The sequence below is a fragment of the Gymnoscopelus braueri genome (assembly GCF_963280865.1).
Source record: "Gymnoscopelus braueri genome assembly, chromosome: 6".
Lineage (NCBI taxonomy): Eukaryota > Metazoa > Chordata > Actinopteri > Myctophiformes > Myctophidae > Gymnoscopelus > Gymnoscopelus braueri.
Genome location: NC_137607.1, coordinates 20,954,034 through 21,016,711, shown reverse-complemented (window position 1 = coordinate 21,016,711; position 62,678 = coordinate 20,954,034). Strand labels below are relative to the sequence as shown.

General features: G+C 40.5%; 1 protein-coding gene across 7 annotated transcripts; it reads left to right on the top strand.

The window, feature by feature from the left end:
• Nucleotides 1-2,893: 2,893 nt before the first annotated feature.
• On the top strand, nucleotides 2,894-60,339 carry tbl1xr1a (TBL1X/Y related 1a). Of its 7 annotated transcripts, XM_080429798.1 has the most exons (18): nucleotides 2,894-3,205; nucleotides 23,824-23,874; nucleotides 24,720-24,777; nucleotides 25,313-25,379; nucleotides 42,827-42,928; nucleotides 45,036-45,181; nucleotides 47,272-47,500; nucleotides 48,749-48,881; nucleotides 51,071-51,212; nucleotides 51,802-51,865; nucleotides 52,163-52,260; nucleotides 52,590-52,650; nucleotides 52,917-53,038; nucleotides 54,054-54,128; nucleotides 54,759-54,886; nucleotides 55,456-55,621; nucleotides 56,445-56,546; nucleotides 57,229-60,339. In XM_080429798.1, exons 5-18 carry the CDS (start codon nucleotides 42,871-42,873, stop codon nucleotides 57,253-57,255), a joined length of 1,551 nt encoding a protein of 516 aa, XP_080285924.1. In that variant the 5' UTR covers nucleotides 2,894-3,205; nucleotides 23,824-23,874; nucleotides 24,720-24,777; nucleotides 25,313-25,379; nucleotides 42,827-42,870; the 3' UTR covers nucleotides 57,256-60,339. The 7 variants fall into 7 exon arrangements, with proteins under 7 accessions (XP_080285924.1, XP_080285923.1, XP_080285922.1 ...); XM_080429797.1 differs by lacking the exon at nucleotides 24,720-24,777 and having other exon boundaries at nucleotides 42,832-42,928; XM_080429796.1 differs by lacking the exon at nucleotides 24,720-24,777.
• Nucleotides 60,340-62,678: the final 2,339 nt, after the last annotated feature.

Sequence of the window (62,678 nt, the reverse complement as noted above, 5' to 3'; positions counted from 1 at the left end):
TTCTCAATTGTGCGTGGGTGTTATCACATACCCAGCCTTTATTGATTGATCGGGGGGGGGATAAATGGACAGAGAGGGTGATAAGTGTGCACTGATTGGTGAACTGCCATTATCTTCCCTGGGGATAATATTTCTGCTGACTAATCAGCGCAAGCTAGTAGCCTACCTCTGCATGTTGAATTGCAACCAGCGACCTCGCTACAGAAGGAAGTCATCATGCAAAGCCTGAGTTATTCTTAGTTGCGTGCGGTTGTCGCACACTGTAAATAGCCATTTATGTTGTGAGCTTGTAGATCTGCTATTTTTGGTGCACGACATCAGACATCAACATCAAACAGAAATCTGATTGCTGTGGATGATTTGGTGAAATTCACAGCTGACAAGAGGACACCCAAAGGAAATAAAACACAAACCTATAAAACGGCAACCTCCACAGAATATAATGGCTAGGCTGGCCATGTTTTCAGTCTACTCCCTCCCCACACTCAGGGAATCCCAGCGGAACATTTAATTTGCTGGTAATTCCTTGCCAAAAGTAATGTTCATAAAAAATGAAATGTCGATCAAATGCTATTTTGGTCATGGTTTTTGTGAATAGATAAAGCTATGGATATGTGATGAACAAATTAGAGCCCAACAATCATGGGCGACAACGAATGCCTGAGTCATTTTAATCTATATTTATCTAGGATCTTATCAGGATAAAAAAGGAAAACATGCTTTACTGTACATTGTGTCCAAATAGCCCTGGTGAATGTTGTATGTTACTATATCCAATGTTTGCTCTGTAATTTTATGCAACAGTGGCCCTTGGAGGGTTATTTTAGTTTTGGTTTCACATCCGTCTCTGCTTCATGGCATGCTTTTCTATGTATAGTTTACCTCATCATAGCAACATGTCAATAACATAAAAAGGTATTAGTAACAGTTCTAAACAATACAATTGCACTTGTTTGTTTGAATTATCGTGCTATTTCACTTTCTCTCTGGCAGCAGCTCAGTGGTAAGCCTAATTTGTACACCGTCGTGTGATGGAGTATAAATTAAGCTGTAGTGATCTTGCTGCCGTGGCACATCATGGCTGAATGAATACAAAGGAAACCCTGCTATATCTGTATTCCCACCATGGCTGAGTGTGCCGTGAGGAAGTGTGCTCTGGTCCCCTCTCTTTAAAAGCCATTACCGTGGCAGTGATCTGGGCGGCCTTTTAAGTGCTCAGCCCACAGTTTGGTCTCTCTTCTCTCTGCCACACTGGAGTTCACTCTAGAGATTGCTGTTTCAGCAGTGGTGGGCCACCAAAGCAAGAAAATTGCTACCGCTGCGATATAATCACATTTCCTCCCTAAACACAAACAAGAATGTGGAATATGGTATTCAAATGAGTGCTGTTCTAAAATTACGCCCCACCGCCACTGCTAAGGTTTTTGTTTTGCTAAACCAGGGCACGACACACCTCCTATATGCCCTGTGGATGTACAGGCTGACAAAGCTGTACATCCACGTGCCTTCAGTTTTAAAGCCATTAGCCTACCTACCCACATGGTCTAAATGTTTGTTTCTATAGTGTTTCCCTCAATTGTGTGTGTGTGTGTGTGTGTGTGTGTGTGTGTGTGTGTGTGTGTGTGTGTGTGTGTGTGTGTGTGTGTGTGTGTGTGTGTGTGTGTGTGTGTGTGTGTGTGTGTGTGTGTGTGTTTGACATGTGCACACCAGGGAGTTACCTTGAATAATTTGAGAGTGCATTATAAATCAAATCCATTATTATTATTATTATTATTATGGATTCTAGGTCCCATGGCAACGTACATTTATTAAACAAAAATACATAATCCCTGTTTGGCACCACTTTGTATGCGCATGCATGTAGCCTACATAAATGTGCATCTAGTTAAAGGATGTGCAAATGTTTCAAATATTTCCAGTGCTTTTGTTTGTTGAAGGTGTATCGTGTATGTAGGCTGTATGCTTTTGAGTACATTTTCTTGCAACCTCTGCTCCTGTCTAATACAGTATTGTCAAATTTAGCCTCCCGTGAAATACCTCCCCTGCCCCACCACCATATCACTAACAAAAACAGTCTGCTACTGTCACTGACAATTAGCCTATGCATGTTTCACAAGAGATGGACTTGCTTCAATGAAAAACAACAGAGATTACAAAGGCATGAAGATAGGGCATAAAGCTTAATGTAATATGGATATACCATCTTAATAATTAAACATGGTCTTATTTAGTTACTGAGCAATATTCTAACTTAATGATTCTAACATTAATTGCTGAATTATTAGGCGTTACAAGTACAACCGACCCTGGCCCAATACTTTTTTTCATACTGCGACTCCCATTTTGATGCTAGGGCATAAAGCTTAATGTAATATGGATATACTATCTAAATAATTAAACATGGTCTTATTTAGTAACTGAGCAATATCATAACTTAACCACTTAAACCCCAGCATCGGTATTGTGGGGAAAGCTTTCGCTGAAAATAGCAGATCGACAAGCGTCATGAGCTTGTCGATCGGCTATTTTCAGCATAAAGCTTTCCCCACAATAACATAAAACACACTACTAGACGTACTAGTATTGAGCCCTGAGGGACTCCACAGTTACCCATATGGGGTTTAAGTGGTTAATGTGATATGGATACTATCTTAATAATGAAACATGGGCTTAATTAGTAGCCGAGCAATGTTATAACTTAATTATTCCAACATTAATTGTTGAGTTAAGTACAACAACCGACCCTGGCCCAATACTTTTTTCATACTGCGACACCCATTTTGATGTTTATGTGACCAGAGTGTCTTTCCTTCGGCTGTGTGAGAGCAGAGCTGCAGAGCAGAATAGCCCAGGCCTGCCTCATTTTCGCCTGTCGGGTCAGCTCCACTGTGTTTCAGTCTGAAGCCGTTGGCTCCTTTCTGAACCGTTTGGCTCTTTCTCCACTATAGCAGAGCAACCCCACAATCTAAACCCCCCCAACTTGCTCTTTCAGCTCGTTTTTGAGGGGATTTATCAACTCTTACGCCCGCGTTTTCAACACACATCCGTCATTGGGGAGTTTAAGGACCCGGTTGCCAGGTCGGACGGCCGTTATAACGCGTTTTAGAGGCTAAATTTACAGTTTAGAAAACAGCGGTGTGGAGGAGGAGATTCCATATTAGGAGCACAGAAGAGAAGGCACCCCTTGTGTGATTTGGAACCTCCGGTAAGCTGTTTCTTATGTTTTTACCGGATAATATCGATTATAAATCATGCCCCCGTGTGTATTAATTCAATATCATCACACGTTGACGGTCTGGGGCGATTTATTGCGACGTTTAGTGCGTTTATTTTGATGTTTTCTTCGGGAGTGGGGGATGGGCAGCGTCAGGCAGCGCGTGAGTGAGTGCGCGCACTAGGCATGGGCGCGTGCGTGGGTGTGTGCGCACGCGCGCGGGGCAGTGTGTATGTGTGGCGTGGTGTGTTTGTGTGAGTTTGTGTGTGTGTGTGTGTGTGTGTCCTTCCACACTCCTACAACTTCTCATAGTTGTTGTCAACAGTGGTGGAACAAGTACTCAAATTTTTTTTTACTTAAGTAAAAGTATGAATGCTGCAATGTAGAAATACTACAATAAGTCTGGAATTTCAAATTTACTTGAGTAAAAGTACAAAAGTGTTGGTGTCAAAATGTACTTAAAGTACTGAAAGTAGAAAGTACCCATTTCACAAGTTTTCAAATGCATAAAATGTATACAAATCTTTGTAAAATATCAGATCTACAAGCTCGAGCTTGAGCTATTTTCAAATGGCCAAAGTGTATATAGGGCTGAATGTGGTTTATGTATGTTTTGTAATAATAATCAAAATCTACAAATGAACTAGTAACTAAAGTTTTCAAATAATTGTAGTCGTAAAAAATACAATATTTGCCTCTGAGATGTAGTGGAGTAGAAGTAAAAGTACTGAGAATTGGAAATACTCCAGTAAAGTATAAATACCTCAAAATTGCACTTGAGTACAGTACTTGAGTAAATGTACTTTCCACCACTGGTTGTCAAGTATGTTGTGCTATGGGTACTTTTTCATGTTTTACACAGGTCTTTGCTGACTATACATCAGTGAATATAATTCTATACAGCAGCTCTACCCATTAAACTTATTTTTGGTAACTGTTAACATATTATTTTACAGCATATAGCTGTTTGTAGATGCAGTGTAAACTAACATAACAACATAACATACCTATTAAACGGGGGTATTTGTAAAGTTACGGTGAATATTATGCTGTTTTTGTTGTTGTTGTTTTTGTTTTTTAACATTATGCCACAACCTGAATCAAAGCTTACCAGTGTGCCATGCAGCTGGGGGAGGGGCACACACACACACACACACACACACACACACACACACACACACACACACACACACACACACACACACACACTTGCCAACCTTGTGAAGCTCAACTCATTGACATAATGTACCAGTCAAAGATACGCCTTATTTGGTTAACAATGTGAAAGCAAGTTGGAAGATATGAAAATCCAGGGTTTTACCATGGCAGATGATCTATTGGTTGTGTTTTGGATGTACCATGTCTTCTTTTTTCTTTTTCTTTTCCATTATTAGTTTAAATGAGTTAAAGTAAAACTCAACAACTTCTATTTGTAGTAGATACCTCCTGTTACCTTGGTTTTCCGTTTCTCCCTTTATTTCCCACCTTGTGTTGTTCCTGTTAAAGTCTTATTAGAAAAGTTGGCCTACATGGAAACATGGAGTTTTAATGATGGTTAAATCACACTTTATTTTTAGGCTATAGCACATTGCATACAGCACAAGTGCAACTCAGTGTTTGCTTCACAGAAAATAATTGACATATTTTCAAATTCAAGTTGAGCCTGAATAGTACATACTATATCATGTAAGGTTATTATAGATTCTCTCAGTGATTGTTGTTGGAGAATGTGTGGCTTTGTACTTTTCATACTGTATATCCATATCAGTTCCATATAGGAGAGCAAACCTAAGATTAAAAGTAATGCCCAAAACACAGGACAGATTGGTTCTTTAGCTTCTGTTCTTTCGCTGTGTCTTCAGAAATTAGGTTGCTGTTATGTTAGGTTTGTTTATCGCACTAATTACTTGGATATTAACCCAATAATTACTGTGGTATTATTGGTTATTAACCTAGTATTTAACAGGTCTGCTAAAGTTAAACAATGGCTTGTATGCCTACAGGCATCATCAAGCTTGAACACTAGCCAATTTGTGGTGTAATATTGAGTAGGTTCACTGGATAACTTTCAGGAAGACTTTCAGCTATTGAATTTTTTTTTTAGATCATTACATTACGGTCATTTAGCAGATCATATCTTCAAGGGTCCAATCTTTTCACAAACTTCCATGTCCAAGTATATCTTTAGAATTTCCAGCAATCCCAAATAAGCAATTATATTTTTGTTAACTGATATTTGAAAGCTAAACTAGAGAAGGGACGATAATTGATATTATCGTTTTGCACGGGGGGGAAAAAACGCTCACGATAATCATATCGCAGAGATATCGCAGTCTGGACCTGAGTTGGTCCCCCCAGAATAAGGATGCGGGGTCGCCCGAATGGTTAACAAAAATTGCATTTTAAGAGTTTTAAGCATTTTTTGATTATCGTGATAATATCGTTAATCGCAATAATTTTGGTCACAATAATGGTGACATGACATTTTCATATTGTCCCATCCCTAAGCTAAACACAAGCATTTTGAAGCGTCGGGAAGCTGTAGTGTTTGTAAACAGTGGAGGAGAAGGGACCAAAAACCTCAAGGAGCTTGTTTTCCATCGTAAATAAAAGTCATCCCAGTCATGTCAGTAGACCCTGAATGTTGATACCGTGGAGATATTTCTGTTTATGAAATTAAAACTATGAATGATTGAAATATTTGGTCTTATATGACCTCTTCTACAACACCTTCATTTAGAAAGCAAAACAGGATTTGTGAGTCATGCAATTTTGAATTTACGTTTTAACACACACACACACACACACACACACACACACACACACACACACACACACACACACACACACACACACACACACACACACACACACACACACACACACACACACACACACACACACACACTCCCGCTCTCTCTGTCTCTCTACCAGTGCAGTTTTTGCTATGTTAGAATAATATACAGCAATCCTTGAGTGGAGTTAGATAACCAATAACTATATGATTCACTGGCCATTTTGAGTGAACTGATGGTCAAAAGTACCTAGTTGCATTTGTCTCTGAATTTCATAGTTCAGTTAGTGATAATCAGCAGCCCAGTAGATGGCTAGCCTTAGAAAGAATGTATACACTAAAGTTAGATTACGAGGTGTGGTTTTTAGTTTGGTTGCTTGCCAAACTATACTTGGAAACTACACTCGGAAAAGTTTGATCTGCATTTCTGATACAAGATCATCATTGTCGTATATGTAATTGGAATATGAAGATGTATATAAAGATGAATTTAGTTTATTCTAAGAACCAGCATCCCAAGGATATGAGATTAGCTTAATCTTTTCTGAATACTGTGCGTTACTTATTTTTACACTCCATTCCTGTCTTCTTCATACTGTCGTCTCAGATATCTCATGTCCAGAGTAACGCCTGATGTTAACCTCTGAACACAACTGGGCTATATGGTTAGTTATGCAGGAGGAAGGCGATTCACGTTATCTACACACTGCGCACGTTGATCAGTCAGACACACCAAATCAGTGAGAGGGACAGCGAGAGAGGGAAGTGTAGTAGAGTAGTACAGTTATGTAAGCGGTGCTCGTCAGCGTTGTGGGATTGGATGTGTGGGGGGGAAGGGAGGGGAGGGAGGGATCAGAGGAGAGACGTGGAGTGAAATGCAGATGGTGTTCCAACTGTCTGAAGTACAGCTCATTTATGCTTCGGTGCACGGGCTGCGTCTGACGATGAAAACTACGTTAAGTTTATTCATTAATAATTGTTTTGTATTATTATAGAATACATAAAATACATCAAATGAGCCCCGTGTTTTGAACACATTCCAACACCCGTGTGTACTCTCTCTACACATTTAATTTCAGTCAAATCTGTGTAAACTTTATTCAGAGTGTGTCTTGTTACCATGTCAGCACTATGCCACCCCCCCCCTCCCCCCCTCCTCTGACTCACCCCAGACGAGTGCAGAGTATTTTGGATGCATGGTTAACCTTTTACCTGTCACTATATCCCATTTCCCAATGTCTCTGTCTATGACTGATAACGGCCACCTTTGGCACACTTTACTTTACAGTAAGATAAGATAAAACCTTATTGATTTCCTAGAGGGAAATTCAGGTGTCATAGCAGGAACAGAAGTGAGAATTAAACAAGAGGTACTACAGGTAAGAGTCGAGAACCAATCCAAGACAAGTAAGAATACAAATAAACTACTGAGCCGCTGGATGCCCTAGATATCGGCACTGGATCTGTAAACGAGCAAACATAATGTAGTCTCTCAATAAATATCAATAAAGACACCGTATATGAATGAACATGATATATAATTCATATGCCACAGCTTTAACATTACAGTATATAGGACAAACAGAAAATGCGCGTCTGGGATAGTGCGCGCAAATCATAGACAGTAAAAAGGATGGACAAAGTTACACCCACAGATTCTACAGACCGTGAATGAAGCCTATTTTTCAGCCATTTCAAATCCGCCATCTTTCTATATCGAGAAAACGGAAATGAAGGCTATTGGTTGGGACCAGAGCGGGGCTGGGGAATTAATGCTATTGGCTGTGTAGCTTGTCAATCAAATCATCACAAGGGAGCCCCTCCTACAGCATACCCTACTTTATCATAAATTTTAAACTAGCCACTGGAAGAATATAGTATTTATGACAATGTTTATTAAGTTAATAAAACTCAAGTATAAAGTTTGGCAAAAACCCATCCGTTTGAATGGAGAGTATTTCTTTCTCACACCAGCAGGGGTGAAACAGCGAAACGACAGGCCATTTATATGAACGGTCACTTCCTATACAGCCTCAATTTACAACTCAGAAGCTGGCCCCTTGGCGCCGATGAGCGCGTTCAGGTAATGGTGCCCAGCATTAATAATCGTGTTGGTGAAATAGGCTCTCTCCCTCTGTCTCTGTTGTTGGGGATCTCGATCTCCAGTCCATACTGTATGGTCCTATCTGCCCTCCACACAGAGACACGTAACATGAACTTTATAATATGTGGCCCTGTCATTCGTGAGACAGTTCATTGGCACACATTATATGTATATATGTATGCACATTATTTAGGGGAGTAGAATTTATTTAGTCTACAATTTAGGCATAAAAGCAGATGCTCTCTCATCCAGAGCGACTCACTCGGGCGAAATCAGAATAAGTAAGCATGATCTCTAGTCAATAAACAACAAGGTAAATAGTCACATAAATAGAGTGCAGCGAGAGCAAAGTAGTGCCCTGAAGAAACTGGGACTTGTGTCTTGTGTGTAGACTGCAGTTATTCTGAGTGCTCACCTTTCTCCGGGTCTCGTCCAGGGCACACGGGGTCACTGAATGATGATTATAAATCATTCAGTGACCCCATCGTCTTTCACAGTCACCAGATTTCAACTCAGTTGTACACCGATGGGATATTTTGGATTGAATGTGTTAGTTAGACGGTCCTGCCCACCACCATCAAAATACCAAATGAGGGAATATCTTGTGTTTGAATGGTGTTACATCCCTCCATTAGAGGTCTAGATGTACGTATGTATGGTGAATTGAAGCTGTTCTGGTGGCTTGTGGTGGCCCAACTATACTTTGGGCCTTCGCTGTGTTTCTTTGTTGATTTGCGCTGCGTGCAAAATTGGGCACTCTATGTTTAGTTTTTCCCTTAATCTTTTTACCCGTATCTATGTAGAGTCTGACTATCAACAATGAATGAGAAGGGATATGTGTATGGTCTATCAACAGTGAATATGATAATGAATAATGATTATATATAACAACAGCCTTCTGTTAAAGTTTGGCAATGTACATCCTAGTAGTCTATGTTCAAGTGCTCCATGCACAATTCAGTTGTAGTCAACAACAGTTGGTAACAGACAATGCAGATATTGAAGTTCTCATATGCAAGTCAGGCTTGGTTGTGGAGCCTGATGGCTACTGGCACAAAGGACTGGACAAGGCGCGAGTCGGACATTTGCGATCATACGTACAGAAAACTTCCATGTTTACAGTGCATGTGTGAACAGCACTCATGATGCGGCTGACAATGGAGGAGTCTTTGGGGAACTTCTGTAGGTGTCGCTCGAGTTGAAGTGGAAGTCAGAGGTGTAGACGGTGAACAGGAAAGCGTGGTTCCCTGGGAAGTGCCGTGGTTGCTTACCAGCACATCTGACAGGCTGTCCTCCAGTCCGGTGTACTGTGGTGTGGTCTGCTGGGCCTGGCGAGGTAGTCTGTAATCCAGGTCATGGTCCGCCTTCATCGCTGAGAGCTTCTCAGCTAGCTGGATGGCGTTGAAGGTGCTGGAGAAGGCCAATCATCAAGAAGCTAAGCCTTGGAGAAAGTTAGAAGTCGCAAAAAAAGAGAAGCTATAGTAACACCGGAGAGCTATTAAAACACGACACCTAGTTTCCATTCAGCTTTAAGTTCTGTCCATAATTCTGTTTAGTCCTTTCATTTCTATGGGAACCTCTGTGATCTCCCATGTACGTGAAACTCCTCCTTTTGTTTTTTTTCACATACAGAATTTGCCTCAAGCTTTTTTACGGATTTCAGAGAGATTGCTTTGTGTACTAGGAATCAAGCAGAATATGCTATTTCAGTCAATTCAGTTGATTGGCTGTGTTAATAACATGTTTTATTACAGGTTACTCAATTTCACTTTATATTATAATAAAAAATTGTCATTTAGATGAATCCGTATAATGAAAGAATTTCCTTGCGTTTACAGTAGAGGGTATATTGCGTACTATACACACAGTTCAATGGAAACGAGACGCAAGTCTGCTGAAAGCCATAACCGTTTCTGCAATCACTCCTTGTTTCATACTTGTCAACACCTAGCTGCATTTTTGACCACCAGGAGACTGAAATTGCCTCAAGGGCGTTGTGGAGGGTGGCAGAAGTCGGCTGTTGAAGTGGCACCAACCATGTTGATGGGCTGTGTCGATTTCTGTTTCTACTTGCTGCCAGCAATCTTTGTATCTGTACAAACAATTTAGATATTCAAATACAAACACGCTTGATTGATATTTGAATTATTTTATTTATATTTAGAAAGGGTACAAATTCTTTCTAAAAGAGCCAGATGATTTAACACTAAAATAAGGTCCTGACCTGTGTGTCTGCGTACACACACACACACACACACACACACACACACACACACACACACACACACACACACACACACACACACACACACACAGTACACAGAACACAGAGAGAGTTGACAGCCGTCATGTGGTGTGTGGGGCTACCCCAGGGGTCAAGTTCAACATTCTAAAGAATGCTCCTGTGTGCTCAGTGCCCCTCCCCCTACTCCAGCCACTAAGGCTTTGAAGTTTACAGGCCTGTAGTCTCTCCCTGTCGCTGTGCTGCTTGCGGCAGGTTGGTTGTGCTGCTGGGGCGCTGTGTTTGTACTAGTGATTTGCAGTACGTCTGTCTCATGGCCTTGAGGCAATTTGTTACAGTTTTCAACTGTGTTCCATGTTTTGTTTTGGGGTCTAGATATTTTGGAACCCCAGCATCCATATTCTGGGAGGAACATTAGCCAAAAATTACAGATTGTTGACAGAGTAGACAGAAAAAGCGGTGAAAGTACAGAGACGACTTAGTCCAGAGTTTATGAAGTGTAGAGGGTTTAGTTGTTTAAAATGGTTGAAGGTTCACTAGACCCCAGCATCCTGGTCAGTTGTCTGTGCAAAAACACCCAATAAGTGGCTTGCCAAATCTTTGCTTAGATGAATTGAATTTTGTAATTGGCTTGCTGACCCCCCCACCCCCTACATGTGTTTCTCAGATGTGAGATTACATGTGTTAATGCCTGGTGTTTCTCTATAGGCAGCTCTCCACCGCACCGATTTCGGGCCGACTCAGCGTTGGGAGGCGTTGGAAAGCGCCTGCTGCCGACAAATTGTTGTCGGATAGCGTCGTTCCTTCGGGACCTCTATCGACCCCTCAATGAGAAACCGAACTTGCTCAGTCGGTCCCGACTAAAAATGCTATGTGTGTGTTTTGTTTTGGTGCGAGTGAAAAAGCTCCGGTGTTGCCAGATTCCGTCAGTGAAACAAGCGACCAGGTCTATGAAAACAAGCCCAAAAGAAACGACCTGTTTCACCACTTGAGCCCTATTAAATCAGCTATTTTCAAAAAGAATCTTGAAAGCAAGCCCAAATAAGCAACTTCACTTCAGAAACAAGCCCAAACAAAAGCAACCTGCAACTATGAATATTAACAAGCGACTTTATAGGAAAACATGCCCAAAGTCGCTTATAATAAGCAGACCTGGCAACACTGGCAAGATCTTGCAGGCCAGTGAAGGCATTAGCATAATAATGTGCGCATCGGCCGACTGCTTGTGCTGAACCATCTTTTGCCAACAGACTACCAGTCTGTTGCAGTCTGTTGTAGTCTGTTGCAGTCTGTTGTAGTCTGTTGCAGTCTGTTGTAGTCTGTTGCAGTCTGTTGTAGTCAGTCTGAAGTAGTCTGTTTAGTGGAGAGTCACCTTATCACAGACTGACCTCAGGGGATCTGTCCTGCCCCCTCAGTTACATTTACTCCTCCAGTGACGGCGAGAGTCATACGGAGAACAGTGGCATATCCTGAAATTTGCTGATGACACAGTGCTTATAAATCAGGACACAAGAGCATGGGCCAGAGCATCAGCTGGTGGTTTAGGATTACTGTGGTGTAGCATTGCTTTGCTGCATACAGTATGTGTGTCTAAAACTAAAGATATGTCACTTCATTTTAGGAAGAAAGCTAAGTCCCTGCGTGCAATGTTTTTCAATTAGAAAAAATATTGGAATTGTTTGTGTGTAGTTACTGTGCCTATTTGTATCAAGGGCCAGCAGATTAAAAACAAACGCAACAATAAATATGTTTTGAATTCGTTGATGACATCCGTAATCAAATCAGTGCAGTTACCAGTTTTGGAAATCTCAAAAACATCAGGTTACTTGCGTAAACCTGGTTCTCACAAATATTTGAAAGAGAACAAAATCTTCTCAACAATATTGTGAAAGTTCATTCAGCAGATCTCTCTTTCTGAGGTGAAATCCAGATCATCATAGACTGCCCGTAGGCAATTAACAGGTCATATCTCTCATTTATCTGAGCTACTGTAAACCTGCTGAAGAAAGTGCCACCATTTCCATGTCATTGGGTGTACTTAACATTGTTCATTATAGTCTTCCTGTGTTCATTTAATGTGTTTAAGTTTTCAGTATATTTTTTACACATGTGTTTTTTTTTATTTTATTGTATTTAATGCCTTGCTGGGATACCTCTGGGAAATATGAACCACAGCTTCCCATGTTGGCAAAGTGCCAACAGGAAAGGTTTTTCCCAGTTGGCTGTATTTTGTATTGTTTACAACCTTGCCACTTCTTAGTGGAATGTAGAGGTCACATTTTCCTGTTTGCAAACATTGCCCGTGTAAACAGACATTTCACAGCTTCAAAATAATACATGTAAATAGCTTTGCTGTCGGGTGCCATATCGAAAGATCACACTATACATTTCAAAATCTGGTTTGCATATTTGGCTTGAATTGGTGTACATTTTGCTTGTTCATTCATAAGTCGCCCATCATCACCATTCACACTCGGTTAAATCAAGTAGCCTATATCGCCGGCAAACGGGGAGCCCTGGGCAGCGTCTCTCTCTGAACCTCAGCCTGTGTGCTTCATAAGAAAGTGAAAGCTCCATTTAGCTCCAGCTAAATGTCATGGGATCACTGCACTACACTGGTGCAGGCGTAGCCAAAGCCCAGCATTGCTTCAAAGAGAGCCATGTGTTTGCCTGTAATACAGTGTTAAATCCGAAGACCCCAAGGCTTTGGTTAGGCTTGTTCCATATGGCCTCGTTTAGGCTTGTATTAAAAGAAGACCTTGATCTGGAAAACCTTTTGGATTTGTGGTTTTAAACATGTTGTTATTGATACAAGCAATGTATGATTCGAGATTATTATGGTGGTTATTGAGTGATAAGCGTGTGGGTTATAAACTCCCTGTTTTCTATGAGGGGATTTTTTTCCTTTTACATCTTGTGGAATGGTGGCAGCATTTATGTGGCCCTCTGAAGAAGCTGGCTGTTGTGTGAGATTTGGATTACGTTGGCTCTCGTTGGGAATCATAACATAAGAGATTATCAAGGCCTACTAATGTTCTTTTAAATGCAGACTGGGTGAGTGTGGAAAGAAGAAGAATTGGAAGGTGAGAGGGACATTCTTACCAGTTTAAAAATGATTGTTGTCATTCCCCAGCAGGATAAGGTTTTCACCATATGCTGTCCCACTCTATTCAGTCCACAGTTGAAAAGACCAATTCAAGATAAGATTAGGAAACATGTATCAAGATTTACTGCTTTAAACATATTTTTGTATATGAATTATGAAATATTGTAAAAGAAAAAAAAAAAAACTTCCAGTGAAGTGTGGGAAACCCTGATTACGTTATGTGGTCGGCACAGATAAAAACGTACAAATGTAGCTCTGCCTACGTACGCTGAGAGGGAAAGGAGGGAGAGGCTGCTTCCATGTGGAAATGACTCGCACTCGGCTGGATGTCATGGCGTTTGATAGGAAAACGGAATGACTAGAAACTAATATTTTTGGGGGGAGCGGGGGAAAATCTATATGTGAAGGTTGCCCAAATAAATTCTATTTATGGAAACACTGGACGTAGATTTGCATCCAGTTGGCCTATATGTATGATTTGCAATACAGCACCTCCTGCCCTGCTACTAAAGGGCTTTACAGACGAGAAGCGACACAACACCTGTGTTCTCGCTTTTATCAGACGGGGGTTGCACTGCGCTTCTGATGGGAGTATATAGACAATCGCTCCACAAGTAAACGGCAGCAGATCTCCGTCTGCTTCAGCTGTGTCAAATCACTGTCGGGCGCGTCGCGTTGTAAAACGTTGACCATAATCCAGTTCTTGTTGTGTGCGCGTGAAACGAGCTCCAGCGTGACAGTTTAACGGTAGTGCACCGGCTTGTGGCTTCGCCTGTCAGATTGCCCACACCTCCCTATCTGCCCGCTCGCCTCTCATTGAAAATGAATTATTATGCACGTCAGTCGCTCCACGTCTGAAAATCCTTTTAATCGTTTGGTGTCTTACACAGAAACGCCATTTTACAGAATTGTTGATTTAGAACACAAAGGTTGCATCAGAAGTTGTGTGTGTACATGTGTGTTTGCTTGTGTAGAAGGGTTGTTTGAGAAGGTCTTGGGGACTATGAGTTGGGATGTATTTTGACAACAAGCTTTAGAAAGGAGGTACAAACAACAACATCGGTGAGATTAGACTACATTATGTTTGTCTATGTTAGCTGTTTGCATAATGGATCGAAAATTGTTCTTGCATTAATGTAGTTCTCTTCTCAGTCTCTTGTTGCCTTGTGCTCTTTTAGACACAGAAAGTTAAGACATATTTTAACTAGAAATGAATCAATGTTGACCAACTGCATGGCCTATTTCTTGCCTTAATGTTCCCAGAAATGCATTTTGATGGGCTGTTTAAAGTGGAGATTTTGTCCAGTGGTGTTAGCTTAGTTTAGACAGAGGACATGTTTCATGAGTGTTGCTTGATGATGATCATCTTTGGGGGGAGGAGGTAGTACGGTATGAGGGGGTCCAATGCAGTGGAAAACCTAAAGTAAACTGAGAATAGTAGAGTAGAGGCATGGCGAGCCGGTTCTATGTATGGAAAAGTGACATAACTCATGCCAACGAGGTCTGTGATGTGTGCCATCTACCATTCGCCTACTTGGACCAGGTCAGTCGAGGCGTGCACTTTGTGCTATTTTCAGGACTTTAGCTGGCAGAGGCACACCCAGATAGATGTCTCACCAACCCCCTTTATGTTATGCTTGTTTATTACGTTTTCATACGAATCCCTCAAGCTGAACAAAATAGTTTAGTACATTTGTATGCACATGCTAACCCACATGTGAAATGCTTGTTTCCAACAAAACTGTTGTGTGTGATGGGCTTCACTTCGTTTTAGTTTTTCAGCTAATATACATTTAGCTTGTTTTGTAGGCTATAGGACAGGCTAACTTCAGTCATGTATTTGCTTACCATTTAGGCCTATTGTTGAAACAGAATAAAAATGATCCTCGATAATTTTGATAGGTTACATACCTCTATGAACCCAATTATATAAAAATGGCTTAATCCTATGAAAATTTGAAATGTTCATGGAAATCGGTGGAATCATTTCTTTGTTGGTCTAAACTGCAGTGTGCAATCTGCGTGCTATACAATCGAAATTAAGTCAGATTGCTTGTTTTTTTTTATTCAATATAATTCTATTTCCAAAATTCTTTCTGGGCTGAATTATTGTGAAATTGAAATGCACAAAGGTATGGTCAAAAGCTCTTCTGCCTCATAGTCTATAATGGCTGAGCAACATTTTAGCATGCTTATTGGCTTGCAAAATAGAACTAGAAAAGTGCTCTCCTCAGAGCATAGATCTCCGCCAGGCTGGGTTGCCTACCCAGGGCTGTGCCAGTCGAAGGGTACAGCTGTCAGGACACAAGGAAGCTGCCGGGCAGTGCCGGGGTAATGGAGTTGTATACGACAGACAGTGCAACCTTTCATGTTTGTGGTGGCCCCTATGGGCAGAAGCTAAAGTGCTTTTGGGGGTGTGCTCTGTAGAGGCCCCTCAACATGCGCTTCCAATTTGGGTGGGTATGATTTGGATGTTGTATTCATGATATATGATGTTTTTTCTTTGTTTGTAAGAAATAGACCCTACCCACAAATCTTTGAAGGCAATTACGGGCAAATCGTATGGAGTATCAAAACCTGTTTGACAGTCATTGTCGCATTTGTGCCTAATTTGGTCAAAATAACTAAAACAATCATGTTTCTGCAACTAACAATGGCATTTTAGCAGTTGTGGCACTCCCTATGGGTGGGATTTGCTTTTGTCTCGTTGTTTACAAGCCCCTCAATGTTGGTTGGCTCCAATTTGGGGTATCTGACTGATAAATGTTCATACAGAGATAACTTGTATTGATTTGTGTGAGTTTTGGACAAAATCTGTAAGAGTAGTAGCAAAAAACATTATTGTGACAAGACAATGAAATGGTCGTGGCCTATATGGGAATTTTAGGGTATTTGTATATTGTACGACTATTGGTAAACAGTTATAGACCAAAACGTGTACGGCCTGTTATAGCACATTTGAATAATTTGAGGCGCAGGTTCTTCCTTGGCCTATTGGGAGTGTGCATGCAACGTTTGGCGTACGCAGATCAGTCCCACACACACAACACACACACACACACACACAGAGAGAGGGCCGAAAACATAATATCTCTCTGCCTTTTGGCCTGGTGGAGATGGCAAAGCTTCCAGTGTTATAGAAACTAAATTAAAAGCACTCATGGATGACGAAGAGAAATATTGATACAAGAAACTCTTGTATTTGTGTTAAAACATCAAAACTCCCCTTGTGTTGCGTGCAAAATGACTGAATATGTATCGTTAAACATTTATTATTTGATGAAGAAACAACGAATAGCTGATTATTATAAGGCAAGCAGGCCTAGCTCTAGACTTTGGAATTATGCTTGAAAAGGTTAACCCATTAGTGTCATTTTAGATTTTTGCGTTGACTATTCAAAAATAGCAGATATACAAGCTCACAGCGTGTCACTTCGTGCCGCGCTGCGTGCGAGCTTGTACATCTGCTATTTCTGAACATTTTTCTTGTGAGAAGTGTGAGAACTACAGATTTTAGAAGGCATTTGTAGAATCGACCACAGGTTCTTAAGGGGTTAACCTGCTGGCCACCAGCCCTGAAGCTTCCATCACCAAGTTGGCAGAACGCCATGGTGCAGAATGCACTCCTGCTAAATGGAAGAGAAAGAGGTTATTTGATATTTCCTAGTCCAGCCCATCTCTTGCAACTGGGCCATGTGTACTCTGTCCTTCTCGGGTCACAAAAACAAGTCAGTCACATGCGTCACGCCATTGACTGTGCTTTGCGCAGGTCCATCTCTTTCACCAAAATCCTGTGTGTTGTCAAAGGCAGGCTATTAGATGTAGCTAAATGTAATAGTTATTTCTTGCATAGCCTAGACACGAATCCACAGAGCGCTTCCCTGTAGGTATGGCGCCGCCCCCTTTAGGTAGCGCCGCCATTACTGCGGTGTCAATATCAGCGTAGTAGCAGCTGACTGATATTGACACCGCAGTAATGGCGGCCTACCTAAAGGGGGCGGTGCCATACCTACAGGGAAGCGCTCTGTGGATTCGTGTATATTGGTTGCCCCATAATGTTTATGACATTAGGGGGGCACGAAGTTGGTGCCTAATATGGCTAATAGTTTTACGTCCCGGTTCGAAGAAACTTTCATGCAACACACATTATTTTCAGGCCTTGTGAGTTGTGACTGTCAAAAATATTGGACGATGTAGCTTTAACCCATTAAGACCTGAGATACGATTCTACACTTATGTTGCCATAATATTAGTGGTGCACATAACTCTTTCACGTCAAGTACCCCCAAAATGATATGTATTTGGCCGCGGACCCCCATCTGAAAATATTTTGCTCCAGGGCAAGGACCCCCAGAAGCAAAGCTTTGAGTAAAAAATGTTTGATTTAAAAAATATATATATTAAAAAATATATTAAAAAATGTGCACACATTTTCAAGATTTTTCAAAAATAGCAGATCTACAACTTGTATATCTGCTATTTTTGAGTTCCCGATTTTACTGGGTTAAATTGGTTATGTTTAACTTCAATAAATAGGGTTATCCTAGGGTAATATTGCACCTTTCCACAAAGCCAGTCGATATACGTATATCAGTATTTTTCAGCTGTCACACACATCATAAAAATACACTATGATAATGATGCGTAGGGTCCAATGTCGGCAGTGACCACAAGGGGTGTAATGCTGACATGGCAATGTTAGCTGTTACTTGTTGAAGACAAGCATGCTAAAGTGTTTTGCCAGCCCAACACTGAACATTGTTAGCCCAGTCTTGCAAAGCCAGGCATGTCTCCACAATCTATTGTTCAAATGGTGTATGCAGTAGCCACGTTTGGACTTATGTTTTTTTTTACCATAATAAACCTACTACTACCACTTACATAAGGTAGCCTAATTTTATTTTATCTTTATTGTTTTTTATTGGCCCTTACTATTATCTGTTCTGTGTTTCGTTGTGGCTGTTGCTACCATGACACCTTAATTTCCCCCTGGGGATCAATAAAGGCTTATCTTATCTGTCACATCTTATCTTCCTGTGGTAGCCTACGTGAACAGAGGAACATATACACATCTACGCTTGATCATTTAAAAAAATGTTGGTAGATTCTTTTTGTTTGGTATCACCAATAATGCAAATACAAATATTTGGTCAATTGTACAATAATGTTTAATTGATTAATTTAATTGAGTAAGTTCTTAACGGTCGATTAACCAACAGTCGATTTAATTGTTAACATCCCTAGTCCCTATAGTTTACTGAGATGGTTAATGGTTACCAACTTAAAGTTTGTGCATCACTTGCGAGTAGTGAAGATGATTCATTACGATCAATGGATCTTGTTGGAGAACCTATGCATTAACCTGACTCCGCCAGATGGAGGTGTCTCGGTAGCCCAACCGCTGAAGAGGGCGGTCCCTTTTTTTTCAAGCTACTTGGCAGGTGATTGGATGGGACCGTCTGTCTATCACCGTCTGGGTGCTAAGGGGCGGCCATAGCTGAGTGGTTAGTGAGCCCGCCTAGGGAACCAGCTGGCCCTGGTTGCCCCAGGTTCGATTCCAGGCTATGAAATTTGTCCCTGAGCAAGACTCTTAACCCCAATTGCTCACAGGTTCTCATTGGAAACAAGACCGCAAGGACTTTCATGAACGACCTGTTAAAAGGAATTATCCTTATCCTTAACGCCAACCAATCATATTGACGTGTCTACATGAACGTATAGTAGCTGCGCAACTTGTAGTGTTGTTGTTCGTGGTAGCGGCCATGATGAATAGTGAAAGAACTACAATGCAACAGGCGCTTCGGCGGGGCGGGGCGCGGGTCGGATTAAACTCCAATCTCTGAGCGATCCCAAATGGAGGCTGTATTGTGAACTTGTGAACTCAATACCGCCCCATCAGGCGGAGTCAGGTTACGCTATAGCTGTCGTTAATTTTAAATAAATACTCCAAAACTTCAACTTTAACCTCAATCTCTGGTTGACATTTGGGCCAGACAAAGCTACTATGACCTGGTGACATTTCTTTTTCACATTGGCCAACTGTGATTTGCCTAGTCAGTAGGAAGAACTTGCAGGCTGGTTGTGCTAGGCAGCTCCCCAGTGCGAGTGTGGACAGTATATCTTTGCCTATTCCTCCAGGCTGCTGTAAGACACGTCAGCTGGCCTGATTGAATAATAGTCAATGATGAAGGGAGAAAAATGACCATGATGGCACTTGTTTCCTGCATTTCAGTTCAGATCTAGGCTAGCCATGACCAAGGCCACTATGAATCTTAAAAATTAAATGTGCTGAGTTCTTTCTCCCTGGAGGATGAACCCCACAGATGTTGGTGACACCCCTGTCCCCTAGCGCCATCGTTCGCCAAATGTTCCACTTGTACACACGCATGTGTGCGCACGCACACACGCACACATGTGTGTCGAGGGCAAGCTCTGCTGAGTCGGCGCGCCTCCGTCATGGACAATAACTATTATCTCGTGTGCGTGTGAACGAGTGTTCAGCGTTCCCCTGGCGTAGCTTCCTGGTTGCTATGTGGGGGGGAACAACAAAAGCCAGGTCGGCCTCGCATCAAAGCCCCGCCTCACGCCTCCTCCTCCTCGCGCCGCCTCATATCAAAGCCCCGCTTCGCGCCTCCTCATCCTCCTCCTCCTCCTCCTCCTCCTCCCTGTGATATATATATATATTTATATTTTTATATATATATATATATATATATATATATATATATATATATATATATATATATATATATATATATATATATACAATCAGTTTCAGATGCGTGAAAAAAGGACGTATTAATAACTGATAACAAGTTGAAATGTGTTGACAATACACATGTATTTATCATGTGCATACATAGCATATACAATCATAGACCTTTGCATTGGGTCCCCCTTGGCTTGGGAGGGAGGACACCTGTATCTCTTATCTCCCCTTGTCAGCGGGCCTGACAGTCAATTGCACCAATTACTATGGGAAAACCTGGTCTCCTGTCAAAACCACCCTCCTTGCTTGGATCAAAATGACACTGAGCCGTTGCCTTCACTCTGCTGACAACTCTGCAGACTGCGGACTTGTGAACTCCATAAAGATCCCAATGAACCATTTCAGAACTCCCTGTAGCATAAAAACACAAAGCTACTGTACTAGGAGCTGAAGAAGTGGTGGTGGCAGAGTTTCTCTTGTTTTTTCATGCGTGATTATAGCTGGTCCAGCCGTCCCAATGTTTTGTAAATCTATAGCACTGGGAAAACGCCATATTGTTATAAAGTTCTAATGGGTTTAACCCATTAAGACCTGGAACGCATATGTGTAACTTTTTTATTTGAGCTAAAAAAGCATTATTTTCATTCAAATTCAAATTTTTGCACACATTTTCTCGATTTTTCAAAAATAGCAGATATACAAGCTCATAGCGCGGCACCGAGTGCCGCGCTACGAGCTTGTAGATCTGCTATTTTTGAAAAATCGAGAAAATGTGTGCAAAAATTTGAATATATATAGTTTAAAGCGAACATTTTTAACTCTATTCTTTGCTTCTGGGGGTCCCTGGAACAAAACATTTTGAGATGGGGGTCGGCGGCCAAATACATATCATTTTGGGGGTCCTTGACATGAAAAAGATTGAGAACCACTGACATAGAAATAGTTTTTCATAAAACTGTTAGGATTTAAAATACATTTTTAGAATCGGTAGAATGGGTTTAAGCTGTCTCTAGTTTTCCTGGGAGAAGCTCTTTCCCTTAATCACATCCAGTGAAGATATGCAGCCATGTTCTTCTCAATAAAACTGACCTAGACCTAACATAAACCTTCTCCCGGGGTCGTTTGAATATAACTGCTAATCCAGTGTAAGGTTTAAAATGACTTAAGTCTAATCTTATTAAGTGGAAATTAAACTCGGATTTAGATTTAACCAGGATTAATTGTGAAACCAAATGTAAACTAGGTTTACATGTGAGTGCAACGGAATTAGTACATAACACATGAGTTAATCCAGTTTTTAAAAGTTAAACCATGTTGGAACAACCCAGCTGTAGTCCTGTTGTTTTGGTAGCTGTTGAAATACTAGTGCGTTCTATATGCTTAGAAGCACTCGTTGCCACAGCAATTGGTGCCAAAATCAATATTTGAATGTTTCATTAAAAATGGGAGCAAGAGCAGAATGGGAGAAGTTTCCCTTGCTTACAAGGTCAGGGATGAAGAGACGGTCAGATGGAGGGGGATTGTGGACAAGAGAAGTGAGAAAGAGGGAGTGAGGGTGAGAGGGTTAATAAAGGGATAAATTACTTCTTTATCTCAGTGGGTTTCCAGTCTTGAGGACTTCTCCTCAGTGGTGGAAGAAGTACTCAGGTATTTTTCACAAAAATACTCTGTCACAAGTAAAAGGCCTGTGTTCAAAATGTTACTTGAGTAAAAGTACAAAAGTATTGGCAATTTGGCATCAAAATATACTAGTACTAAACATTTTTTTAAATAGCAGATCTACAAGCTCACAACGCGTCGCATCGTGGCACGTTGTGAGCTTGTAGATCGGCTATTTTCAAATTAGCCGAAATAGGGCTAAAGTGGTAAATGTATGTTTTATAATGTAATAATTCATATCTGCAAAGTAACTACCGGTAGTAACTAAAGTTTTCAAATAATTGTAGTGGAGTAAAAGTACAATATTTGCCTCTGAGGTGTAGTGGAGTAGAAGTAAGTAAGTACAGAAAATTGGAAATACTCCAGTAAAGTAAAACATACCTCAAAATTGTACTTAAGTACAGTACTTGAGTACATGCACTTAGTTACTTTACACCACTGCTTCTCCTAGAAGTGGTCAGCAAGCTAACACACCGTCAGCTGGCAGTAAGTCAAGTTACAAAAGGGGCTTTCCATGAAGAAAAGCACATGGTCAGGGCCATGCACAGGACTGAATTTGTTGAAAAATAGTCTTGTGTATGCTGCAGGCATACTGCAGTGCAGCCCGTTGGATTTGCTTGATGAGTAGCCTAATCAGATTGTCCAGGGATGTGGTCTTTCAGCCTTTTTTCAGGAATATGGGTTCTTTTAGACCAGGGATGTCAAACATACGGCCCGCGGGCCGGATCAGGCCCGCTAACTAGTTTAATCCGGCCCGCGAGATGATTTTGCAAATCAAAAAAAAAAAAAAAAAAAAAAAAATGTTTTTTTTTTTTGCCAAAAATGTTTTAATTGTTTTTTGGCCAAGTCTACACCTGCAACCACACGTAACTTCCACTTTGCTCTTCTTCTTCCTCGTCTTTGTATTGATATTGTTTGTGTTGGAGCGCCTCAGTGCGGCTGCAGAGTTCATGTGCAACCTCTTCCAGAGAGAGATAGAGACACTAGAAACTCTGCTGGAGACACAAAACAAACTGTGTAGACTTGGCCCTTTGAAATAAAATGTATTTTGGCAAAAAAAAAAAAAAAAAAAAAAATCTTAACGGTTATCGATTAATTAATCGGTAAGGCCTAACGGTAAACGGTTAATAAAATGTCTCCATTTGGCCATCCCTATTTGTGAAGTTTACATTTTCAGAATGTGCTTGTACTAACTAAGACTAAGTAAAGTAAACAAAGAAAACTATCTGAAGTTGTTGTTATTGTTATTATTAGTTATTATGCCATGATTTTACCGGTCCGGTACCGGTCCGGTTCCGGCCCTCTGGCCCTCTGGCCCTCCTCCATGTGGCCCCTGAGCTAAAATGAGTTTGCCATCCCTGTTTTAGACAGATATGCCACTAAGATGGACTTTGTGCCCAAGACTCATTTCTCCCCCACTTTCAGTAATTATACGTATTTATCCAAAAGCCAAATTAATGTCAAAATGAATTAACCTACATTTCAAATTAGCAGAATTTGTATTGCCAGATGAGCAGAATGTAAGAGGGTTTGATCGTTCTAACTTTTTAGCATTTTGCTCAACCCATTTCAATTGTCACATTAAAAACACGGACGCTTTTAAACCATTGGTTCTCAAAGTGGGGTCCGGGGACCCCCAGGGGTCCTTGGCGGTGTACCAGGGGGTCCCCAGCTAAATAAGTTAATATGGCGTCACAATCATTTTAACTACTTCATCCATTATTGTATACTTTGGGCTATTTTTGAAAATTCATGAAAATGTGTTATTTTGGGGGTCCTTGACATGAAAAAGTTTGAGAACCACTACTTTAAACCATCCAAATATGTAGAACGTAACTACTAAGTTGAGATGGACCGATTTGATCCTGAACTAAAATCCCCCTGTGCTCCACGTTTACTTCATAAGCTGCTGCATAACATCACTTGGGGGGGAAATGTTGTGTGAATGAACATTCTCTAATGATGTGTTGTGTACTTCTACCTCTCTGTCCCCAGACTGAAGAGGTGAACCATTGTCAAGGCCTCTGAATGAGCGGCGGTCACATGGTAAGACCATTCAGACCCCACAGACTGGCAGCTGAGGCTTTGGGCTGCAGCTTGCTATTCAGTTGAGACACACTGACTTGCACTCTCTGTTTCAGTTCATGTTTATTATACCACCATGGCCACGGAAAATACTAGTTACTGATTGGCTGTCTGGCAGGTGTCTGTTAATATAGGATATTCGGACACCTCAAACATAGTCGTTGTCTACAATCAAATCAATGCTCATGATATATTAAATTGCCTGTAATTATATATAGATATAGATATAGATATCTCTGGACCACCTCGTCATGCACTCTAATCAGTCGCTTTGGATAAAAGCGTCTGCTAAATGACTGTAATGTAATGTAATCAAACAGTTTCTAGTGCCCATGAAAAATATACGAGACCAGAAATATCAAGCTGTCATCATGGTATGCTTTTCAATTAGCAACGTGTTCATCTAACGGTTCAGGTGAAGAGGATTATGTCAAAAGTTGCGAAATTCTGCTAGTGTGCACATACTTTTGCTCCCTTATTCAGTGCTTTCAGTCATTTATTTTTTACATGACTTAAAAATAGAGTGTGGAGAGAGCATTTTAGATGAGGTTTGTACATTTAATTAGATATAGCCTGGCTTTACTTGTCTTTATCATCCTTCCCAAGAACTTATGTTCCCAGGGCTCCAATTAAGGTTTTATAATGCATCGCATGACCTGTTTACAACCTGTTTTCCTGTGTCGTTTTTTTTGACTCACTAAGAAGAGATTAAGTCGTCAGGCCATCAGTAGACACTCACTACAGAAACACAAGTCTTGTTTGAATGTATGTACGTTCGTGTGTGCTTAACATTGTATGATCAGTAGATTGGTGGTTAACTGATATGAGCCAAGATGTTGGACAGAGCACTCCTATTTCTACATGGTATTTCTGCCTTTACCCTCCATCATTTAAGTCATTTAATGTTGTTTATGTCAAACCCCAAAGTATAGTTATTTAACCCATTGTTTCAAATTCTGCAAAATGTCTTCTAAATCCTAAACGGTTTTCTGAAAAACGTATGTTTCTATATCAGTGGTTTTCAAACTTTTTCATGTCAAGGACCCCCAAAATTATATGAATTTGGCCGCGGACCCCAATCTCAAAATATGTTGTTCCAGGGACCCCCCAGAAGCAAAGATTTGAGTTAAAAATGTTCGCTTTAAAAGAATATAAATATATTAATTTGCACACATTTTCTCGATTTTTCAAAAATAGCAGATCTACAAGCTCGTAGCGCGGCACTCGGTGCCGCGCTATGAGCTTGTATATTGTATATTGTGTAAAATAATGCTTTTTTTATCTAAAAATGACACAGACACGCTCCAGGTCTTAAAGGGTTAATGTTGTTTATGTCAAACCCCAAAGTATAGTTATTTAAAAGTCCAGTATTCACCCCTTTACCTTCTCTGTGGTGCAGGTGGTGAGCCTCTGGAACGCAGCCCTGACTGAACATACTGGTGGTGCAAACAGAAGTTACTACTGTGGTGAGTGAATGACAATTAGGATACATGCATTTTGGTGTGTGTGGTATGTGCACATCCGCAAAGGAGATGGCATACACACAGGGCCATTGAGCATTCATGTATATGCAATTACAATGTCTAATTGTTATGTCGAGCACTATTGTTTATGTAAGACTTTTCTTTGCAGGACATATTTAATTTATTAACACAATTGCATGGATGGACACACAATTAACAGTCCCCAGACTGGTCTGTAGAAAGGAAGAGAGAGATTGTACAGATACGCAACAGCCACAGGTTGAGGACCAGTTGATTTTCTTCCCTGTTGTTCTACAGTATATTATGTATCTTGCTAAGGTGGCATTTAAAATTGCTTCGCCCAGCCCTCGCGCAACATATTAGTGGTCAGTTAAAATCAGCAAAAATAAACTCTTTCCATCACAGAATTAAAATGAGACGCGTTAATAATGCATTGCTGGTAGTGGAGCGCGCAGGCGAGGCAAGGTATCAAGGTCCTCCAGTGGAACTGAACAGACAATGCTGTGATATAACATTCTCTATACCCTGAGGCCAACGGTTTTACTGATGCACTTTGGTCTACTCTAGCCTTAATACTTGGAAACATTTTGGATACATTGTCACAACAGATATGCTAATGTTTCTGATGTTGGCAACTGGCTGCCTTTGTTTTTTCTTGAGAAGCTGTGTTTTGTCACAGTTTGGAAGGTTACTCGTATTCATTTGACTTTTGAGGTCAAAATAAATCGACCTGTTTATGTCATTCTTGTTGCTGTGATATAACATTTTAGTACTTGGCCAAACCGGCACACGTGCTATTAACCCTAGCTTACCTCTCTTCAGTTTAGTCAAATGTCTTTAAATCATTCTCGAAGATTTCATGGCTGAAATAAAAATCACGGTATAGTTAATCTGTGTAAGGAGGATACAGTGTTTCCTGGTCTAGATTTAGTAGAACACACGTGGAGAATGCAGATGCAGAATCAATATTAGTGTGCTCCAGGAATCGTTGCTTTGAATGTGCTCTGAATATTTAAAGGAGTAGTTCACCCAAAACAAATTCTATCTTATTTCTATACTTATTTTCTATCAATTACACACCCCACGAAGCATTGAATTCATGGAGATTTTTTTGTCAATAATTTGATGATAATAATAATAGATGCTAATGTATCCGGTAGGAGACACAAAGGAGACTCTTTGTGTCTCCTACCGGAGAGACCGCCAGTTATCAAATTATTGGCTTAGGAATGCGATAAAAACAAAAAAGTCTCCATGAATTCAAGGCTTCATGGGGTGTGTAATCGATAGAAAATAAGTAATTTTTGGGGTGAACTACTCCTTTAAGAAAAAGTAGATGTGTGTATGGCGGATACATGAAAAATCCATTTGGATACTGAGATGCACATATATATTTTTTTACATGTAAACTTGTTTCATCATAACTACAGGACCAATGTTTGCTGGCTTGGTGATCAAATGGCATCACAGGTCAGGCCACTAGTAGCTTCAAGAGGCAGATGTCATAAATGTCCTGCTCAATGTCTCAGGAAGAACATCTGTCTATAAATTCATTAAATCTGTGAGTGAGTCACCATCGTATTTCGAGGAGTGCCCGACTGATCCACTTAAAACTCGCCGCGCGTACCGTCGTGGTCGAGGACCCAAGGGAGCGATGCGCTGAGTGGGAAGTTGGAGTGGATCTTCAAAAAATATTGATAAATCTGCAAATCTCTATATATTGAATTCCCTTGATGTCATCAATATGATGTCATAGTCAGTGGTGTAAAGTAACTAAGTACATTTACTCAAGTACTGTATTAAAGTAAAATTGAGGTATTTTTTACTTTACTGGAAATTTTCAGTTTTCTGTACTTTTACTTCTACTCCACTACATCTTAGAGGCAAATATTGTGCTTTTACTCCACTACTATTATTTAAAAACTTTAGTTACGAGTTACGTAGATTTTAATTATTATTACAAAACATACATTAACCACTTCAACCCTATATATATTTCGGCCATTTGAAAATAGCCGATCTACAAGCTCACAATGCGTCACGATGCGACGCATTGTGAGCTTGTAGATCTGCTATTTTCCAAAGATTTTTATGCATTTGAAACTTGTGAAATGGGACATTCTGCACAATGAGTACTTTTACTTTTGGTACTCTAAGTACCAATACGTTTGCACTTTTACTGTAAATTTGGAATTTCAGACTTTTACTTGTAACAGAGTATTTCTAGGCCCACACACAGACAGACAGATGAGTACAACAGGTACTCTGACAACAGGTACTATGGGTATTGCATTCCCAGGTGGGGCATGCATTCCCAACTTGACTTCCTTCCCGGGTAGGCCAAGGACAGGCTAGTTAATTTAAAATATAGGCTGAATTTTCACTATATTTCCGTGACACAGTCTTGTTGGAAACCTTTGTTTTGCTCCCACAAAGCTGTAGTAAGAAACGGCACAAGAAAGAATGCTTTGTTTTCCACCAAATTGCACCACTAATTCAGTGCAGCAGCTTTGCCTAGAAAGTCAGTCGTATGCCTCACTTTTTCCATAATGCTTCATAATGTTCTCAAAATACACCCAGAAATATGTCAGACACTTCACAATCCACGGTGTCCTCAAGGAAGCCAGAAATTCCACACCTCCTGCGAGGGATTTGTCCTTGAGTAACCCTTGGTGTTTCTGACCTTTTCGTTTAAGGGAGAAAGCCAAATTGGGTTAGAAATGAAAAGGCAAAGATACAAAGGGGAGAGAGATGCATGGCAGAGACAGGTACAGACAGAGTGAGAGAGAGAGTCTCTCCATTTTGCTCTACTTTCTGTCATCTTGATTGTTTTTTTTTAGTGCCTACATTGTAGGTCTGTGTTAGCCTACGCAGGAACGTATTATGCTGCTTCTACTTGACCTATTTGTGAAAAGAAACACATAATCCCCACAAAATGCTTCAGTATGTTTCTGCATATTAACAGTGCCATGTGCAAACTTGCTGTGTCATAGAGTGCACGGTGCTCACCTTAGGTGCACTGAAAGGCCAACAAATTCTTACTCCCAAGGCGTCACATTTTTCAGCTCTTGTCAGTAGCCCTAAAAGACATTTGACATGACGGGTCGCCCCCTGTGACGTCACATGTTGACGGAATTGTGCCTATCCCAAACCCTAACCTTAACCTCACAGAAAACTATGCCTATCCCTAACCTTAACCTCACAGAAAACTATGCCTATCCCTAACCTTAACCTCACAGAAAACTATGCCTATCCCTAACCTTAACCTCACAGAAAACTATGCCTATCCATAACCTTAACTTCACAAAAAAACTATGCCTATCCCTAACCTCATAGTAACTTTTTTTTTCATTTTTTCAAAACATCTGTCAGGACGTGTTTTTTAGTAAAACTAAAAAAAGAAGTACTCCCAGGGTGGGATTTGAGTTTATGATAGTCTCGCGTAGCCAGACCACTATTCCACAATCTCCAAATGCTAGATAGACACCTCCCAAAATCAGAGACAGGAAGCTGTCATCTGTATACCGGTATATATATCTTAAAATATCTTTACGTTACATTTTTTTAATTTCAATTTCCGCTAAGCAGCAAGCTATATTATGCAGAAAGCTGCTGTACACACCTGACAAAGTGTGAAACGCAAATGAAATAAACGTTATGTACATTCTTGTTTAGGCCTAGACCTGCAATCACTAGAATGCTACCCCATCATGTTTTGTGTAATGTGACGGAATACTAGCATTCGTGCCTTTCAGATTAAATGTATGTGGGAGACGCAACCAACCCAGAGCAGCACAGCTCATTTCCCCTCTTTGCAGTCTGTGCGCATCGTTTAAGGGAATAATGACTGAATATGAAAACATATCAGGGCTGAAAAGTGAGTTTTCAGAATCGTTTCCAAGTCCTCGCTCAGGAAATTGGGCCTCTTCCTTACTTCCTTCACAGGTGTTACCAATGATACTAATGAAGGCTCTGTTCCATTTCATGTAGCACAGTTGTTCTCAAACTTTTTAATTTCAAGGACCCCCATAACTCTGAGAGTGTACAAATGGAACCAAATGGACCCGTAAGGGTTCCATTTGGTTCCATTTGTACTCTCTCAGAGTTACACACCCGTAAGGGGCCATTTGGAACCCCCTCAAGGAACCATGAGGGTCCCTGGACCACACTTTGAGACCCACTGGTGTTTCCAGTGAGCCAACATGCACAACATCAGCCCCCTGACTCTGTTTGACCAGAATGGAGCAGAGCCTTAATTAGTATCATTGGTAACACCTGTTAAGGAAGTAAGAAGAGGCCCAATTTCTTTCCAATATGGCTGCTGTGCATAGAGCCTATTCTCACTCTTTAACTTGCGGCCCATCCACAAGTCCATGATGGGCCGCATTGCAAACTCCTGCAGATCTTCCACTCCCCGCCCATCGCCAGCCCCAGAACAGGGACGCCAGGGCTCAAGCAGTCAACACAACCCCTCCTCATCTAAATACCTCTTAAATATAATCTTTTTGTTTGCCTTCTTAACCCATTAAAGCCTGAGGTTCCGATTCTACAAAATGTCTTCTAAAGCTAGTGATGTTGCTATGTCAGCGGTTATCAAACTTTTTCATTTCAAGGACCTCCAAAAGGACCCCTGTCGCCGCCGCCGACCCCGTCTGAAAATATTTTGTTCCAGGAACCTCCAGATATGAGTTAAAAATGTTCGCTTTAAAAATATATATATTCAAAGATTTGCAAAAAGAATCACGGAATTTTTAAAATAGCAGATCTACTAGTATATCTGCTAATTCTGAATAGCCAAAGTATAAAATTGTGGTTTATGTGGTTTCACAGATGCGTTCCCAGTTTTAATGGGTTAAAGTAATTTATATTTGGACTTTGTTTCAACTCCACACTCAGTCCATTCCACAAATTCACTCCCCAAACTGAATTGCACTCTTGCAACTCTTCTTCAATGTTGAATGAACACTCGATTGTAACCCCCCTCTCTATCACAGAACATTTTTGTATAATGCCAGGCAGTGACTTATTTCTCGCTCTAAACATAACTAGTGCAGTCTTGTATTCTACAATGTCCATGAGCTTCATGGCATGTGATTTTGAAAACAGTGTTTGTGTGTTCCAGATATACTCCCTTGTTGACTATCCCGATGGCTCCTTTTCTTAAGTGTGCATAATGGTTTTAAATTACTTTTGTAAGTGTTAACCCAAATCTCTACACAGTAATTCAGATATAGCAGTACAAGTGACTAAAATACATTGATTTATGGTCCAACATGTGTTTTGTTTTCCCCAGAACGGTAATACTCCATGCAAGCTTTTTTCTTATATGGGGTTTCCAGCTGATTTTGTCGTTCAGTAATACACCCAGAAATGTATTTTCATATACTCTTTCAATATTAACATAGTCTATCATCATATTGATAATAGAGTGATTCAGATGGACATTTTCTGACTCTTCTGACTTTGAAATGGCACCCTGTTCAGTTTCTTATTGTAAAAGAGAGGGTTATGTAGGTTATGTGTTGGCCTACATAAAATAACTCATTTTGTTTTATCTTTTTCACAATTTATGCATTTGTGAGCTATGACTGCAAGAGCATACGGATCATAAAAGTGATGTGTGGTAGCCAGTCCTCTGCATAAGATGAAACACATTTTTGTCAAATTCAACACTGCAATACTAGCAGAGACATGAGAGCAGGTTGGAGGGAAAAAAACGAGAACAAGTGATTTCTGAGCAGTAAGGCTTTGGGAGCACACATGCACAGACTCCAACTACGGCTTAACACAAATATATCTGGCCCACATGAATTCAAATTTTAACCGGTCCGTGGACTCCGACCTAAAATGAGATCGACACCCTTTGGTCATAATATTCTGTTACAGTTAAGATTTCAATATTAAAAATGTTATGGGCAAGATGGCCATGAAACCCTCTTGAGCACATTCATCCTTCCTGGAGGATGAACCCTACTGTTTTCCTCTAGTTTCACCCTCGGGTCACAATGTCTACGTTTATTGGCAGATTGCAAGATGGACCTTATTGATTTTTGTGACTCCATGGCATTTCCTCTACGTCCACCCTTTGGCCAAAATGACCACAAAACAACCTTTTTAATGAATTAATTTTATTTAACTTTAAAGCTTTCGCGTCTGCTTTACAATCATTCAGTTAATGCACAATATACCCCTCCCCTGCAAAACAAAAAGAAAGGGGGAAAAAAGAAGAATTGTGACACCTGTAACATTTTTATTTTTAGCACTACTACTGCTAGTGGGACTCTTGAGGATGGCAATGTCGGTCAGCTGAAACCACTTTGGTCTCGTTGGGCGTAAGCTCAGCCTCTACGGGCCCATAGCAGGGCTCTTAGACTTGATCTTGTTATCATTTTGTGATTTCAGAACACAGGCTGTTGGAGATGTTTGCCAGTTAAAAACAGCTATTCAGGTGTCGTGCAAAAAAAAAAAAGGATTACGTCTTGCACAATGCCTCGCCCATTTTCTCACAACATAAAAGCTTTATACTTTTCTATTGAAAATACCGTGTCTGTATTAATGACGGCAGATTGGCTTGGGTTGTGAATAGATGCGTTTAAGCCATGTTTATAAAAATGCTCAATCAATTGTAAAAACATATCCATTTAGTGGCTGTGGCTGCCTCTCAATGTTTTTTAATTAAGACCTGGAACGCATCTGTGTCACCATAGATTTCTTTGGCTATTCAAAAATAGCAATTAAAAAAAAATCTTGAACATATATATATATATATATATTTTTTTTTTTTTCAAAACATTTTTAGGATTTAGAAAACATTTTAAAGAATCGCCTCAGGTCTTAATGGGTTAATGACCAAACCACGGCAAAGCAGACAAAGATACATAGCTGTCTAGCCTACGTTGAGTGTGCACGTTTTTTTTACCAGACTCTTGTCCATCTAAACAAGCCAAACACATTACACGTTCATGACATGGACCAGAGTTTACATCTTGATGAGGTTATTCTTCTTGGTCGTTGTCATGTTCATAAGCATTGCCATCCTTGGAAAATGCAATTCCTTTTGTGTTATTCACTTGGTTGGTTAATGGGATTCCAACAGTGATTATGGCCAACTAGGCTTGCTCCTCTAATTGGAGCCACCACACCACCAACTAGCCACAGTGGGATCACCACAGCTGATTGAGTGGCCCCTGCAGACCTGCAACAGCATACATTATAGACCAATGTGAATGGGCTGTGGCAGGTGTAACTGCATGGCAAGCTATATGAGAGCTGGCTCAACCTGCATGATACTATCTGTAAGCTAAGTACAGTATATATATATGCCATGTGAGGCAGAGTTGTGCTGGCTTTTGCATGCAGAACTGCTAAAACCTGCAGTGGGGGAGGGGAGCTCTACTGGAACCGTTTCCTACATCGAGACAGTAGTTGGCAGGCTAGGCTAGAACCCTTTTACTTGTAGGATTTTAAATTCCAATTGAAATGTATGGCTCCCTGCCTTTTTGCTTTTTTATTGAATATACCCTTTTTTTCCTGTACTTCTCTCATCCCTGAGGTGGTGCAGGTGGGCCCATAGAAAGTAAACTTGGGAAATCTAGGTATGCCTATCAGTCAGTCAGTCAGTCAACCAGTCAATCTCTCAACTTACCACCATTATGTTAAACAATCCACTAGTCCAGTTATATCTTTATGATCTGCTAGATTAAGCCTCCCTAGACTAGTATTTGTTGAAACTGTCACAAGAGCAAGCCACTGGCACTGAAATTGAATAGTAGTTGGTGATGGTGGCATGGGCAGGAGGCAGGGCTAACTGTTATATAGTGTATATGGTGCTGTGTGTGTGTGTGTGTGTAACGGTTTCCTCCAGAAATCTGTTACAACCAGATGGGGTGTCAGTCAGGAGTCCCCAAGACGGTGCTGCAAAAGGCATATCGGCCGAGACATCTGAAGAGGAACTCTTTTGTCTATGTCTCTCTCTCTTTCTCTTAGGATGGCCTTATACAGAGAGAGAGAGGGGAGGATTTATATGGAAAATCCTGATGCTTTTTCTTTCGAAATATTGATACACTGGCATGTGTCCAAATTCCTTGTTCAGTGGTCAAAGTTCCTGAGAGACAAAGCCAGCGACAGACCTGCTTGTTTATTTGGTTCTATATGTTGTCGGTGGATTCAACTAATAAACAGAACCGTAACCCATTAAGACCTGAAGCCGATTCTAGAAATGCCTTCTAAATCCCAACAGTATTCTGAAAAACGTGCGTTTCTATATCAGTGGTGCTCAAAGTTTTTCATGTCAAGGACCCTCAAAATTATATGTATTTGACCGCGGACCCCCATCAAAATATGTTGTTACAGGGACCCCCAGAAGCAAAGATTTGAGTTAAAATGTTCGCTTTAAAAGAATATATATTCAAAGATTTGCACACATGTTTTTCATAAATAGCAGATATACAAGCTCATAGCGCGCCACAGAGTGCCGCACTATGAGCTTGTGTATCTTCTATTTTTGAATAGCCAAAGTGTAAAATGATTAAATAATGCTTTTTAGATCAAATCAAAAAGTGACACAGCTGCGTTCCAGTTAATAGAATAAGTAGATTTTTGTGCAGGCTATCATCTCTCATTTAGCTCTACTTTTTGTTATATCTGGATAGGCTATTTGGTTACTTTTGGCTGGTTGAAACACATTATTTTATCAACAAGCATTAGGAGAAACTTGTTGACAAGTATTGTAGTCAGGGCTAGTAATAATTGTTGTGGATTCTCTGTCCCAGTTTGAGAATGGTTGTGGTATATATGCTTCTCACTTGAAGTAAGTAGGGTAAAATTACTTTTGAGATACAAATGGGATTAATTGTAGAACATTTGATTACATAAGGAATATCATACTCCGAACCACAGGACAGAGAAGAAAATTGGGACACATTTTGCCCAGAGGCCCTACTTTGGCCAGACCTGGCCTATACGCAATCCAGCCCTGTCAGGCTCAGATATTATGAGCTGGCCTGCCAAAAGTGGAGTGTCTGGGCTGTCTTCATGAAACAATAAGGAGGGGTATAGCTTTTGTGAAGCATATTCTTGTAATAAATAGGCGGTTCCATCTTGAGTTTGTGTGTTTTTCGTGTGTGAGCTAGAGAGAGACTCATTGCAGTAAATCAGATTTATAGTTGACTAGGGGAGTTTCCTGGAAAGCTTGTGCAATGTGGCTAAACAAGTATGAAAATCATGGTCTGTGTGTGTGTGTGCACTCTACAAATGATTGCGCAGTATGTTTACTGTGTGTGTGTGTGTGTGTGTGTGTGTGTGTGAAATGTTGCAAGATAAGCTCTCCCTCTCTCTCTCTCCGTCTCTCTGTATAAGTATGAATCTCTCAATCTTTGAATGACATTATCCATGGGAGCCATTCTCTCTGTTTGGCTATTCAGATATTTTGCACTCTAGTTTCTTGACCAGGATTACATGGCTTCTACATGTCAGTCAGTGACATGGATCCTGAAATTTTTACATTACACTGTTTGGTGGTTTTTTTCCCATATGATTTTTTTTGTGTACATTTACAAGTCTGACACTGCTGTGTCAAAATGTACTCTATAGCCATAATCAAACTTTGCACCCTCTGCAACTGGATTTGATTTATTTATTTATTTACTGAATTTGTGATATTGTTCATTCGATGCAAGGACTACCAGTGAGTGACCACTAGATTCAGGAAAATGTTTTATTCACCAACGAGAAAGAGAGCGAGGGAGACATTTTATGGAGGTTGGAATGTCCCCGCATGCCCAAATGTATTCAGTATGGCTCTGAGATAGTGTGGCATGAACACCACCCGGTTCACATTGTAAAATCCTGAGGGTCAATACATACATTAACACAGAGGATGTCATTGCCTGAATCCCATGAATAGAGCACGGATGGCACAAATGCTAAGCACACTTTGGTTTCCACTGGCCCCACCCATACTTGAAAATGTATTACACTAAATGTAATGTGACGTAAGGAGCTTTGAATGAAAGCATCGTTATGTCATGTAAATACTTAATGAGGTCACTCACTTTTTGGCTATAACCCTGAGCTAGCTTATTTGGCATCCAAAAATATAGTGGAATGGCTCACACAGATAATAATGACCAAATGATGTGGTAAAATATTATGTGGTTTATATAAACCTGTTCAGGCCGTAGCTCAGGCTGTTCGTCTATAGTTGCGCTGATTAGAGCACTACTTCATGTGAAACTTGGCCAATCAGATCCGGATGTTACGTTTGTGACCAGATTTGGACAGTCAAATCCGGATGTTACGTTTGTGACGCCCATCCACCGTCCGCCCATAAGCCAATTTTAAAGGGACTACACCATGAATTTGATATTTTTCTTCATTTTTTGTGTGTTTTTGGTCTCCCCTACCTCTCTTCTATGCCAAAAAATACCCCAGTTTGAGCACTCAGGCTTTCACAGCATATCTGGGGGTTTTATGTAAATTGGTCTCAAAACAGGACAAACTGATTTCCCCCCGAAAGTGACGTCACTAGCGGTACAATCCCTCCCGTTTTTCAGTTCCAACATAAACAAAATTTTTGGGCGGTGAAACCGCCCCTATATGTGAGGTTTGGATATTTGCACACCAAATCCTGCGCTGTGATTGGCCACCAGTGTACCCCCCTAACCCTGCACTGTGATTGGCCAATCACAGTCTATTCAGGACTGTGATTGGCTAGGGAAACATGACACATGTGCATAGCCCTATAAATAGGACTATGCACTTAAAAAAAACACTTATGTTTTTTTTTAAGTGAATCACACATTGTGAATCACACATTAGCTAGCAAGACACCGCCCACTTCACACTGGGTGTGATTTTTTAATATATATATATATATTTTTTTCTTCTTTATTTTTTTTACTTTTTCCACACAGAACCAAGAGATAACATGCATACAAACTGTCTCAATAGTGCCACATGCCAAATCAGGACAATGTGATATTGCAGGTAAAAGTGCTTTATAAGCCAGAGAGAAGTTAGTTGGAATGAGTATATCTGAGGCTTGATTTAGGCTCAAACCTTTTGAAAAACGTTTGAGGGACATAAACAATATGATATTAAATATTACATAGTGTAGATCCTTTAATATAATAAAGAAGATAGTCATGGTGGCCGTCCACACAACACAACACAGGTGGTGCTGTCAGGGACTTAATTGTACTCGGTTGCGCATGTGTCGTGCATCGAAAATAGCCGACACGCTCTCAAGTTGTGAGGTTGTAGATCTGCTATTTCCAGTGTGTGACACTGTTATGTTCTGGCTCTCATAATCATAAAACACACCAGCGTTGTGATGTTTGTCAGTGTTTTTTTTGGACACGCATCTTCCAACCATTCCTAATAGCGATTCCTGTATGCCTTATTTCCAATTTCCAGTGACTTTTTCTGTGTTTTGCGTTTGCGTGATCCCATCCTTAAAACCCACACATCGACGCAGCCTTATAATTAATCACCTCTACCCCCTTCATCACGCTGTAATATCAGCCAGCTGTTATGTGTGACACCAGGCAGAGAACAGGATGTTTCAGTTGAAGGGAAAGTGAAAAAATATGTTTCTACTGCTTCCTCTCTCTCTCTCTTTCTCTCTTTCTTTCTCTCTCTCTCTCTCTCTCTCTCTCTCTCTCTCTCTCTCTCTCTCTCTGGCACTCTCCTGTACCCCCCCCCCTGCTCTGTAAAATATGTTTCTACTGATTTCTCTCTCTCTCTCTCTCTCTCTCTCTCTCTCTCTCTCTCTCTCTCTCTCTCTCTCTCTCTCTCTCTCTCTCTCTCTCTCTCTCTCTCTCTCTCTCTCTCTCTCTCTCTGGCACTCTCCTGTACCCCCCCCCTGCTCTGTAAAATATGTTTCTACTGATTTCTCTCTCTCTCTCTCTCTCTCTCTCTCTCTCTCTCTCTCTCTCTCTCTCTCTCTCTCTCTCTCTCTCTCTCTCTCTCTCTCTCTCTCTCTCTCTCTCTCTCTCTCTCTCTCTCTCTGGCACTCTCCTGTACCCCCCCCTGCTCTGTAAAATATGTTTCTACTGCTTCCTCTCTCTCTCTCTCTTTCTCTCTTTCTCTCTCTCTCTCTCTTTCTGGCACTCTCCTGTACCCCCCCCTGCTCTGTAAAATATGTTTCTACTGATTCCCCTCTCTCTCTCTCTCTCTCTCTCTCTCTCTCTCTCCACCCCTTCTTCTTTCTGCTTGTCTTCTGAAAATAGATTCAAACCCGCATGCCTCTGATAAGGCCATGCAATACGAATGAAGCACTATTTCCACCCAGCTAGAAGTAGCAGAGTGGTGTCAGAGGAGCAGCGGCCATCACAGCTGGGAGCTGCTTTTGGCCTCTCAGACACAACATAGCCTTCAAGGGCTGTTGCTGTGTGACAGCTAAATGGCGGTTCACAGCCCCCAGAAACCCAGCAGAGTGACGATAATGGGCGCGTGGAATCGTGGATGGACCCACAATAATTATTTGAAAAGCCGTGCCAAAGTCACAAGGATGTGATTTCCCAGACAACCCATAGTTTCTCCCATTGCGTTCTGCATTTCATTTGCTGCTGTGTAATCACATCTTAGAGGTTGCTAACCTGCTCTTGTTGCGTAATGGAAGGCTCTTCACATCAGAAATTGGATGAGAAAGTGGACTATATATTTTAAAGATTGTTTTAAAGGAGTAGTTCACCCAAAAAATGTCTTATTTTCTATCAATTACACAACCCATGAAGCATTGAATTCATGATTTTTTTTAGTTTCTGTCACATTCCTAAGCCAAGAATTTGATGATAATAATAAAGATGCTTATGTATCCGGTAGGAGACGCAAAGGAGATTCTTTGCGTCTCCTACCGGAGAGACCGCCAGTCATCAAATTATTGGCTTAGAAATGCAGACAAAAAGAAAAAAATCTCATGAATTCAATGCTTGATGGGGTGTGTAATTGATAGGAAAATAAGATTTTTTTGGGTGAACTACCCCTTTAAGACACATCTCTCTTTTTTTTAATAGTGTACGGCAGAAAGAGGGAGAAAGCGTGATGTCGCAATTGGTCTGTCCCTGTGTGAGCCACTGAGATGTCTCCACCCCTTAAACATAACTTTTAGTTTAGTTTTTTTTAAGGCAGTAAATAGATTACCTTAGAAATGGAAAGAATATTGTTGTCGAATGACTCTCTCCCTCCCTGGCTAATCATGTAACGGCGTATCACTACTATGACTTATTATTAGAAGAAATGGAATACTAGTGTGATTCAACACACTTGTGCATTTCCAGACAGGAATTTGATCTTCTAACACCCTGTGTGTGTGTGTGTGTGTGTGTGTGTGTGTGTGTGTGTGTGTGTGTGTGTGTGTGTGTGTGTGTGTGTGTGTGTGTGTGTGTGTGTGTGTGTGTGTGTGTGTGTGTGTGTGTGTGTGTGTGTGTGTGTGTGTGTGTGAATAGGCTTGTGACTCATCAATCCATAAATCTTGTCACAAGCTACGGGGCTATTGTGCTGTTGGAACATGCATCCAGGCACCGTCAACCAGTCTGTTGTGGTTATGCAATGTTTTGATTGTGGAAGGGGGGGAGGGGGAGGATGCTTTAGCCTAGTTTCTAAGGGCAGAGGTCCTTTTCCCTTCAGGCCTCTTTTTCCTGCTGGTTATTTAGCTTTCAGCTTACGTCGGTCGCTCTGTGAAGTGGCCCCTTGAGAGTCACACAGGTTTTTGACATGTTTTTGTGGGACTTTTCATTGGAACAAGTCCAGGGCAGATTGAGTATTGATTGTAGACATCGCTTGTGTCCGGGACATAATGTAATAAGTTGCTTTGTTACAGGTTAGATCTTCACTGTAATTGGCCTCTTATCAAGTTGATATATACTGTGTGTGTGTGTGTGTGTGTGTGTGTGTGTGTGTGTGTGTGTGTGTGTGTGTGTGTGTGTGTGTGTGTGTGTGTGTGTGTGTGTGTGTGTGTGTGTGTGTGTGTGTGTGTGTGTGCGTGCGTGCGTAATAGTATATATATTAGCACACCCACATATCTCACACACCACTCAAATTAGTCAGCCATTGCATTTGAGTTGTGATGCATTATGCATGCCTGTCTGATAGCCAAAGACCTTGGGCGTATTGATTCCATATTGTCTGAGGTGGCCCTTCCCCCCCACTACCTCCTAAGGCCTAGTTCATGGCTGAAAGTGCAGTGTTGCTGTGCGTGAGCAGAACAGAGATGATCATATTCCATATGTCTGCTGACATCTGTGTGTCAATAATCTCCACCACCAGGAGTGTCACTGTGGTGAGTTAACCCCATCAAGACCTGAGGCCGATTCTACAAAATGTCTTCTAAATCAGTTCTTTGAAAAAAACCTATGTTGCTATAGCATAGAGCATAGAGTTACAAATGTTCGCTTAAAAAAAAAAATCTATATTCAAAGATTTTCAAAAATGTTCACGAATTTTCAAAAATAGCAGATCTACAAGCTCGTAGCGCGGCACTCGGTGCCGCGCTATGAGCTTGTATATCTGCAATTTTTTGAATAGCCAAAGACATCTAAAACAACACAGATGCGTTCCACGTCTTAATGAGCGTTTCGCTCTGTTTTTTCTTTCTTTTCTTTTTTTCTCATTGGTTATGTCTCGGCTGCATGGAATAGACAAAGAAATTCATTTCCATTTACTTTTGGATGTCTGCAATTCATGTTGATTAGTCAGTGCACCACATTTCTCCCTTTGTTTCCATAATACGCACATACGCTCCAGTAGATTTGGTAGAGACTTTGCGGCTTATCCAGCTTCTGATTTCGGCTTCTGGTTGCCGAATCAGCAACACTTAAAAGTGTTGCTGATTGACACCAAATACAACCACCGACGTTTCTTTTCTTTGAGCACAAGTCTTTTGCCATCAAGCCATGGCCACCTAGTTGAGCCAATCCAATCATAGCTTGAGGCTCACTGACGTATTAAAGGGGAATACCACTCATTTTCAACATTGAACTACCGGTATGTCTTTAATACACCTTAGAGCTGTTGTGTGGAAATAAGAAAGAAGTCCCCCCCCCCCCCCTTCTACGTTGCCTAGAACTGGATCATTGATTGAGGTCATGTGATCAGTGACATACGCAGGGTGTACTTTTGGCTGAGGGGGCGGAGCCAAAAGTACATCAGCAGCTCTAAGGTGTATTAAAGACATAGTTCAATGTTGAAAATTAGTGGTATTCCCCTTTAACCACGTGCTCTGTCACCTAGTTTCATTGATTGCCCGCGTACGAGCAAAGTGTGCGACGGTCCGTGGATGATGCACGAACCAGGCTTAATATGCCATGTCATTGTTATCGAAATTCTCGGCATGCGATGCCCTCATGGTGAAGGAACAGGCTTATCTGGAAATGTCCATTTGTTGTGTCCTTATTTTGTTTTGGCCTTCGCTGATCTTCTCGTAAGATGCATTTTACAAATCCTTCCTCTCCGGGCTGTGACTTGATTTAAGACGTACACAGTGAAATCCTCAGTGCTAATTTAACGCTATGGATTTTTACTGTACTGTACAGCTTTTTTGCTGGCAGAACACACTCGAGTTAGTACGGAGAGGAGAGGAGAGGAGAGGAGAGGGGAAGTGAGGGGGGAGAGAGAGAGAGAGATTCCCTTCTCATCGCCCATCCCCCATTCTCCCACACTGTCAGCACACACAGAGTAGCCTGGCTCTTTCAGTTTGCAGCGCCACAGCGCCACTGCAGTGGGATGGCGATTGTGGGAACTGCAGGTTGTTGTCTTTTAAATTCTGTAGAGAGAGAGAGAGAGAGAGAGAGAGAGATTTGACACTGTCCACACGGTCATGATGGCCTTGAGCCATTTATAGGAGTATATCAGTGTAAGGAGTACAATCGTCTGGGAATACTCTAATATCTGCCTTTTATAAGATGATAGGTAACAGTATGGCATTATGCTGATTTGGTTTAGCATTTTTAGATCGCTTAGGAAACATAAACAAGTCCCTTAACAAGTCCACAAGCCATGAATACTTATTGCCCACCAGTTGAGAAGTAACCCAAGTTGAGGCCAACTGTGTGTGTGTGTGTGTGTGTGTGTGTGTGTGTGTGCGTGTGCGCACGCTGTTTTCTCTGCACCGGAGCAAGGAAACACAACACCCTGGGAAATGTAATCCAGCCTGTCGTTACACCCTTGGAATCAGGGTTTCATTCACACAGTGTGCTTACATGTAGGGATCCATGTATGTTTGTGTGACAGAGGGGTTCTGTAGACACTGGGTATAGAAAAGGGTTTGCTATTAGGCTGTACTGTGTAGTACGGCTGCTTTTTCTATGGACTTGGCTCTGTGGCCATGAGAAGGTTTTAGAGCAGCTGATGTTTTTTAACCTCCGAGTGTTGCTTTGTTTAGTAGTAACTAACCGTGGTGCTGGAAAGCCTGAAGCCTTTTATTTTGTTTATTTCAGTAGTTGTATTTTATAAGCTTATAGCCTACAAATGGTCATTTTGCCAGAATTTGGAACTTTTTTTTGACATGCATTTGTATACTAGAATGTTTTTTCCCAACATTTTATACATGATCATCTTGTGACGTCCCCCATTAGACCAGTTGAGTGGCTTGTTAATCTCCTGGTGCGATCAAGTGGGTCAAAGATGAAACCTGTTGAACGTGGTTCAACTGTATCTCTATGAGTCCTGTCCTGCTGAGCTCACAGTTTAGTAAAGATCTTTTACACACACCACTAGGGGCTTGACGAATGGACATGAATGAACAATACAAAAATGTGGAAATTCTCACCGGTGAATATGATTTCACCTCGAAACTATTCATATAATAGTAGTTGATGCCTTGATTCACACAGGCTGATGACATTATTCACGGTGCGGAAGCTCAGGGAAATCTAATTACGTCGCTGCATAATATTTGCATACCGTTGTGGTGAATGTACTCACGACAACGACGAAATATACGTTTTCAGGCAAATTAACCCGTTAGGGCCTGAGGTTCCGATTCTACAAATGTCTTCTAAATTCTAACAAACATATGTTGCTATATCAGTGGTTCTCAAACTTTTTCATGTCAAAGTCCCCCAAAATTATATGTATTTGGCCGCGGACCCCCATCTGAAAATGTTTTGTTCCAGGGACCCCCAGAAGCAAAGAAATTGAGTTACAAATGTTCGCTTTAAAAATATATAAAAAGATTTGCAAAAAGAATGGCGATTTTTCAAAAATAGCAGATCTACAAGCTCATAGCGCGCGGCACTCAGTGCCACGCTATGAGCTTGTAGATCTGCTATTTTTGAATAGCCAGAAGTATAAAATAATGGTCTAAGTGGTTACACACAGATGTGTTCCCGGTTTTAATGGGTTAAAAAGGACCTTTAAAGACTTCCTTGAAGAATTGTCCTCATGATTATTTCTCTCTCTCTCTCTCTCTCTCTCTCTCTCTCGCCCAGGCCAGGTGTGTGTGTGCTGACCTCATGGTGTAACAGGAGTAAAGATGAGCATTAGCAGTGATGAGGTCAACTTCCTGGTCTACAGATACCTACAGGAGTCAGGTATTATCACACACACACACACACACACACACACACACACACACACACACACACACACACACACACACACATGGTCTACAGATACCTACAGGAGTCAGGTATTATTCCACTCACACACACATGGTCTACAGATACCTACAGGAGTCAGGTATTATTCCACTCACACACACATGGTCTACAGATACCTACAGGAGTCAGGTATTATTCCACTCACACACACATGGTCTACAGATACCTACAGGAGTCAGGTATTATTCCACTCACACACACATGGTCTACAGATACCTACAGGAGTCAGGTATTATTCCACTCACACACACATGGTCTACAGATACCTACAGGAGTCAGGTATTATTCCACTCACACACACATGGTCTACAGATACCTACAGGAGTCAGGTATTATTCCACTCACACACAATCAACTTGTTGTGAGGGATCAATGCTTACCTCATAAGCATCTAGGTGCCCTCTTTTAATCCCTAGTCTAGTCTACACCAAATCTCTTGGTGTGTAGACGGCTGATCTACAAGCTTACAGCATGACACAAAAATCGATTCATACTCAAAACGCGATCCTAATGTTGGACGATTCAGAATCGATGCTCATTTTCCATTTTTCTTTTTTATTCTTTCTTTTTTTTTTTTTTTATCTTTTTGTAATTCTTTTTTTTTCCCCCAGTATTTTTGTATAATTACATTTTTTTAAATTGGCAAGTTCTGGGCTGAATCGGGAAAAAAACGTTTTGGAATTGAGAATGGTTTTGAATCGGGGGGGAAAAGAACTATTTTGAATCGAAAAAATAAACTTTTTGAATCGAGAATCGTTTGTTTTGAAAAAAATCGGAAAGAATCTGAATCGTGACCCCAAGAATCGGAATGGAATGGAATCCTGAGATGGCAGACGATTCACAGCCCTAGTTGTGAGCTTGAAGATCTGCTATTTTCGCCAATTCTTTTTGCCCATTTTCGCTGAATGTTTGCCTATTATGACATGCCCGAAATAGGATTGCAAGGGTTCAAGTGATTAAAGAGTTAGTTAGAATATTGTAAAAATAAAACTGGCCTGAAGAAATCTTTAACTCTACAAATAATCTTCTGAGCTTTTCCTGAGCATCTAATGATACATACAGTATAATAAGGATGTATGTACATGGTTTCCTGGGCTGTAAAATGATTTGATTTATGTTGTAATGCTGGTTAGATTGATGGATTGACTTTATTAACAGGATTATTAACAGTACAGGTAGTACAGCCAAGGGTTATGCTTTAACACTAAAAGCCCCAGGGGCTTTTTTCCCCCCTTTGTGGTCCATGGAACTAAAATCATCAGTGAATGGGTAAAATGGGTCTGTGTTTCTAAGATCTCATTAAAGTAATAATGATAATAATAATAATCATCATCATAATAATTCTGATAATAATCAGTGGTGGAAAAAGCACTCAAATGTTTTACTTAAGTAAAAGTATTAATACTGCAATGTAGAAGTACTCTGTTGCAGGTAAAAGTCCGGAATAAAAAAAATACTTGAGTAAAAGTACAAAAGTATTTGTATCAAAATGTACTTAAAGTACCAAAAGTAGAAAGTACCCATTATGCAGAATGTCCCATTCAAGTTTTCGAAATGTATACACATCTTTTGAAAATAGCAGATCTACAAGCTCACAACGCGTCACAATGCGACGAGTTGTGAGCTTGTAGATCTGCTATTTTCAAATAGCCGAAATATATAAAGGGCTGAAGTGGTTAATGTATGTCTAGTAATACAAATCTAAATCTAAAAAGTAACTAGTAACTAAAGTTTTCAAATAATTGTAGTGGAGTAAAAGTACAATATTTGAATCTGAGATGTAGAAGAGTAGAAGTAAAAGTATTGAAAATTGTAAATACTCCAGTAAAGTAAAAATACCTCAAAATTGTACTTAAGTACAGTACTTGAGTAAATGTACGTAGTTACTTTACACCACTCATAATAATGATGACAATAATAATAATAATGATGATAATAATCATAATGATAATAAGGCCCACAGTTTGTAACAATCTTTCCTCCATCCGCTCCATCCCCCCTCCTCCCTCCCCCCCCCCCCTCCCTCCCCTCTCTGCAGGGTTTTCTCACTCAGCGTTTACCTTTGGCATAGAGAGCCACATCAGCCAGTCCAACATCAATGGTGCTCTGGTTCCCCCTGCTGCCCTCATCAGTATCATTCAGAAGGGCCTGCAGTACGTTGAGGCCGAAGTCAGCATCAACGAGGTTAGGACCACACACACACACACACACACACACACACACACCCCCACACACACACACACACACACACACACACACACACACACACACACACACACACACACACACACACACACACACACACACACACACACACACACACACACTGTACTCTATCGTAATGTGTCATTTCCAGTTGATTTTGTTTTTTAAAAACATATGTTGCTATGATTATATCAGTGGTTCTCAAACCTTTTCATGTCATGACATGTCATGTCAAGGACCCCCTAAATGATATTTATTTGGCCGCGGACCCCCAAAATATCAAAATATTTTGTTCCAGGGACCCCCACCAGAAGCAAAGATTTTAGTAATTTATATATCTATATATATATATCTATATATATATATATATATATATATATATATATATATATCTATATTCAAAGATTTGCACACATTTTCACAATATTTTTTCCAAAATAGCAGATGTACAAGCTCAGATATATATGAGCTTGTATATCTGCTATTTTTGAATAGCCAAAGAAACACACACTCACTCACTCACTCACTCATTCATAAATGAATGAATGAATGACACACACATACGTTGAGGCCGAAGTCAGCATCAACGAGGTTAGGACAACACACACACACACACACACACACACACACACACACACACACACACACACGGCAGTAGAGAAGGGGAACATAGATAGACAGGAGGACTGTGGTGGGAAGGAACTTCCTAAATGAGAAGAAGCCTGTATGAAGTCTGGATCCAGGGGAAAAAAAATTATCACAGAAGGAGTGAAATGATGAGATTATAAGCAGTGAGTAAAAGAGGAAGTGAAGGGTGGTGGCGGGGGAGGGGAGGGGGCTGAATTCTCCCACGCACACGCACACACACACGCACACACACAGGAAACAGCTGAAGGAGAAATATGCAGGGTGCTGGGTGAAATGGAGACAATACGTAATGATGGAAAGAATGTTTATTAAATTGAGAACCACGAAGCTCTGAGACGGCTAAAGGAAATGAGGATAATTAAACGGTTAGTATTTTCTATCGATTAGTCACCCCATGGAGACTTGAATTCATGGATATTTTTGTGTTTTTGTCGCATTCCTAAGCCAATAATTTGACGACCCAGCGGACCGGTAGGCTAGTGGTTTCTGGTGGGAGACACGAAGGGTCTCCTTTGTGTCTCCTACCGGAACCGCTGCCGGTCATCAAATTATTGGCTTGGAATGCGACAAAAACTAAAAAATATCCATGAATTCAAGTCTCCATGGGGTGACTAATCGATAGAAAAAAGTTATTTTGGGGGTGAACTATCCCTTTAAAAAGAGCATTGTGGAAAAGGATGACGGCACAGAGAAGGAGTGTAGCTTTGACCACTGATCAGCAGCATGTGATAAGAGGATGAATGTGTCTGATGGTGAATGATGTGCTATAGTGGAGATGTTGAATTTGACTTGCAAATTGTCGCTGTCGGGTTGGAAACTTTATATATCCAGAACCATTCCTTTTTTATTATTATAAATAAATAGTGAAAATAGCTACAGCGCATCACATTGTGACACGTTGTGAACTTGTAGATCAAAAATACTTCATTATTGATTTGAAATTGGAGCTTTTTGGTGCATTACCGCCATCTTCTGGTGGTAGTAACACATTACTACCAGGCAAGGGACAATATATTTTTTGAAGAAGATTCAATGGTCGCACAAACAAACAACTTTTATGAATGAATGACTATTCATGCACTATATCATAGTAGAACAACTTAAATCCTAAAGTGTATCTTTATGACAGGTCACGGGGAAATGCATTTAGGGAATAAGCAGGGAAACCCATCAGGAAGGAGGTGGTTAGAAGTCAGACGAGTCCACTCGCACCAGCTTTAAATAAACATAGTGTTTTAGCAGTGTAACACGCTCTATACCTAAGGACTGACCCCCAGAGCCTTGTATTGGGCTTTCCCAGGAGACAATCCCAGTTGTATACTGTGTGTGTAATTCATTTAATCTCCGTTCACCTGTTTGTTTCAGCTCGATTCATCTATAAATCTATTGACACATTTTTAACCGCCTTATACCCTCTTCAGGATGGCACGCTATTTGACGGGCGGCCCATCGAGTCTCTGTCGTTGATCGACGCGGTAATGCCCGACGTGGTACAAACGCGGCAGCAGGCCTACCGGGACAAGATGGCCCAGCAGCAGGCCGCCGCCGCCTCCACGCCGTCCTCGGCCACCGGGGGCGGCATGGCGGGCAACCCCAAGAACGGAGAGAACACCACCAACGGGGAAGAGAACGGAGCACACGCCTTAGCTAGTGAGTAGAGTGACAGAGATGCACTCACAGATGATAACATGCATACGCTGTGTGTGTGTGTGTGTGTGTGTGTGTGTTAGGGCATTCACGAATAGTGATTTTTAGCATTCGAATTATTCGACCTATAAGTATTCAAATATTCGATTAATCGATTTGATTATAAAAAAAAAAATAATAAAAACATAAAAAAAAAAAAAAAAATTCAATGGCATTGATGACTCGACTCAAGGAATGCGAGTTGACGTCACACCAGAGCTCACAGCTGCATGTCTGCTGTAGAAAAGCCAATAAAAAAAAAAAAATCTAAAAAAAACAACAAAAAAAAAAGTTTTTATTTTATTTTTATAGAATAATCGAATAGTGGTTTGATAGTCGAATAATCGGTTTGATATTCGACTATTCGGTGAATGCCCTAGTGTGTGTGTGTGTGTGTGTGTGTGTGTGTGTGCGTGCGTGTGAAGTTTTGTCTGGCTTGGCAGCAGTGGTGGAACTCACATTTTTTTACTTAAGTATAAGTAACAATACTGCAATTTATAAATACTCTGCTGCAAGTAAAAGTCAGGAATTCAAAATGTACTTGAGTAAAGGTACAAAAGTATTGGTATCAAAATGTACTTAAAGTACCAAAAGTAAAAGTACTAAAATGTTTGAAAATAGCAGATCTACAAGCTCACAACGCGTCGCGACGCGTTGTGAGCTTGTAGATCGGCTATTTTCAGATAGCCTAGGTATAAAATAGGGTTAAAGTGGTTAATTTATGTTTTATAATGTAATAATTTATATCTGCAAAGTAACTAGTAAGTGGAGTAGAAGTAAAAGTATAGACAATTGGAAATATTCCAATAAAGTAAAAGTACCTCAAAATTGTACTTAACTCATTCAGTGCCCGGCTTATTTATGGCAGTTTGGCTCTGAGTGCCACAGCCAAAATTCATTGTAAAAAAAAAAGTGCTTAGGAGCCGAGATACAGCCTTTTTCAGTAAGAAGTTAAAGAAAGAGTGAATGGAGCAGAATATTTTCAAATCATCATATCTTGGGTTCAGAACATTTTTTTCCAAAAAAAAAAAAAAACTTAAGTACTGTACAACTGAATGAGTTAAGTACAGTACTTGAGTAAATGTACTCAGTTACTTTACACCACTGCTTGGCAGCCATTCAACTCCCATTCTCGATGGAAATTCCTGGTCTTTCTTGATTTTTAATTCCGGTTTCTTTCTCTTGCACCTGGTGCTTTCACTTCCCTGCTAGACAACCACGCGGACCTGATGGAGGTAGATGGGGACGTGGAGATCCCTCAGAACAAGGCCATGGTTCTGAGAGGCCACGAGTCCGAGGTCTTCATCTGCGCATGGAACCCCGTCAGCGATCTGCTGGCATCTGGGTGAGTGAAGTCTTTCTCCTCCACTAACCCATTAAGACCAGGGACGCAGCTGTGTCAGATTTCTTTGGGCTATTCAAAAATAGCTATAGATATACAAGCTCATAGCTACGAGCTTGTAGATCTACTATTTATGAAAAATCGTGAAAAATGTTTGCAAATCTTTGAATATATATATTTTTTAAAGCGAACATTTGTAACTCAAATCTTTGCTTCTGGGGATTCTACAAATGTCTTCTAAATCCTACAGTTTTTTTTTGAAAAACGTATGTTTCTATATCAGTGGTTCTCAAACCTTTTCATGTCAAGGACCCCCAAATACATATATGTATTTGGCCGTGGACCCCCAATATTTTGTAATAGGGAATCCCAGAAGCCAAGATTTGAGTAAAAAAGAATCCCTTAAAAAATGTATATATTCAAATATTTGCACGATAAAAAAAAAAAAAATGCAGATCTACAAGCTCATAGCGCGGCACTCGGTGCCGCGCTATGAGCTTGTAGATCTGCTATTTTTGTATAGCCCAAAGAAATCTTAAAATGACACAGAGATGCGTTCCCGGTCTTAAAGGGTTAATTGTGTGTGTGTGTCTCTGGGACTTAGGATTAGGTCTGGTGAAGTTGCACAAAGGCACAGTTATGATGTAGTGTTAGTGCATTTGTATAAGCCACTTACACCCTAGATCAGGGGTCTTCAACGTTTTCAGGCCAAGGACCCCCTAGCTGAGAGAGAGATGAAGCAGGGACCCCCCTCTATATTGTATAAAATTGTGTTTCAGATAAACTTTTGCTGCTCTTTTTCCCCCTCTACACATATAACTCTTTGCCAAAAATAGCCGATCTACAAGCTCAATTTTGAAAAACATTTTTAACTCATTCAGTGCCACACACACAAAAATGTTCAGAACCCAAGATATGATGATTTGAAGATTTGCTGCTCCATTCACTTCTTGTTTAACTTCTTACTGAAAAAGGCTGTATCTCGGCTCCTAAGCACTTTTTTTACAATGAATTTTGGCTGTGGCACTCAGAGCCAAACTGCCATAAATAAGCATGGCACTGAATGAGTTAAATAGTTCAATTAGCCGACCTACAAGCTGACAATGTGTCGATGTAGATTGGCTATTTGAACTATTCAAAAATGTTTTTCAAAATAGTAAAAATTACCAAAAACATTTAGGCGGCGCACAAGATAGGGCCCTAAGGCCTCCTCTCCTTTTTTCCCTCTACACTAAATATGTTTGCTGAAAATAGTCGATCTCACAGACTACAGACGGTCTATAATTACACCCCCTGTACCTGCCCTAAAGGTTCCGCAACAGGAAGATGTCACCGTTCGCAAAAATATCTTTAGAAAAATACTGTTTTATTTCCATTTCTGCTAAGCAGCATCCCCCCCAACCCCCCCGCTGCTGCTTTTCAGCGCTTCCGATGTACAGACTGTGAGGCAGAAACCTTTGAAAATTGTGTGAGCCAACAGCCTGTCTCCAGAGACTCTAGGGCTCATGTGGTTAAAAAAGATAACTTTAATTTTGAATCCAAAAGTATCAAACGAGCTACATTGAAGGTCATTACTTTGAACATTCTTTTTTTATTTTATTTTTTTAACCCATTGAGACCTGGAACACATCTGTGACACTTTGGCTATTCAAAAATAGCAGATCTACAAGCTCATAGCGCGGCACCGAGTGCCGCGCTACGAGCTTGTAGATCTGCTATTTTTGAAAAATCGTGAACATGTGGGCAAATCTTTGAATATAAGCGAACTTTGCTCAAATCTTTGCTTCTGGGGGTCCCTGGAACAAAATATTTTGAGATGGGGGTCGGTGGCCAAATACATATAATTTTGGGGGTCCTTGACATGAAAAGGTTTACGTTTTTTCAGAATACTGTTGGGATTTAGAAGACATTGTAGAATCGGCTTCAGGTCTTCATGGGTTAAAGATTTTTTTTTTGACTTTTATAGATTTACAGTAGGCTGACAGGAAATGGGGAGAGAGATGGGGGGGGGGGTGACACGCAGCAAAGGTCGTCGGGATCGGGAGTCGAACCTGCGACCCGCTGTCAGGCTGGCATTGCAGCCTAGGGTGCCTGAACCGCCACACTACTTAATTTGTTCATATTAATCGAACACATTAACCGGTGCTTAAGTGAATAGGTCCTATTAACACCACTGATGGTCCTTCTCTCAGGTCTGGGGACTCCACAGCTCGTATCTGGAACCTGAGTGAGAACAGTTCGAGCAGCTCCACACAGCTGGTCCTAAGACACTGCATACGGGAGGGAGGACAGGATGTCCCCAGCAACAAAGACGTTACCTCACTAGATTGGAATGTAAGTACACTGACCCCTCTTGTCTCATGTCTCACTCTTTCATGAAACCAGTGGTGGAAAAAGTACTCAGATATTTTACTTAAGTAAAAGTATCAATACTGCAATATAGAAATCCATTACAAGTAAAAGTTCAGAATTCAAAATTTACTTGAGTAAAAGTACAAAAGTATTGGTATCAAAATGTACTTAAAGTACCAAAAGTTAAAGTACTAATGTTTGAAAATAGCAGATCTACAAGCTCACAACGCGTCGCATCGCGACGCGTTGTGAGCTTGTAGATCTGCTATTTTCAAATAGCCTAGGTATAAAATAGGGCTAAAGTGGTTAATGTATGTTTTATAATGTAATAATCGATCATTGCAAAGTAACTAGTAACTAAAGTTTTCAAATAATTGTAGTGGAGTAAAAGTACAATATTTGCCTCTGAGATGTTAGTGGAGTAGAAGTAAAAGTACTGAAAATTGTTAATACTCCGGTAAAGTAAAAATACCTCACAACTGTACTTGAGTAAATGTACTTAGTTACTTTACACCACTGCATGATACACAAACCGTGCATCTTTCTAACATCTCCTCCCTCTCATTGACAGAGTGAGGGTACACTACTAGCAACGGGTTCCTATGATGGCTTTGCCAGGATATGGACCAAGGATGGTAAGACAACAACACTAAACCAACTCACAGGTCCTGAGTTTCATCAGGATATTTAATCAGGATAATGTTTCTGTCAGTAGGTCACTAGAGTTTGCTTTAAGATGTGCCGAGACTGCCATCTAGAGGCGCATTTGTGTATGTTAATAAAGGAATTAGCTTGTTTGGTTGCTCAAATCTAATGCTTTGTATAGTTCTACATTTCTCTGTGGCTAAAGAAAAGAAAATCGGCTACAAATATCTCTTTCAATCACTTTCTCTTTTTCTTCTCCTCCTCGTCCTACATGTTTTGTTTGGTAGGTAACTTGGCCAGTACACTTGGTCAACATAAAGGACCCATCTTTGCTCTTAAGTGGAATAAAAAGGGCAACTTCATTCTCAGTGCAGGGGTAGACAAGGTAAGCTATACCCTGTCTTCCAAGCTGTTTCTGTGTTGGGTTAGTTTTCTACACAATTAGATGAGATGGATGGAACTGATTTTAGTGTCATGTTATATCAGCCAAAAAACAATTGAGAATACTAACTTTGAAATGTGTTAATAGTAAGTACAATCACAGTGGTTACCTCAATGAATGTTGTGCTGTTTGATTTAAATGTGTTATAGATTTAACACTAATTGTGTTCTCCTTTTGTGTGTGTGTGTGTGTGTGTGTGTGTGTGTGTGTGTGTGTGTGTGTGTGTGTGTGTGTGTGTGTGTGCGTGTGCGTACACACACATGTCCTTCTAGACAACAATCATATGGGATGCCCATACAGGGGAAGCCAAACAGCAGTTTCCCTTCCATTCAGGTATGTTAGCATAATGCACACCTGTGTTCATCTCATCATTCAGTTGTCAGGCTTGTTGGCAAGCCTTCCAAGAGAAGCTGTTCCCCTGCATAAAATCATTTAATTATCAATTTAAGTGAATAGTTTTTGTGGTCTAAATGCTGTTTCAGAAAATGTGATGCATGCTGTTTCAGACAGTGTCAGTAACATTGTTAGTATTATTCGTTATTGGTTTAAACGTACAAGTTTTAGAACCAACGTGGTCTTTCCTCATCTCTGCCCCTCAGCTCCAGCCCTAGACGTGGACTGGCAGAACAATAACACATTTGCCTCCTGCAGTACAGACATGTGTATTCATGTCTGTAAACTGGGGCAGGACAGACCCATCAAAACATTCCAGGGACACACAGTGAGTTTGACGTGTGACGTGACCTCTTTCTTGACTCTCCCCCACACACTCATGTAATCTTGTCACGGCTGACCCCTACTGGTTGGTCTTCAGGCTTTTTTTTTTTTTTAAGATATTTTTGGGTCTTTTTCTGCCTTTTTTGATAGTAGTTCAGGGGTGGGCAACTTTGATGATGGAGCGGCACTATATTTCCACACTCACTCCAGAGAGCCACATTGCATATACTCTCTCGCCGTATTTTAACTTTTTTCGCCATTCTATGTCACACAAAAGTAGCAAAAATAGCCGATCTACAAGCTCAAAACGCGTCACAGTGCGACCCGTTTTGAGCAATTTTTTAATTGGAATCCAGATTTTATTTTTTGCTATTTTTTTAATTGGAATCCTGAAAAGTAACTTTTTTATTTTATTTCAAATGCATTAGTTATACTTATGTTAACTTTATGAACTTAAATACAGATACATTGGGCATAAAAAAGACAATAGAATTTTAATACTAGTCATTAAGCTACTAATGTAGACTAAAGTAATTAAAGCGGGTCATGTTTGCATGGTTGGAATTGTAACGGCTGCAATCAATAATATATCAGTAATCCTATATTAACCTGCGGGCCGCATTGAGTGAAGGTGGGGGCCGCATGTGGCACCCGGGCCGCTAGTTGCCCATGTATGTAGTAGATAGTGGAGAGACTCGACCCGACCCGTGCTAATTAGCATAGATTTTGGTCCCGGACCGGCCCGAAAACGTTGGGTCGGGTAGGGTCGGGTTTGTGGCAGTAGGAGGAGTTGCTAGTGCTGCGACAAAGAACGTACAAAGAGTTGGAGTTAGAAACAATGTTGGAGAATAAATGCAGCTTGAGCTGTACTGTGTAGGTGACCTGAGGTCAATGAGGGACAGAGTGGTGTGTTGTGACTGTCCCTAGTGGTGTGTGGATGTAAATGCGTGTGTTTGTTTTTTTGTGCCCACTATGTCCTCCATTCTCCTCATCCCTGTCCTCTTGTTTCCCTTCCGCAGAATGAAGTGAATGCAATCAAGTGGGACCCCACAGGTAACCTGTTAGCCTCCTGTTCAGACGACATGACGCTGAAGGTGAGCTTACAGAAAAGCCAGGCTTTCCTTTCAAACCAAATGTGGTGTCCCTCAAATGTCTCTTTCTACCAGTGGTTTTTACTTTACTGGAGTATTTCCAATTTCCAGTACTTTTACTTCTACTCCACTACATCTCAGAGGCAAATATTGTACTCCACTACAATTATTTGAAAACTTTAGTTACTAGTTACTTTGAAGGTATACATTATTACATTATTAAAACATACATTACTTTAGCCCTATTTTATACCTAGGCTAATTGAAAAAAGCCGATCTACAAGCTCACAACCCGTCGCATTGCAACGCGTTGTGAGCTTGTAGATCTGCTATTTTCAAACATTTTAGTACTTTTACTTTTGGTACTTTAAGTACATTTTGATACCAATACTTTGGTACCTTCACTCAAGTACATTTTAAATTCCGGACTTTTACTTGTAACAGAGTACTTCTACATTGCAGTATTGATACTTTTACTCAAGTAAAACATTTGAGTACTTTTTCCACCACTGCTCAAATGTCTCTTTCTACTCAAAACATTGAAGCCTGTTTATTTTTTTCCATTGATGTGTGACAGTTCTTGGAAACCCTACCTACCTGACACAGTGAAATGTTCTCACCCTTGTTGTGCAGATCTGGAGTATGAAGCAGGACGCGTGTGTCCATGACCTGCAGGCCCACAGTAAAGAGATCTACACCATCAAATGGAGCCCCACTGGGCCTGGAACCAACAACCCCAGTGCTAACCTCATGCTAGCCAGGTGTGTGTGTGCGCGTGTGTGTGTGTGTGTGTGTGTGTGTGTGTGTGTGTGTGCGCGTGTGCGTGCACTCAAAGCACAACACCAACCCAAGCAGTAATGTTATGCAGGAAAAGAGGAAAGGATAGTTGGAATTAACATTTCACCTCAGATCATGAAAGAAGTCAAATCGGTCCTTAAAGGGATAGTTCACCCAAAACAAAATATTTTTTTCTATCGATTAGTCACCCCATGGAGACTGCATGGATATTTTTTTTGTTTTTGTCGCATTCCTAAGCCAATAACCGGTAGGCAGCGGTTCCAGCAGGAGACACAAAGGAGACTCTTTGTGTCTCCTACCAGAACCGCTGCCAGTCATGAAATTGTGTTCAAGATAGAAAAAAATACATTTTAGGGTAAACTATCCCTTTAAGTGGTTAATACAGAGCGGAACTTTCAGGTTTGAAATTGTGCAGATCGAGCATTGCATCATCAATGACTCTCTTTCTCTCTCCTTCTCTCTCCTTCCCCTGCCCCCTGCCTTCATCTACACATCTCTCTCGTCCTCCCATCACCTCTTGTGTTGTGCACAGCGCATCGTTTGACTCCACGGTGCGTCTTTGGGACGTGGAGCGGGGCATCTGTATTCACACGTTGACTAAACACCAGGAGCCCGTCTACAGTGTGGCCTTCAGCCCCGATGGCAGGCACCTGGCCAGCGGCTCCTTCGACAAGTGTGTCCATATCTGGAACACGCAGGTAGGCTACATGATGACGGGAGAGGGACTCTCTGGATGTTGTTGGTGTCTTAGGTTTTTTTAGGTAGCCGTCTATCAGGCATGTAACGATTCACTCAACTCACCATACGATTCGAATCGCGATACTACTGTAGGTTCACGATACTATTTAAAAAAAAAAATATTAAACACATGACCGAAAAATATATATATGTATTTTTTTCTCATACACAAATCCAGTATTTGTATTATTATAATTTTTGTTTAAAAACTTTTTTTTCTCTTATCCTCTTTTCAATACTGTAGCAAATGACTGAAAACTATTTTTTCTATTAATTCTCTTACAAATATCCTGTATTTTCTTGCGTTACATTTTTTATTAAATTGATTCAAATTGTCACCAGTTTGAATCGATTTGAATCGATTTTACGATAAATCGTTACATGCCCTACCGTCTATTATAGGGTATGTGTGTCTGTCTGTCTGTCCGGAGCTAATCTCGCAAACCGCTGGACCGTTCGAATTTCCTGTGCACACGGTCACAAGGCTAACGTAGAATCCCTCTAATTTGTGTTCACATAATTATGTTAAACATGTTTCTTTTTTACTATTTACATTACATTTTAAATAAACAGATTTCAGGCATTTTGTCTATAATTTCAGTTTGTTTTAGTTCGTTTTATAAACACAAAATACAGTTTCAGTTATCTATCGTCTATCTTTTCTATCGTTTTTATTTATCCTAGTTAACGAAAATGTTTTTTAAATTGTAGTTTTCATTATTTGGTTAGTTTTAGTTAACTATAATAACCTTGGTGTCTTTCCACCTCTCTGTGTGTCTCCAGACTGGTGCACTAGTCCACAGTTACAGAGGGACAGGAGGGATCTTTGAAGTGTGCTGGAACGCAGCCGGGGATAAAGTGGGAGCCAGCGCCTCAGATGGATCAGTAAGTCGCCCAAAAAAAAAAGCCGCCTGGAAGGGATTTCCATGTGGAAGCGAGACAAACCACTCAATTTAAAAAAACGTTTGTGTTCTTTCCTCTTAATTTGACATGCACAAGCAGTTATTGGAACACTGGATTAATCAGTTTGCAGATAATTATCTCCTCTGCGACCGTGCATTTCCAAATTAGTCATATTTCCTTATTTGTACAGCAACCTTACAGCAAATAAAGCAGCTTCCAAAAAACAACCACATCAACATGTTCTGTCATAGTTTCATGTTGCATAAAATAAACTTTTTCCATTAAAGGAGTAGTTCACCCAAAAAAATACTTATTTTCTATCAATTACACACCCCATAAAGCATTGAATTAATGGAGATTTGTTTGATGACCGGGTGTATTTCCGGTAGGAGACTCAAATAGTCTACTTTGAGTCTCCTACCGGATACATTAGCATCTTTCCGCCGGTAATCAAATTATTGGCTTAGGAATGTGACAAAAACGAAAACCTGTCCGTGAATTCAATGCTTCATGGGGTGTGTAATTGATAGAAAATTTGACCTTTTTGGGTGAACTACTCCTTTAACTCACTTTAGGTTTAATTCTAAACATATTTTTATTTTCTATGATCCAGGAATCTAACACTGTTTTCCCCTCTTTCTTTTTCCTTCTTTTTTTTTTGCAGGTATGTGTATTAGACCTTCGGAAATAGTGCTGCTGCTTGTTGGAAGCCATGGACCGACCATGAATGTGTACATAGCCAAATGACTGTCCCTGCCTGCCCCATGTACTGCTCACGCCCACTACCATGGCCCCGCCCACTGACAGACAGGAAGCAGGAGAAAACAGGAACAGGAAGGAAGCACCCGACACAGCAGGTCCAGCCGTAAAGGATGGATAGACGAAAGGAAAAGGATGGAGGCGGAAACCCCTCTTTCTCTATCTGCATAGACTCTGACAGAGATGTGGAAGGGACGTGTTAAAAAAAAAAAGACAAATATGAAAAAGACAAAAAAAAAGAAAAGAATAACAGATCCATATATGTACCAAAATTTGGAAGCTATTTTGCTTTTTTAAACCATGCTCATCATTGTCATCATCAGAATCATCATCAAAATGAAAAACATTTGAAAAAAATAATAATAATAAGTGTTGATCTTTGTTGGTAGTTGGATCTCAATGTGCAGACATATCAACTTCTCCACTATGTGACAGAATGACTAAGACAGGTTTTTGAATTTCAAATCTCTTATTTCAGTGTTTTTATATTTTTTATCTTTAGGGGGGCAGGTATGGGTCAGATAAGAGTTGCATAAAGTGGAGAAGAACACACGTACACACACACACACACACACACACACACACACACACACACACACACACACACACACTACGTGTGCACACACACAAAGTACATAAGTACATATACAGTACACACACCAAAACAGCTCTCAAAACTTGATGGTGTCCTCATTGTGATTTCAAACCAATGTGGCGAACTTACTGATGAATCAGTTTTAAATTGTTTTCTATATTTTTCAATAGTTTCTACAACTGTCATGGGTTAACATCTAAAGGCATCTAAATTCTGTTGCTGATTTTTTTTTTTTGGTTCTTCGTTCGGTTTTCAACAGAGGACATTCTCTGGATTCCCCTTGTAAATCCACCTGGGCACACGTGACAGAAGATGCATTGTACATCTGGATGCTTTAAAACCATTGTTTGAAACATGGTTCCTTTGTGCACTATTTGATTGATCTAGACATTTTTACCTACGGTTTCCCCCCTCTGGACTGGACTGCTGTAGTATATTGGTCCTTATTGGTATATGGGTATATATCACCAAGAAGCAGATTAGCTCATTGAGAAATGGTTGTTCCCTCCTCTGTTATGACTGATCAGGGCTGTTCTCTCTTGGGGAAAAGTTGAATCTCAAGCCAAACAACTCAAGCCGCTCTACATTCTACGTAGTGACCTTATGAACTGGAATGTCTCAAGTGGTCACTCACCGCCCGTCTGTTATCATCACAACAACGCTAAAATGTTATTCGGCAACATTTACAAAACCAGACATAACTCACTTATCGTGCAGTCTGTGTAGTGTATGTAAGTTTGAGATTGAGCCATAAAACTGACCAGACACAAAAAGAAATGTCAAACCGAATTGAATCTGATTCAGTGCCACCTTTCCATCAATCCCAGGTGACCCACGTGCTGCTGTCAAAGTGGCCTTTTCACCTCAGGCACAACGATGCTCTCAACTCTGTTAAAGGAGTACTTACCCCAAGAAATTACTTAATTTCTATCGTTTTCCGGGTAGGTAAACGATAGAAATAAAGTCATTTCTTTGGTGAAGTACTCCTTCAAATAGCAAAGTGTCAGCTAATCATGTTATTAAGTGGTAATTGTCAGTTGACCATCAGTGAGTGGCCCCCATGTTGACATAATTAAAGTTACGTTTTTTCAAAAGGCTGCCTTTACACAGGAAGTGAGAGGAAGTGAAATAAATTGCAATCTGTATGCTCTCTTCCTTTTTTGGAACGTGATGAAAAGATCCAATCTGTGTTCAGACTTGATCTCATGTGTAAATGCAGCCAAAAATGATATTGGCGTGAGGTTTTTCCATTGAAGTATAATGGATGATCTTAGCACTAGGATGCTCTTGGGAAATCAGCCCCAGGTCAGACCCATTTACATGGGCCTTTTCAAGTTCAGTCTGTCGTGTTTCACCAGGCACTTGTCATGGTAAAGACTTTCTGCATTTGCACTTAGCTGTCCAAAAACTAGCTTATTAACCATATATGAACCCTAGTGTCCCAATTCTGGGGCAAACATTTGGCCAAAATAGATCTACTTAAAGGATCAGCTATTTTCGGCAAAGATATTTGGTGTAGAGGGGAAATAAGAGGGGACCAACTAAGTACTGACCCCTGGTGGACACCAGTCAACAAAGTATAGGGTTTAAATGGTTAAAGGACCATGCTGGTGGCGATACATGTTTTATTCAGCCCATTTATACAAATCATGTTACTTTACATTGCTGGTGAACATTTTCCAAATCATGCCATAGTTTTAGATTCGCTTGTGCTTTTCCTCCCAGGAAGCCATTTGAAAATCTACTTACAATCCAACACAGCATTTTATTTCAAATGAACTAGTATCACAAGTCAGCAAAATTATTTTAATAATGTAATAATTTTTCATTAAAGGTACATTATAATTGCTGTCGCAACATATTTGAAGAAACCCACACCATAAAATTACAATTGTAATGCAATTGCAATTACGATTGTAATGATTGAAGATTATTTTACAAAGACAAAACAGCAGAATACTTTATGGTGGCTTTATCACCTGAAAGTGCCCCCCCCCCCCCTCCAAATTCTTTGGAAAATTATCGTCAGCAGTGCAAAGTTTCCGTTATCTGTAGTCAATTTGCTAAAGAAACGGTATGGTCTTTTAAGAACTAATGGAGGTCCCTGTTGAAACCAGTCAAACTAAATTCATGGTGCTGACAGGTTTAAGATAGCTGAAGATCAAATATTGAAACTTTTTCCCATCAGACAAGTGGCTGATGTTGAAAAATAAACAAAAATTCAAAATGTCAAGGTATTCCATTAATGTGTTTCATTTTCCCTCCGTTCATTTTTCGTTCTCGCCACCTGAATTCTACACACATTTTATTACGATGTTCCCTGACTGGACATTTTATACTCTTTTAAAAAAAGATTTAAAAAGTACAAACTTTTTTGTAATTTCTTTGTAGATTAAAGTCAACTGATGACGATTTATTGGCGGTGATAATGTACAGCGTGTTCTTTAAGTTGAATGATTTTGTTACATTGACACTTTCGCACATGCATACGAGTAAATGTTGACTGTAATTTTAGGCAAACTCAGCTGAGATGTTTTTAGGGGCAGAGGTAAACCATTAACCACTTTAACCCTGGTATCCCTATTTTTGGGCAGGTCATTCATTATCAGTGAAAACTGTCAGAAATGTTGCAATGGCCAATCTACAAGCTCACATGTCGATGCAACTCGTGCGTGAGCTTGTAGATTGAGCTTTGTGAGCTTGTAGATCAGCTATCTTTTTATCTTCTTCCTTTTTTTTTTACAGGGCTTAAGTGGTTAATGCTTGGAGGCACCTTGCATGAGATGTGTTCCTCAGGAGAAAGCTACTACTCCATTTGTGTGCTCCAGTGAAGAAATGTACAATGTTTGTGCTAAATTCTAGGAAGCCTAGTGTCAGAATGCACAAGGAAGCAAAAACACAGACGGAAAACAAACCCTCCTACACAAGTCTTGGCTTCCAAATAAAACAAAGTTTTCCATTTAGCAAGTGTGTAGGAGCCCCCCCCCCCCCACAACAACAATCATTTTTTAAAGGATTATTATTTCCCCCCTTGCCTCAGTCTACGGAAGAGTTGATAGCCTGCCAGTTATTTGTATGTGTGTTGTCCCTCATTATTTTTTGGTCCCATGTCAAAGCACTTCACGGTGTCAGCAGTTCACGAGACATGAGTTAATGAAAACATCCCAGTGAGAAATTCCCATATCATTTTTAACTTTTAATAGTAATATCCCACAGAGTGAAATTTCATTCTATTTTAGACAGCCCAAAATAATATTGGATTCTGTCACACAAGCAGCTCATAATGAAATCTGTTGTGCCCATGTAAATACAACCAAATTATTTGGCTGTTGATTACTTGACACTACTGAGTCAACTACAACTGTACCCACAATAAAGAGCATCATAAGCCCAGCAGCATCTCTCCCATGGGGTTCAACTTCTTTCAAGCCCCCCCCAACTTGATCTTGCGTCACATCGATCTGTTGTCAATTTAATCAGATCAGTGAAAAAAAAGTCCAGAATAAAATATATTTTGATATTAACCATTTTTAGTTTTTTATTTGTGTGTGGAGTCTATCTACGATAAGTATAGGAATACAGTATATGAGGTAGACATGTTTTGCCTTTGTGTACAAATGGACATATACAGTAATTGTATTTTTTTTAAATCATCAATAGTATTGCGAATGATTTTGCAATACACAAGGTTGTAGTTATTCAGCAGAAATCTGATTCATACTTTGAATATTAGCAATACTATTTTTGATGACATAGTAGCCTAAAATATGACCTTTTCTGATGTTTTTTGATGACGTGGTAATAGTATAACCTTTTTTTAATGATGTATTTTGATGACAATAGGCACTAGGGTTGTGCTTGTGGATCAGCTATTTTCAAACAGCCGATGTATATAGGAGCCTTAGGAGGGTTAAGGTGGTTAAGCTGATTTTGATGCTATATCAACTAACTTCCCATTCAAGGACCCCTGGGGGACCCCCCACCCTTCTAATGATGATAACAAGAAAAGTGCGCTCCTCTGAGGGCAGATCCTCAGAGGAGGAGGCTTCATGGTGTCTGTTGAAGATCATAGACTCTTGCCTTCTGCCATGAACGGAGCCCCTGTATCACTAACACTAAGATCAGTGGTTCACAAAGCATTAGAGAAATGTGATGTCTCCTCGGTACCAAAACTAGTGAAAATAGTCTACAAGCTCACAAAGCATTGCTGTCTGAAAAGTTGTGAGATTGTAGATCGGCTATTTTCACAAGAAAGTATGTTATACATAAAAAACAACTACTCTCAAAAAAGCATTTCATGTTATTTGTTTTAAAATTGCACATGTATTAATTGATACAGTCATGTTGTGTGCAATGCAATTGAAATTAAGTCTGCATGAGGTGGTACTTGAACCGGCGACCCTGTGGTTGCAAGGCAGATGGTTTAGCAATCAACCATTGGACCAACAGTCCTGACCTGGTGAAAAAGGAGCTCACACAGATGACAGTTACACGCAAATTGCTCAGAAATCCTGGGTTTACGTGTTTTTCAAACTGCTCAAAATTGTGGACAATCTAAGGGCGGAGCTTACTGGTCAAAGTGATAGATGTGTTCCTCATGAGTCAAGGCACATGTGTAAGCAAGTTTCATGGCTGTCGGCCAAACGAGGCATGACTTTTGTCTGTTTAAAGTTTGCATTTTCAAAAAATTGCTTTGACCAATTGGTTTCAGTGATATTTGGAATGACCCTCTACATTACTGCAAAGTTTCAAACAAATTT

Bases quoted from the DNA above. Each gene is read 5' to 3' on its own strand.
- tbl1xr1a (XM_080429800.1), top strand. From the start codon at position 42,871: ATGAGCATTAGCAGTGATGAGGTCAACTTCCTGGTCTACAGATACCTA. The intron at 47,501-48,748 runs GTGAGTAGAGTG...CTTCCCTGCTAG, and splicing joins CGGAGCACACGCCTTAGCTA to ACAACCACGCGGACCTGATG. The intron at 52,261-52,589 runs GTAAGCTATACC...ATGTCCTTCTAG, and splicing joins TCAGTGCAGGGGTAGACAAG to ACAACAATCATATGGGATGC.